This window comes from Vitis vinifera, chromosome 16, assembly GCF_030704535.1.
Source record: "Vitis vinifera cultivar Pinot Noir 40024 chromosome 16, ASM3070453v1".
Classification (NCBI taxonomy): Eukaryota; Viridiplantae; Streptophyta; class Magnoliopsida; order Vitales; family Vitaceae; genus Vitis; species Vitis vinifera.
In genome coordinates this window covers 19,439,163-19,511,251 of record NC_081820.1, presented here as the reverse complement: position 1 = coordinate 19,511,251, position 72,089 = coordinate 19,439,163, and the positions used below count along the sequence as shown (strand labels likewise).

Here is a 72,089-nt window from a genome sequence, read left to right as displayed (position 1 = left end):
TTATACAAGAAGAATATGATGCTTTAATTGCTAATGGCACATGGTCTCTAGTTTCTCAACCTTCAGACAAGAAAATTGTTTGGTGTAAGTGGATTTTCAAACTTAAGAGACATCCAAATGATTCTATTGCTCATTATAAGGAACGAATGGTCGCAAAAGGATATATTCAAAGGCCTAGTTTTGACTTCACAAAGGCATTCATCCCAGTAATAAAACTAAGCACTATTCGGGTAGTTTTCACATTAGCTCTTGCTCAAAATTGGGAGATTCGCCAACTAGATGTGAATAATGCATTTCTTAATGGTATTATTCATGAAATAGTTCTGATGGAACAACCCTCTGGTTTTGAGAAATCTAAAATTTGTGTTCCACTAGTATGCAAGCTTCATAGAGCCCTTTATGGATTAAGGCAAGCTTCTCGAGCTCGGTTTGATAAACTCAAGGATTCTTTCTTGCAACTTGGTTTTATGAGTTCTAAAGCTGATCAATCATTGTTTCTTCAGTTTACTTCTACCTTGTGTATTTATCTTTTGGTCTATGTTGATGATATCATCATCACCAGAAATAATTCACTTGTAATTTCCACATTGATCTTCCTACTCAATAAAAAGTTTTCACTCAAGGACTTTGGCACTCTTCATTATTTTTTGGGCATTGAAGTTCAACATACTGAAAATGGAGGAATGTTGCTCTCACAAGAGAAGTATCTCACCGATATTTTAAGAAAGACCAAAATGGTTACAACAAAGGCCTTTTCAACACCTATGGTTAGAGGTTTGATACTCTCAGCATATCAAGGTGAACCTATTCCATATCCCAAGCTTTATCGGAGTATTGTGGGGGCATTACAATATGCTACTATTACCATACTTGAAATATTCTATAATGTGAATAAAAAGTATCTCAGTTTATGCACAATCCATTGAACTCTCACTAGCAAGTTGTTAAACGAATACTTTGATATCTTAATGGCACTCTTCATCATGGTCTTTATTTTTCAAAACCTTCACATTTGTTTCTTGAAGGTTTTTCTTATTCGGATTGAGCATCTGATCCCGATGATAGGAAATCAACCTCAAGCTACTGCATATTTCTCAAACAAAACCTAGTCACTTGGAGCTCCATGAAACAACCACCTCTCATTCTAGCATTGAAGCAGAGTATGTATCAAAGCCTAGCAAATGTTACCGTTAAAATAATGTGGCTGTAAGGATTGTTGAAAGAACTACGAGTTCTACAACCTCAAACACCAATCATTTGGTGTGATAATCTCACCACTGTATCTTTAAGTGCTAGTCCAATTCAACACTCTCAAATGAAACACATTGAGTTTGATTTTTACTTTGTTTGTGACAAAGTTTTAGAGAAAACCTTGGCAGTTAACATGTTCTGGCCTATGCTCAAATAGCAGATATCTTCACAAAGCCTCTTTCATCATCCTCATTCTACAAACTTTGTAACAAGCTAAACATCATCTTTCCCTCAACGCTTAGCTTGTGGGGGAGTGTTAAAAAGCATTTTGAAACTTCTAAAGAGATTCTTGTGCTACGTAGCATTGAATAATAGGTTAGGTTGTTAGGGTTGGTTTCTTCTTATTGTATAAATTTCTTGGTTCTTACTCTTAATAAAATAAGAGACTGAGAAAGAGAGAGGACCTCTCTGCCCGTTTTATCATCTATTTTTTACCCTTTGTTTCTCTTCTCTATTTCTCTCAAAATGTGCAACAGTCTTTCTTATCTTCTTTATCCCCCATGATGAAAGGTGGCCATAATAATCGACAATGCCTTGTTTAAACATAAGGAGAGCTTGTTTCTCTCTTTCTATGCATCCCACTTTAACATCGCCAATCCTCAAAGTGGATCCATGCCCAAATTTGGTACACAATACAAGCAAGACAATAACAACAAAAACTTGTGAAAATGATCTTCCAACCATGTTTAAGACCAAGTGATAATGGATTACTGCAAGTTTTAGTTGAGTCCTCAATAATGGATAATTGACATATATATAGGGTACGTATATCCTCAATTTCTACAAGCAGACTCACTGCCTTTACCTACATTGGGTACTTTTCTAAACTTGCTAAAATTTGTTCTACATGTTTGTATCTTATTGAGAAGTTTCAAGATTTTGATTACAGATGGAAGCATACAAGACTTCCCTAATGACAAACATTTTTTTATTTTCACTGGTCTTCAAAATAATTGACGACTTGCAAGCTTTGGTTTTGAATTCTTAACAAATCAAGCATTGACTTGCATAGTATCATGAACTCTTCCATGCCGGCTCATGAACTCTACCAACACAACATTGGGTGTTTTTCTAAATCCATTTAAATTTGTTCTTACATGTTTGTATCTTGTTGATCAAAGTATTCACTTATTTGTAGTTATTCCATTTGAAAGAAGTTTCAAGATTTTGATGACAGATGGAAAACTTATAAGAGTTGTTAACCAAACTAAAGAAAAAAAAAAAACAAGATTTTTAACTTGGTTCGGTGATCAATGTGATCCCTACATCTATAAAGTTTTCTAACACTCAACAAATCACTAATCAGAATGAAAGAAAGGAGTTAGAATGGTGAAGCTCCTAAAAAAATAACTCAATTGCAATCATACTCTCTAAAAACAAAACCTTAAACATAAAATGATTAAATATATAATAGAGGCAAATTCTTTAATCAACAAAAAAAAATTATTTTATTTCCCAAGTTAAACACAACAAGATTAATTTTGGCTTCACAGTCCAACAAGAGTTTCCTAACAAATAACATTTTTTTTTTCTTTTTTTCTTTTCTTTTCCAAGTTAAAAGAAATGCTCAAAGATTATGGAAGATGGAGAGTTGAGACTTTTATTTGGTAGTTTGTGACTTTCAATGATAAATGTTGTAGGGGCATGTTTTAGCCAAAGATTCAAGGATGTATAGAAATGGTTGTATGACAATTTTTTTTTAAATGACATGAATATTTATATTTTGATAAATTAATAAGTCTTTTATTGACATGTCTTCATTTTTTTTTATATATATATTGTTGACCATGCTAGTTGTACTATCGAATGTCATTATTGTAACTCAACACTATATATTAACACAACACTACCATTCATCATGATCCAGTCAAAGAACAATACCTAGGGATGACAATGGGGCGGGTATGGGATAGGCCACCCCTACCCCATTTTAGTCTCGGTTATATAATTTTTTCCCATCCCCGTCCCAAACCCGGGGCGGGGTGAGTTGGTGTCCCCTATGCCCATTTACAAAAGAGCTGATAATCCCATCCCCATCCCAAATGTGTTTTTGGGAATCATGTTTTTACAGAACTTGGGTCTCTGAAATTTCAACGAACACTATTTGGGTTCTCATATTTAAGCTACAAAGAACCTCTTTCAAAATGATTCATACTTTGATGACACCCACATTGTGTTGTCTCCTCATCCACATTTAATCAAGCATTTGTTGTGCAACAAAACTACAAACTGCACATACGAGAACAAAATGCACAAATCTACAAATAAACAACCCAAAAAATCTCAAATCCATCTACTAAAACCAGAAAAATATGAAAAACAAGACATTTCTAACAAAGCCTCAAAACTTAGGGTTTTCTTACTTGGAAATGAGGAATCCATAGAAACCCTAATTATCTGTTGTCTACGAATTTGGTATTCTGGTTTTTAGAGCAAAAACTATGCTTTTAGAGTGAAATAGGAGGAAGCAATTTAGGAAGAAATGAGAAAATGAAAGCTCTCTTATTGTCTTACAAGCGAAAGAATCCTGGATCTTGAGGAAGAAATGATTATATATATGAAGGACTTTTTGGGTATTTTTTAATGCTATAAGGGTAAATTGGTAATTCATATATTGGGCAGGGGCATTAACTGCAAAACCCATCCTCGCCCCGAATGCGATTCGGGTTTTTATATACTCCCCAAACCCGTTATATGCCCAAATAGGATATTCCCATACCCGTCCCAATAGGGACGGGGCAGGGTGGGTGACCCGATTTACCTGTAAAATTGTCATTCTTAATAATACCATAAGTTGAATGGAGCCATTATAATGCTTGCAAGCTATCCATCTATAATCTCCTTTGTCCAAATGATCATAAAGGTTTTTCGTCTAGAACAAAGAAACCTAAACATGCAAATTAGTTTCAATCAAACATGGACAATTCCATCCACTTCTACTCCATTCGACCTTCATTTCAACTCCTTTGTAAGTCAACAACGACAACACTAATGTTATCAAGGCTTTGCCGTCCCAAAGCAAGGCGGGTGAGAAGCGCAGCAGCCTGTGTAGTATGATTTGGGTAAAATTGTCCAGTGCTTTCACTTTCTTTCCAATCCTCCGACTTAAGGTTTTCAGTAGTGGCATGAGACTCTCGTCGAAGGCACCCAGAAGCTACCCCACAAGCCACCTCATTAGGCAAAACATCCCATAAGCCATCACTTGCCAGAATTAAACACTCATCTCCTGCCTCTCTTTTTGTGAATGTTATCTCAGGCTCTGATGTTATAAATGGTTTTAGATACCTGTCTCCTGTAAAACAAATCAAAAGGAGTAAAAGCATCAAATGTTGACTCATCTACCTAGCAGTTCATTCCATCCTTTTAGAGAAAAATGCCACAAACACATTCGTTAGCTCATTCTTTCTTGGTGGTAAGTTTCTTAAATTGGAAATTTGATATATATTCAACATTAAATACATTTTACCCTCTTAATGTCTAGTGTGTTTTACAATTTACCCCCTCACATTTGAACCCAATATTTTGACCCCCAAACTTGTTAAAGACCAATATTTTGCCCCTAATTACAAACACTTCATAAAATTAAATAAAGGATCACTCTTTTTCACATTCTAGTTCAAGTATTAATTTGAAATTGGATAAAACCAATTTTGAGTTGGTAACTTCCAACTGGAATTTCTCAAATGCCTTCGAAATATAATAACTACCAATTTTGATTTTTTAATTTAGATAAATGTTTCCATGACTATTTATAATTTTTATACATTATTTTTGTAATGGATAAAGGTTTTGAGCATGAACACCTGTGTGCTCAATAAACCAGGATAGTTTCCATGCTCGACTAAACGAAATTGCTATGTGTTCTTGAGAAAACGAATGACTCGTATTCATGAGAACATGGGATTAAAATACAAAATGAAATAAGGAATTTTTCTGTTAGAGGCATGCCAAGCAAAGGCACATGACTATCTTGAGAGATTATAAAAGCAAAGACATTATTTCAGTAGAAGCAACTTTTTCACCAAAACAACTACGAAGTTTGATAATTTCGAACTTAAACAATAAATGTTTTTCATTGTATTTTAGTTTTGTTTCTTCACTTAACAACTTATTGACTTTTTATTGGAGGGTAAAGTATTGACTTTTAAATATAAATGGATAAAATGCAAAACACACTAAAGGTTAAAAGTATAATGTGCATTTAATCCTTCATTCTAATAAAGAACATTATATACAGTATTTTATATATTAATATATTTTTACAAAAATGATATTTAAAAATATTATCAATAATATCCATATAAATATTGTAGGCCATCTATGGACATATAAAGCCTATATTGTAGGTAGGAATATGAAGAAGAGTCGAGGCATTTATGCAACTAGGGCTCAATAATTGTATCAGTCATTTTTTTGGTCCTCTATAATTTTTCATACCATAAACATAAGCATGATTGAGTAAACCACTTCAGTGCCTCTTATATGATTTCATCTATGATTTTGTTTTATCTTTATGTTGGATCCAACTTTATGGATTAAAGCATCGGCTCCCACAACATTTCTTTCTTCACTTTTTCAGTTTCTTTTGCTTTTGTTAATTTTTCCATCAACACTCGTAATGTTTCTTCACTCCAAGCCGTTTGGTCAGCATTACATGATCTTCACTTGGTTCATTGGAATCAATTGGATGTGATGAACTGTTTCAGATTCTTAAAGTTTCTAAATGCTAGCGAACAAATTGTCAATTTCAACAAAGCTTTTCTAAACGACGACCATATGTAGTGTCTTGCAACAAAACTAGATTTCTCATATTGATAAAAATTAAGGTGATGTTTGTTTTTTGGTTAAATAAAAAAAGTCAAAATATTTGATTTTTTCTATTCATCTAAAAGTAACCTATTGAAATCATTCAATATAATTAAAATGAACTTGTTATCAATAGATTCGATTTAGTTGTATTAAACGACGTCAATAGATTACTTTGAACTGAATAGAAAAAGCCAAATGTTTTGACTTTTTCTATTCAGCTAAAAAACAAACACCAATTTCAAAATACATTACCAATTGCTCGTGACATTCCAAGCATTCCCTCAACTCTTGCTCCATTCATAATGATAACTCGGCCTCCAGAGGATTTTATCCTAGCAAGTTCATCTGATCTGTCCGGCTGAAAGCAAAGCTGAGATGGTTATTGGCACATACATTCATAAAAGTAGTACTAATAATTAAAAAAACACCTCAACTCCTATATTATAATCTTACACCTCAATTCTTATATTATAATCTTCTTTATGGGATCGCTGCTTTATCATCTATTTAGACACTTCCCATATAAAAAGACACCACAATTTCCTTATTCCCATGTTATAATATTTGTTATGGAGTCATTGCTTTGATATGTATATAGACATTTCCCATGAAAAGACACCTTAATCCCCATATTCCCATATTATAATCTTTGTCGTGAATCACTGCTTTGTTAACCCTTTTAAACACTTTACGTCAATTCCCATATTATAATCTTTGTTGGGGAATCATTGCTTTCACTTGCACGCATTCAATATTATAATCTTTGTTAAGGAATCACTGCCTTTTTCTCTATTTAGACACTTTGATGACCCCTAACCTAGCTGGTTTGTCGTCTACCGTTGAGATAGTGCATTACCACACTACTCCATCAACCATGAGACAAATTTGGCTTGAATAGTGGTACAAAATTATTAGGCTAGCTATGAAAAATATTGAACCACATAGCAGTGATCTATGCCAATGCTAGAATGAATTTAACATGGTCAAATCATTAAGTCGAATATGTAGTGGAATTAGTAATTTTCATGAGCAGATGTCCACTTGTTATCATGATGTGTTAATTTAAGTTTGGCACTAGGAGTGCAGCCGGTGTTAGTGTGGGTTGGACGAGTCGATGGCTAATCGAAGTCTAATTCGGATTTAGAAACAATTAACTTAAGTTCAACTCAACTTAATCTTTAATATTTAACTAAGTACAACCTGTCTAACCTCATTTTTTTAAATTCAGATTAATTGGATTGGATTATATAATTCAAAATTTATCCATAATAGTTTTTAAAAATTATACCAAAATTTAAATAGTAAATAATACAAAACTTCAAGATATCAATAAAAAAAACTTATATATCTTTTTAAAAATGAATAAGTATATAGTATAATTATAATTTGATTTTTTTTTAAAAATATATAAACAAAAAATGAATATTATTATATAATAAATATTATAAAAATATTAAATTGAGTTTGAGTTAGGTTGGGATTGTTTGAAGTTTCACTCGAGTCTAAACCAAATTGAGTTCAAGTTAAAGGAGACTTAACCCAAATTCAACTCAAACATTAAAAATGTTTTGTTCAAATTCATCCAAACATTAGGTTGGATGAAACCAACCTTATCGAAGTTGCACCCAATATGCGGAAAAGCTTAAATTTCCTTTCTTCATTATAAAAATAAATAAATAGAAAAAGGGAAAGAAAGGAAATCTGTTTGGATTCTTTAAGAGAAGGGTTAAATTAAAATTATGATAAAAGAACAAATTTTATTTCTATTAAAATACAAATTTTATTTTTATTGTCATTTCCCATGAGTAATTTAAATATAAAAATAAATAAATTATTATTATTTTATTTATCATTCCTTATTTCAAGGTTTCAAACATGTCATGATAAGAAGAACAAGATTATTCTAATAACAATCCAAGTAAAAATATATAATTTTCGGTTTTAACCATGTCATATTTTCCACAACCTTCTGCCAGACAGTCTAAAAATATATAAATTTGTAGAAGAATTGTGAACAGGTGTCAACAGAAAGCACTAACGTTTAGGGAAGAGAGGTGACGAACCTTGTGATCAAAGCTCAGAGGGATGGCGGTGCCTTCACGGCAGAGGACGCCGCGTGAATCCCCGCAGTTGGCAACAACAATGTGGTCAGTGGTGATAATAGCCACCACCGCCGTGGTCCCCGTCATTTCCACCTCCATGATGCCGCGGCAGCTGCACTGCCGCCAATCGTTTCTGCACAAGCAGGAGTTTAGCACCACCTCGTCCATTCTCTGAAAGCACCTCTTCAGGGCTCTTGTCCACCCCTCTTTATTCTCAATCTCCTTGCCGCCTGGTTCACCACCATGCGCACCCTCCTGCGTGTTGTCCACGCTCATCAACTCCTGCTCTAATATCAAGTGCATCATCTCTCTGCACAGGTTCGCCACCTACATGCAAATATTCGTTTATTTAAATTATATTAATTCATGTACTTCAAGTAATTGACAGTCTTTAATGGCATCCACAATGACTATGAAACAATGCTTTTACATGAGATCCTCCATGACCATCGTAGACGCCGAAGAAATGCACCGGCAGCCCCCGGTTGATCTCCGGCCGGCAAAGGTTCGTTTGCACGGATACCGCATCTTCCATTTCCTGCATTCTTCCCGACACCGTCATCATTCCGAAAACCGGCTCTGGAGGCGGCGCCTCCGACGGCGCCGTCAGGATGGACAACGACGACTCTGTGTCGTCACCGGACGACGTCGCTGACGGAGCGGGATTACTCCCCTCCTCCTCCGCCAGATTCTGATTCCCTTCCACGGTGAAGTTGGAATTCCCTCCTCCGCTCTCTCTGGCGCTCATATTCACGATGGCGTTAGAGAGCAGCCAATTCTGCAGGGGCGACACTACTCTTTTTACTCTTGTTCGGTGAATCGTGACCTCTGTCTTTCAAGGTTGTCTAGTATATCTCCGGTACCTACCACCGTACTCGCCGCAGTCAGTCATATTCGGTTCTACCCCCAGAAAGAACGAAGAGAAAGTAGAGAACACTTGTTTCAAAAGTTGAAGAGAAATGTTAACGTGTCGGGTTCTCGCTATTTCTCGTGTCACGTGCCCAACCTATCCGAACGGACCTTCACCGACCACCCCCTCGCTTCCATCTACGTGTCCTTCACCATCCTTCCTTTTTTCTGAAAAATAAACGTTTTCTACTTGATTTTTCCTCAGTCAATTTTAGTGCCGATTCGCTGGATTGAAATGCAACCCCACTTGAATCTGAATTCAAAACAGGCCGGCTCAGGCCATTGACCACTTCAACTTCCTCGTCGAAGTAATTTTAGTGAATGTATTTTCTACCTAAATGTTTTTTTTTTTTTTTTTTTTGAGAAAACAAGACTATGTAATTTGTTAATATTATAAATGATTTTTCTAATTTTTAAAAATATATTTTAAATTTTTCTAAACATCTTATTTTTCTTAGTTTCGGGATATAAAATGACACTATAAATAATAACGCCAAGGTACAAAATGATTAAGGGTGGACTCATATAATTAAAACATTAGCAAACAAATATTATAAACAATATAATAAATTAAAGGTTTGAAAATAAAAATTAAAATAAAATATCAACGTCTAAGAGTATAGGACAAGTGGAAGTAATTTTTAAGTCAATTAATCATCAAAATTCCTATCGTGATCTAAGAAAGTAATTTGAGTTTATAATCAATCAATCCAACAATTTACTATGGTTAAAAAAAGAGTTTGAACTCAATTATTCAAATAATTCATTAAGTTGGAGTTAAGAGGGAATTTGATAAATCAATTTAATGATTTAATAATTTAATTTAAGTTATAAAATAGATTAAAAATGTTTGGTAAAATAATTTAATATTAAAACATAAAGTTAAAACTAATTTTAAGTATTAAGTCAAAATAATTAATTTATTATTAATCTCAAATCTTTGTCGGCATATTTGTCCATATCTAATAAGTTTTTTTATATTCATAACCCTACATTCGCAGCACTTCTCAATTGCAATCACACTTTCTAAAAGACAAAACTCTAAAAAAATAAGAGGGTAGAGTATATAATAGGGGCAAACTTGTTATTTATCATATAAAAAAAATTTTCTATGGGGCTAATTGGAGCCAAAATATGTGCTTTAATGACACATATTTGATATGATTTGTGCACCAAAAGACACTCAAATCACCTAACTTGACCTAAATCGATGCTAAGGTCCTACTCATCAATTTAACTTGTATTTTGGAGATTTATCTTAGGTTCAAAGGAAGAAAAAGGTGTAAGTTGAATTACTTTAGATTTTGAAAGATCAAGAAAGGGTTAAATGAGGAATTAAGCGAGTCAAGACTCATGGACCATGAGGAAGGCAAGACAAGGATATCATGAGTTTGGAAGATGAGAAATGACCATTATGGAGTAAGAAAGAAGGTAAGAAACCATGGTAAATGAGGCATGAAGCAAGATTCAGCTGCATGGAAATTTAGAACTCAAAATATGGTGGCAACATATATTCTGACTTTGAGTACAAATTTAGAGCACTTACCAGAGTCCATTTTAGGCATACCATATATTGTTTTGAAGATCGAGAAGTCAAAAGTCCAATGCTTAAAATAGTGCAAATCGGAGTTGAAATAAAAAAGTTATGGTCATTTGAAGACAATTGCTCAAAATTGAAGGACCATTTCAAAATTTAACTTATGAATTTGAAATCCTATTCAAAATGACCCCAATTTTGAATTCACTCACTGCCACTTTAATGTTTCGCCTCCTCTACCTCGGGAATTACGTCTAGGGCACTCCATCCGCCCTGAGTGGACCCCATACAACTAGAAATCACCATTTTATTATTATTTTTAAATTATTTTTAGGTAATTATTTTGTAATAAGTGGCCAATGAGAGTGTGTCACATGTTAGGTTATTGATGATATTATATAACTCTTTTAGTTTTAGGGTTTAGAGATCTTGAATATTTTTTTGGAGAGTTTGACATTGAAAGTAAAAGAAGACGAGAACTTTGGTTTGTTTTCTTTTCTTCTTTATTAAATATATTGTTTTTAGTTTCTTTTGATTCAAATTATGGATTTTTACCCTATTATGGATTCTGAATGTAACATCACCCCCGTGAGAAGCTAAAAAGCCAACTTGGGGTCTGACAATGAGACAATGGGTAAATTCTTATAACAATGAGATTAATTATTGGTTGGATGGCAATTTATCAATTTTTTTTTTATCTTATCCTTATGAATTAGTTTAGGAAATGATACGATAAGTTATTACCCGATATTAGTGATTCTTGGTAACTCTTAATCATTAGTTATCATCATTTTCCCTATTTTTATTTGAAATAAAACAAAATTATAAAGAATAAGAATGTTAAAAAGTCAAATCTTAAATCAGTAATTAATCTCATTCATTTGATAGTTTTAGGAATTTATTTTAAAAATGAAAAATTAGGCTTCATATGCAATTTTGAGTTATAGAATTCAAGTTAATCGCGAGTGGCTAAGGATCCTAGAACCCTAAGATCATATTACTTAAAAGACCTTTGTTTTCTCTAACTTTTATACTCTAAGTTAGATTGTGGAAAACCCCAAACTTGAATCAATCGAATTTAAAATCAATATTCATTTTGTTATTAATTTAATTTCTTTTACTTAGTTTCACATTATTCATATATCGTTTTTCACTTTAGGATCCAAAAAAAAGTAATTCACTTACCCTAGTATTGACAAATCCCATAAGCTAGTCCTTGAGGACAATACCCAGAATACTACAAAAGTCGTAGCACATTTTTCTTTGATCTTTCTTGGCCAGAGCTACTACATATTAGGCTTAAGTATTTTGGTACAATAGAGAAGTTCGGTCAAGGGTGTTGTGCAAGCTTAGTGGGGAACTTGACCCCTAATATGTTGAGTGAAGCACAACAAAAATGATTCAAACTTCACAATCCAACAATCTCCCACTTGCAAACTAAAACACAAGTAAATATTCTCCTTCAATATTTAATAGGCATGGTGCACTAAAAAAACTTGTCCTCATATTTGACCCACTGAAACTACGCATAGTTCTAGTTTCTTTGTTATCACTGTTTTGGTCAACATGTCAATTGGATTCTTGCTACCTTGTATTTTTACAAGTGTTAACACCTCATCTTCAAGTAAAGACATGATGAAGTGATAACAAAGTGTTATATGCTTTGTCCTTGAATGAAATGTTGAATTCTTAGTCAAATGTATTACAGATTGGCTATCACTATGCAAAACATTCACCATCAATTTGAATCCCAACTTTGCCAACAAATCTCTACAACCAAATCATCTCTTTGCTAGCTTCTATCATAGTCACATACTTTGCTTTAGTTGTAGATAAAGCAACAATCTTTTACAATTGAGAAATCTAACTGATAGCAATAGTACCCAAAGTGAACACATACCTTGTAGTGCTCTTCTTACGATCTATTTGGCAGCAAAATCAACATCCACTTATCTCTATAATTTCAACTCACTTCCTCTAAGCATTGACACTTTTCTATAGTACTCTGCAAGTACCTAAGTATCCATCTCACTGCTTCCCAATACTGCTTACCTAGATTTGACATAATTCTGCTCACAACTCCCACTGCATAAGCAATGTCTAGTCTCATGCACACTATAACATACATCAAACTTCAAATGATTGAGGCATATGAAACCTTAGACATGAAGTCTTTTTTTCTCATCTGTTTGTGGACAATACTTCTTAGACAACCTGAAATGATTTGCTAGTGGTGTTCTAATGACCTTATCATCACTCATGTGAAATGTCTACAATACCTTGCAAATATACTCAACCTGAGATAACTGCAAAGTGTCCGTTTGTTTGTCTCTACTAATCCTATTCCAAGTATCTGATTTGTTATAGCCAAGTCTCTCATCTCAAACTCACTGGACAATTGTTTCTTCAACCTATTGATTTCATCTAAATTTGCGTCAACTACTAACATGTCATCAACATAAAGTAGCAAAATGATATAGTTAGAACCAACCTTCCTAAAGTAACAATAATGGTCTACATTGCACATACTCATTATTTTTTAGGAAATTGTCAAACCTATTATACCACTATCTTGGGGCTTGTTTTAAACCATAAAAGCTCTTATTCAATTTGCAAACCGACTTCTCTTTACCCTTCACTTCGGAACCCTTTGGTTGCTACATATATATTTCCTCTTTCAAATCACTATGGAGAAAAGTTGTTTTCACATCTAACTGCTCAAGAAGTAGACCCTTTGCTGCTACAATACTAAAAACAAACTGAATAATAGTCAATTTCACAATTGGAGAGAAGATGTCTGTGTAGTCATTTTTTTTCCTACTAAAACCCTTTAACCACCAATCTAGCCTTATATCTCTTGAAACCATCATGCTCTTACTTAACTTGATATACCCATTTATTATGAAGATTTTTCTTACCCATTGATAACTTAACTAGCTTCCAAGTCTGGTTAAGAATAAGAGACTTCATTTCATTTTTCATCGTAAGCTCCCACTTGCTAGTATTTTCCACCCAACATGCTTCATCATAACATTCAGGTTTATCTCCATCTATCAGTAACAAATAATTCAAATACTTTCTATTTGGTGCATGGGACCTGCTAGATCTCTTCAATGTAGGAACTGAAACTAGATCCTATGGTACATCAACATCCTATGTAGTGTTTTTCTCAATCTAATGATTTTGACCTCTCTTATCTACAATGTTATTCAGTGGGACATCATTTGGCTCAAAGTAAACAAGTTCAGGATACACTGAGATATTGGACTACGTTGTATCTCTATCCTTATATAAAACTTTCTCATTGAATATGACATCCCTACTTCTATTCACATTCTTATTCTAGTTATCCCAAACTTATAACCAAAATCATTAGCACCATAACTAATGAAACTACATTTTATTGATTTAGAATCGAATTTGTTTATGCCATGATCACTAATATGTACATATGAACCACAATCAAATATCTTCAAATGAAAAAGTTTTAACTCTTTTATAGTCCTTCTTCTAGTATTTTGTGTTCCAATGGTGCTAATGGTCCCTGATTGATCAAGTAAGTTATTGTGTTGATTGCTTTGGTCTAGAACTACTTTGTCAACCCTACCTATATACACATGCTTTTGGCTCTCTCAATCATTCATTTATTCTGTTATACCATTCTATTAAGGTGTCTATGACACAATCTTCTTCAATTTAATTTCATTTTCATAACAGAACTTCTTGAACTTAGAGTCTTCATGTTCCCCACCATTATCGAACTATAACTTTTTAACTCTCATACTTGTCTTATTCTCCATAATTGCTTTCCATCTTTTGAATACATCAATTACTTCTTATTTGTGCCTCATAAAGTATACTTGCACTTTCCTCAAATGATCAATGAAGGTAACAAAAATAAGATCTTCCACCAATAGACGAAACTAAAACGGGTCCCCAAACATATGTCTCAACTAACTCCAATTTTGCTTCTTTTGGAGTTCTTTCAACTTTCTTGAAACTAATCCTTCTTCGTTTCTCAAGTATGTCACTTTCACACATGTCAATGTTAACTCACTTCAAAGTTGATAGCTTCCCATTCAAGTGCATAATTTCTAACCCTTCTAACACTCATGTGACCAAGCTTCTAATGCCATAGATTTAAATCTTCTTTGCCCTCAACAACCACGATAGACCCATAACCATTTATTGTCATGTAAAGAGTACCATTCTTTTTTCCATGGGCAATAATCATTGTTTCCCTTAAGATTTTCCATGTATTACCTGCAAAAGTTGTCACATAGCCATATTTCGCCAATTGTCCAATAGAATTGAGATTCTTCTTCAAGTTTGAAACGTGCTTTACATTGTCTATGTTCTATACAAATCCATTCAATTTGATTTGCACTCCACCTTTGCTAATAACATCACACGCCTGGTCATAACCTAGATACACCTTCCCCAGATTACTTGAGACATAATTCTGAAATAATTCTCTACTTGAGGTAGCATGGAACGATGCCCCTAAATCCAACACCCACGATTTTGTCTTGCTCTCCAAATAGCATATAAGAGCATCATTTGATTATTTTAAGACAACATTTGCATTGGTCTTGTTGTCACCATTTTTATCCTTATTGGCAACCTTACACTCATTCTTATAGTGCCCTTTCTTTCCACAATTCCAATATTCGATATCTTTTTTACTCATTTAAGTTAGTGATATATATTTTATTATTATTAAGTTAAATTGATATTGGTTGATCCTTATTATTATCAATTATTATTGGATGTTGAAACAAAGAAATTATTGATGTATTTAGGCAATTTAGTGCCTAAAAAAAAGTAGTTGGCAGGAAATTCTACTAAAGTCATCTTAAAGACATGATTTTATAATTTTATACTAAAGTAATATTTTGAAGACATGAATTCATTATTTTACATTGAAGTCATGTCTTAAAGACACGATTTCATTATTTTACACTAAAATTTTATCTTGAAAGACACAATTTTATTATCTTAGACTAAAGTCATGTCTTAAAGACATGATTTCATTATTCTATGCTAAAATCGTGTCTTGAGGACATGATTTTATTATTTTACACCGAAGTTATATCTTTAAGACATGATTTTATTATTTTAAAAGCAATTTAAATTTCAACACACAATTTCCAATAATTTTACACCAAAGTTTTATCTTTAAGACATGATTTTAGTAATTTTATATTGAATTCATGTTTTCAAAGCATAATTTCAATCAAATATACTAAAATTGTGTTTTGAAAACATGCTTCAATAAAATGTACTAAAATCATGTCTTCAAAACACAATTTCATTAGTTTATACATTTTACATTGAAGTTGTGACTTGAAGACATGATTTTAGTTCTTGTACCCTGAAGTCATGTTTCAAAGAGACGATTTCAACAAAATGCACTAAAGTTGTGCTTTCAGGACACAATATCTATGTGGTAGTTTGCTAACACAATGTGCCATATATTTGGATATATTTTTAAAATGGTCGTATTTTGAAAAATAATTTTTAAAATTATGGTATTCTTTTAAAAAATAAAATCGAAGAGAAAAGGTAAAGTTGCTATTTCAATTATGTCCATTTAAATCCTCTTGGCACACTTCTTCTCTACTTTTTTTTCAATTATTTCCACTTAAATCCTTTTCACACTTATTCTTTCTGGGTTTTTTTTTTCTTTAACCTTTTATTTTTGTCAAGGAGAATTTTGCTTCAGGGATAAATGAATATAATAATGGATAACACATACTTTGCATAATTGATGTTAAAGATATAAAATGCATAAGAAAAAAAATATCTTTAATCCTCAAATATTTGAATAACTTACAAGCAAAAATTCTCTTCCAAAGCCATTGGTTCATGCATTCCTACTAAACTAGTGGAAACACAAACATGGATTTTGAACAACTATACAAGACTGTTGTTATATTGTACAAGGTTTAACTATACAAAAAGTGTACAAGACAACCCATCATAAAGGAATTCAAGTGTTCCTCTATAAGTTACTTATTTTTTTCCCTCACCAGAACACTTGAAACATTTTAATAAATGACAATAAACAAATGTTAAATTTTATTGTCAAATTTTAAAGAATCCAATAAATATGAAAATAAATTTTTATTTTTTAACGTAAAATTTAAAATGAAAGAAAAAAAAATTATCCTTTGAATTAAAACTTAATATTTTTGTCCTTAATGTGATTTGTAAACATTTTAAAAATAAATAGAAAAACTAAAATATTTTAATTGAATTTTAAGATAGAATTTGAAAAAAAAAAAAAAAAAAAAAAAAGAAGAAGAAGCAATAATAACGTTCATGTAAAATACAAAAAACTTTAAAATAACTTACATTAATTAAAAAATTGAGGAAATTAATTTTTTTTTCTATCTCAAATTTTAAAACTTTTGAGATAATAAAATTCTATCCTAAAATTCAATTAAAATATTTTAATTTTTCTATTTTAGTTAAGATATTAAAATATTTAAAATGTTTACTATCTCATTTGTTCATAAAAAAAAAAACAAAAACAAAAACAAAGGAATGATATTTTAGGGATTTTTGGATACTTGACATGTAAAAATAATCTTCACAACAATTTAACATCTTCCTCAAAACCTTTCAGCTCAAATTTGCAAGTTATGCTGATGTTGGCCCAATTATCAAGTTCATCTATCCCTAAGCACAATTGTCCCTTTTTGTTAATCATCAAAGAAATTAAAAAAAAAAAAAAAAGATTTTGAGATTAAAAAAAAAAAATCAGTTTACAAAATATCTCTAAGAAAAATGTTAAATAACAATTGTTTTTTAAACAATTTTTTTTTTAAGAAAGCACTTTAGTAACATTAAGGACTTGTTTGTGGTAACCTTCCATTTTTATTATTAAAATTTCATTAACCATGAAATAAATTTCTGCATAATTTAAAATATAAAAATAGCATTTTTTTTAATTAAATCTTTTTTCAAATGTAGGTTTTTTTTTTAAAAAAAAAAAAACAGTAAAACAAGTATATAAGTTCTTATTTTACTTAAAAAAAACTTCTATCTTCTAATAAAAAAAGGGTCTAAATACCATAGTTGCAGCAAACAAACAGGCATAAACAAATCAAAAGGAGGTTTTTACTTTCCACATCTTGTTGCAAACTCAAGTAGAGGAAAGACCACCAACTATGGTTTAAGACCTATGGGTTGGGCTTTAGCCCAATCCACCCAATTGTTATTTGGTTTAGGCTTTGATATGTATCCAACTATCATCTCAAAATTAGAGTTTGTTTAACAATGATTCTAAAAAACATTTTTAGTTTTTTAAACACTTAAAAATAACTCTTTTGATAAAAAATAATTTTAAATGTTAAAAAGATTAAAAACATTTCCTAAAATCTCTATCAAATGTATTGTGAGTGAAGTAGTGTTAATCGTGTAAGAGGCCAAAACTATCAGGTCGGGGAATGTGGTGTTGGGAGAGTGTAAATATGAAAAAGTGCTTTAAGTGTTTTTGCTTGTCCCACATGGAAAAAGATGAACACCTTTAGTAAGTTTATTAACTAGCCTATTTACCTTAGCCTAATGGATTTGTGGAAAGGTGTAGAAGAGCCCTGCCATTTGCGCACCCTCTGATTTCTAACTTACATTAATGTTTATAATGCATTTGAACCATATGGTTTTCTAGACAATTTTGAGTCCTATGCTGATAAGAATGTTCCATCAAAAGAATTAGGGTCTATTTAGAACATTTTCAAAAATTAATTTTTGAGAATAGATTTCAAAGTAATTTTTTTATTACAGCAGTTTATTTATGAAATTGAAATATTCTCGACCTATTTTCTATATTTTCAAATATTTTTTAAAAATATATTTTTTTCTGTAATGTTTTAACTTCAATCATTCTTTATATATATATAATTATTTTTTAAAACTACTCAAAAATTAATTAAGAACAATTGAAAATAATTCTCAAAAACCTGTTTTTGGAAACAGAGACCCAATATGTTTTCATGCATTTTTGTTTGCGGTAACATCAGGATAAGGCTTAATGATCATGGAAGCAAACGAAAATGCATGGTAATATTGGTGCCTAATTTGGGTGGCTCTTGCAGTTGTCTTCTTGTGCGAACGCGACAAGACGGACCCTTGTTATAAGAAGCAAAAGACAAGCATTCGATGCAATAAAAACGAATGAATCCTGGGACCATCACACAAAGCATAGGGTTATTGTAGAGCCCGTCATCCAGGTTCATGTCAAATATCTAGGAGCATGGGCTATAGTGGAGGCAGCCATGTGATTGCAACTGGGCTTCTCACCTTGTGTACTCCATCTTTCCATATCAAACTTCCAAATTCTGGCGAAGACTGCCTAGACTTTGTGGTCAAGGTAATCTTGTACGACAGTTTCTGGTGTTTGCTGGTGAAATTCAGCACGGCTGGCTCGATTTTCACAGCAACCCCTTTGAATTGTGAAACTGCAACATGGTATTTGGACATGGGAGGCCCAACGTTGGTGACAGTTCTGTGAAGGGTCAATGTGGTAACTGACGCCTTGTCTGGGAAGACGGCTGAGATGGCTGGGTAATTCAAGTCCCCTCCACTGGCTAGGGTGTGTCGGCAGGACCTCTTTGACTTGCCGAACACCTTCAGCTGGATTGGGGTTAGCTTCTGTTTACAGAGGAATTCGAAGTAGTCCTGTGGTCCGATATCATATATCAAACCAGGATCAAGGGCTTTCAGTGGGTTTATGTGCCCAGCACCATGGTCGTACGGGGTTGAAGGCTGGCCGGTTGAGGCATCTCTCAAAGGGTTGCGAGTGTTGTCATGAACATAGGCTGTTGTCATCAATGCTGATCTTATCGCTGCTGGACTCCAATCCGGGTGCCTAGCCTTGAGCAATGCGGCAATACCACTTACATGGGGGCATGACATGGAAGTTCCGGACAGTATGTTGAACCTCACTTTCCGGTGATCGGTAGGCAAACTCGACGGCCCCATATCGCCGGACCAAGCAGCAAGGATGTTGACTCCTGGTGCCACCACATCCGGCTTCAGAATTTCAAGTGACAGAAAGTTTGGCCCTCTAGATGAAAATGCTGCCACCACAGGAGACGGTCTGATTCCCAATCTAGTCCCAAGAAATCCTAGAGTTGCAGTCGCATTGGGTTTGGTCAATGCGTAACGTTTGATCAATTTCCCAGTAGTTTCGCCGACAGCAACTGCTGGAAGAAGGTGAGAATCCGCAACTAGCTCCTCCCCATTTGCAGCTGTGTTAGTGAGAATTAGGCCTACTCCTCCGGCATCTTTCACCACTTGACCCTTCTGGACCCGAGGGCTAATCCCCCTATCGCATATCACGATCTTTCCGGCTACAGTGTGAGGATCCAAAGTCCCCTCCAGGCACAGCGAGTTCGGATCAGGATTGCTTGAGTTACTGCCCGTGTAGACCAGAGGATACTGTTTTTTGGTGAAGAGATTTCTCCTCCCTTTATACAGTGAAACTCCAGTTATACTTTTCCCAGTCCCCAGGTTGACAACAGCTGGAAAATCCCTATCCATGGTGCTAGCCCCAACTGTGGTGATCCATGGCGATACATTGGTAAGACTTATCGGATCAGGCCCGCCATTGCCGGCGGAGCACGACACAAAAACACCCATCTCCATTGCCCCAAAAGTTGCTATCGCTAAGCTGTCGCGGTAGTAAGATGAAACCCCACCGCCCAAAGAGATCGATAAAACGTTAACTCCATCGGCCACAGCGCGATCGACTGCAGATAGAATATCGGAGCTGAAGCAGCCGCCAACCCAGCACACTTTGTAGGCTGCAATTCTAGCTCCCGGTGCCATTCCTCGAGCTGTCCCAGCCGCATAGCCCAGAAGATTTGCGTGGCGAACAGGAGAGCCTGCAACGGTGGCTGCAGTGTGAGTCCCATGCCCATCTTGATCTCTTGGCGATTTATATTCATCTTTCTCGTTAATTTTCCCTGAGGCGGATTCATATCCCCGGTAAAAGACCCGGGCACCGACAATCTTCTTGTTACAGTGGTTCCTGGTAAAGGCTCGTCCTGTCTCGCACGCGCCTTTCCAATGAGCTGGAACTGAGGTAAAGCCAGTATCGTTGAAGCTCTCGCTCTCGGGCCATATCCCGGTGTCGAGAACTCCAACTATGACGTCGTTGTCCGAGAGTTTCTCAGACCAGACGCTGGTACTGTCGGCGGGTTCGAGGCCAAGGAACACGGGACTCCTTGTGGTGTGCAGTTGGTACACTGTTTCAGGAAAAACAGCCACCACACCATGCTCTTCTTCTAGTCTCTCAGCTTCCTCTTCACTGAGCAGAGCAGCCACTCCATGAAATGCAGTTTCATAGCTGTAAATTATCCTCTCTTCATCTTCTCCATTGGCCTCTTCCTGGAGTTGGGACGCCACTGATTTGATCGTAGAGGAGTACCACTCAAGATGATTGGAGAAGGACTCAGGCATCTCCGATTTATCCATTTGAACTATGTAAGCCTTCTTTGAGACTGTAGAAAGAACAGCGGAGAAGCTCAGAGAGCTTGTGATTAGGAACAGAAAGAGCCATTTTACTGAAACTCTAGGCATTGTTTTGGGAGAAGAAGAGAGTGAGAGGGTGAAGAGAAAAATGGGGAGTCTGAAAATGGAGGCGAGGAGCTTGAAATAAGAAAGAAGAGGGAGAGGGTGTGGTGCTGTCTAGTGGTTTTGAGCAATAAGTTTGGTGGTTGGGCCATGAATGCCATGGTTGAACCGAGCCAGTAGATATGGGGCTGGTGGTGGAAGTAATTGGCCATGGTCCTGATCATGAATTCTAGTTCGTTCCATTGTTTTGGTGTCAGTAGTTTGAATTGGGGTCCTCATCACCGTTGGTTCACACTTGATAAAAATATTAAACTTACCATCAATGAGTCTTATCTACGTGCCCGTGACAGAATTTTGACAAAAACACATTAATCTCCCAAAATGTGGTAATTTCAAAATAAAAGGGAAATAAAATATTTTTTTTATTATCTCATATTATTTTCCAGATCCAAAGTATGGCATAGGATGATATCAGATCCCATGCAGTGAATATTTATGCCACTGACTTGATTTTCCAGTGTGTGATGTCGACATTCACAGGCTCCATATAAGAATGGTCCCGTATGGTTCTGGGGGAGCAGAGTGCATCACATCAGTGCGTTCCCAACGAAACCACGAATCCAACGGTGATGAGATGGGTATCCATTCTGAGCTAGTGGTATGACGACACAGACAACCACAGGCCCCGGGACTCTCCCACCTCATATTTCCATTAAATGCCAATACAAGAGCTTTATGCATTGGGAATTGCTAAGCTGTGGTCCCTACACTCACAAGATGTGCGAAGTCAGGTCTGAGCACCGTCTGATCCCCAAGATGCCTCATAAAATGAGTCCTTGTTTTTATACGAGATTTGAATGCCTGTTTGACTGCATGGAAAACGAAGTAAGGGATTATTTTGCGATTTAATTTAATTTATTTAATTAATGAGTGTGTCTAATGTTGGAAACTTTATGCTATTCAAGAATTTATCCTGTGATGTTGAAAAGGGATCTTGGAAAGTGAAGTCTCATAAAGAAAAGGGGACTAGGCCTATTATTCATTCTGATGGGTGAGGTGACTCCAAGGAAAAAGTTTCATAATGTAGCACTTTATAACAATATCAAACCATTAAAAAAAAAAAATCTCATATCTTTTGGTGTTCACTTTATAAAAAGTAATTATTTTTCAGGTTCAAAATTTTGGTTGGTAGCAGCTTCTTTTTTTTTTTTTTAACAAAAAATAGTTTTATAATATAGGGTATTTTTTAATAATATAATATAATTATTTTTATTTACTTTTTTATTTTAAAATATTTTCCCAACCAGCCTTAATCTTAGATAAGACACTCAAAAGAAATAAAAGATGACACGAAGATGGTTAGTTGCAAGGTTATTGATAGAAAACAAATTTATCTCGATGAAGAAAAATATAATTTATTATGAAGAATCCAAGATGAAGACAGAACTAAGATGTGGAATAAGTAAGAATCCAAGATGAAGACAGAACTAAGATGTGGAATAAGTAAGAATCCAAGATGAAGACAGAACTAAGATGTGGAATAAGTAAGAGCGTCATATGCAATATTAATAGAATTTTTGATGGGTAAAGGAGAAAAAGATAAGAAAAGAAATATATCGAGTGTGATTGGTAGCTCTAAAATCAATTAATCCAATCACTGAAACAATGGAAGAAGAAATAACATATCCATACACCTAATTTGTCAAACAATTTTTTTAATTTACTTTTTAATATTTTTTTCTTAAAAATTATTTCATGAGAATTGTTTTTAAAATCATTTCCAAATAAGTCCTTAAATTTTTTTTTTTTATATTTTTAAACCATTATCTCTAATTTTATGATCCAAAAGGAGTGGAGCAATGACAGTTGATACAAATCATATCTTGGAAGTATTTTTAGCAACCATGGTACATTTCATGTATCATATTTAAAAGAAAAATAGATAGAGCATATAATGTGTAGGAACACAATCAGTCTCCCAACTAGTTGTCATAATATTGTCAGGTTCTCAAATATATTCCAAAGGAGTCATCCTTATCATAAACCTTTTTTTCTACTCTCCCTATTCTCACATCTTTCCATGACTCACAAATTGACAAATTGTATATCCTTTTGGTCATGGATTTGGCTTGATATCATTTTGTCATGTCTCTGTATCAAATCAAGGGCATAAGGGTCATTTTATAAATATGTAGAGAAATTTAAAATATGATAAATAAGATATATAATTATTGGTGATTATAAAAATACTTTCTTTTGCCCCCCAAAAATGGTTCAAATTAAAAAAAAAAAAAAGACAATAATGTGAGGTCCAACTATGATTAAAGAATAATCCAAACAATGTGCATACTTCCAAAATAGCCAGAAATTAATGATCAAATTTCAAATCAGGCTAATATTCCATGCTTGGAATAAGTTGTGACAACTAAAATTTGATATTAATTTGGAAACATTCTTAATTGGGATACCATTAACATTATTATTGACATTGACATTGACATTGATATTATATCGATAAATAAATATTTTGAAAACCTTAACCTCCATAAAATCATTTAGTGCCTCTAAATGCCTCTATAACTTGAGCCCATAACTATTTTTTACCAATGTTAATACAATATGTTTTTTTCTCTTTGAAATTTGAATAAATAGATCTAAATTTGACTTAAGTCTTATAAGTCATTTGTTTTTATTAATATTTGAATACTTTTAATTATTAAATCTATTTATTTTTACATGTTAAAGATCATATTTATAAAATTGATTATTATACTTCTTCTATAAAATTAATTATTATATTTTTCATATTTTAATTCATAAATTAATAATTTGAAAAAAAAAAAAGTAATTTGATATATTTTCAAATACCCAAAATATCATAATTCACTATTATAATAATATATTATATATTAGTAAGAAAGTGGTAATTAGATGATTCTAATTAAGTTGGCTAATAAGAAAATGTTATAAAAATTTTAAATTAACATTTATTTTATGAAGCATATTTTCACATTTATGAATTTGTAATTAAAATATGTATATGTTGTCAGAATTAAATCATAAATTTTTTATTTTTTATTTTTTTGGAAAAGTATCAAATCCTATTTTTTTTAATTATTTAGAATTATTGATTCTATGGATAATTGGATGAGTGTAAATTATGTTTTGAAGTTCTAATTTAAAAAAAAAAAATTGAATTGATGATTGTTAGTTTATTTTGATTTTATTGTGTAGTAAAAGGTTTAGTTTTAAAAATTCATAGTAAATTTATTTTTTAATCTAAGTTTTATGATTTTTAATATTTAATAAGAAATGAATATAAATTTATTTTATTTATTTTTTAAAAAAATAGCTAAATTATGAGATAAAAATAGGGACTACATTTAAATAGAAAAATCTACAAAATTATGGAATTTAATTTATAGTAAATTCATTTTTCATAAAAATTAAGGTGAATTAATTTACTTTTAATATCCCAAATTTTTGAAATAATTTTCATTTTATTTTGTATGAGGAATTAGATTTAAGTATTATATCAAAGTTAAAAGTTGGAAAGAGAAACAATAAAAAAAAAAAAAACCACTTTTTTCAAACATTTGCTAAACTTTTAGGTTATATTTTGTTCCTAAAAATATTAGGGAAAGGAGAAATATGGTAAAAAAAATTATTTTATCATATTTAGTTTTATTATAGAAAATGTAAAAGAAAATTAAATATAATTAAAATTATTAAAAAAATTTATATTTTTAAATTATTTAATCTATATATAGAAGAGTTAAATCTATGAAAAATATTTAAAATAATATATAAAAATAATTTATTAATTTTAAATCTATTTTTATTTTCTTTCTATTTTTTTTTTCCATTTCTTTTTCCCTCACATTTTCCTTCAAAATTTTTGGGAATCAAACGTAGTGTTAGGAAATGGAATAAAAGAAAAGTGAATGAGAATGGGTAAGAAAGAGAATAAAAAATAATGGGAATCATAATACAAAAACTAAATTAAAATTTTATAAAAGGAAATAAGGTTATTGTGATATTTATTAGTAGTGAAGGAAAACATAATCTAAATTTTTTAGGGCGTGTTAAAAAATTGTTTTATGATTCTATTTGAAAATCTATAATGTTTTTAATATGTTTTAAAATAATCTATTTTAAACCGTCCTTCGAAAACAACTAAAAGATGATATTTAAAAATACTTTATTTTATGTTCTTAAAAAAAAATAGTTTAACAATTATTTTTTATTATTAAACATGTTTTTCTTTTTCTTTTTTTTTGTTTTGAAAAACAAAAAATTGTTCTTGAAAATAATTACACAATAACCACTTAGTTTCTTCGCTAGGTCAATTATTTTTAAAAATTCAATAAGTTAAAAATAAATAATTTAAAAATTCTAGTCCTAAAAAAAAGAAAGATACGTACCTTTACTACAAGAAATTGCTGTGTGAATATTCCATTAGGATGATGCTTCTCATCTATCTAACACGTTTTCATTATCAGGACAAAGACTGACAACCCAATTGAGAAAAAGGAATCTACTTTCTTTCCCTTTCTTCTTTTCTTTACTATTTGATATCAAAGCTTCAAAGAAAAAGAGGACCACTTGAATAGAATGAGAAAAATACCCCACAAGAAAAGCCTGTAAATTTTGTAGATCTTTTCAGATTTCAGATCTTGAGTTTGTGGCATATTGGCAGTGAAGTAAGGCTACTTGCTGCCTTTTGCTTTTACTTTTATACAATTTATGATGCTAATAAACCAAAAATAGAAAAATTCTCAACTTGCTTTTAAGGATCTTTCATAAATAATATACCACACTAATACTACTTCAACATATTTAGAATAAAATTATTTAATAATATTACTTTAAGCTAAAAATTAGCGACTCAGCTTTAATTTTTTTTTTTCTCTAAATTCAAAATAATTTTGTGTCATACATATAAGTACTCTAGAATTTCACTTGGTTTCTTTTAAAACAATCTCTTATATTCATTCTGTATTTAAGGTCTATGTGGTATATTCTGTTCATATAATAGAAGAATATTCCTTGGATTTGTGTGATCGTATTAGTGATAACATGACTACTACGAGCAGATGGATGATTTGTTATGTGATGCCAACACGACTTCGGGTGGTTCATATAGGGTCTATGTGGTATCTTCTAATTGTTTTGTAATAGAAAAATATTCATATAATAGAAGAATATTCATTTGGCTTGTGTGAAACATGACTATTATGAGTAGATGGATGATTTGTTATATGATGTTATCACGACTTTCAGGTGGTTCATATAAGCATCTTATTATGACATTCATGTCATCAAGATGAGGGCTATTTTGTTATGTCTATTTCAATACTATCTAAGATTACATTCATGTCACAACCATCTACTCATTCCTTCTTATTTTATCTCCCCATAGCTCATTTATATATATATATATATATATTGTACTTAATAATGGTATTAAAAAAATTTTATGTTGATTTTATTAAATTTTCTTAGTATCTAAAATAACAATTAAATGATAAATTTTAAATCATCAAATTCAATAATATTAATCTTACACCATCTTGACTTATTAAAATTGAAATTTTATTTTACTTGAATAAATTCAACAAGTTTGGTTGACAGGGTATTTTAAGTTATGATATGTATATCATATCATATCATTTTAAATGAAATATGATATATTTAAATATCATATTTATCCAACCGAACGTTTTAGTTACATCATATTTAATTCATAGAAAGAATAAAAAATGAACTAAGAGATATATTACATTTAAATGTTGGATATTTTGCATCCCAATGTTTGGACAATCATTTTTAATACTAAGGTTAAGTATTGGGTTAAGATTTGGATAACCTGAACTTAAGCCAAACTTGATTCAATATTTTTATAATATTTATAATTTATATTAATTTATATAATAATATTTATTTCTTTACATTTTTTTTGTAAATATCAAACTATAATTATATCAAATATATATTTTTATTTTTATTTTTTTAGAAAGATAAAAAATGTATAAATTATTTTTAAATTTTTGTTACTATCTTAAATTTTTATCTCATTTACCCTAGTAAAGCCCCTATAAAATAATTCTTTTGGAATCAAGAGAAATTATTATTTTAGCAAATTATTGATTTATCGATAACACTTCAAATAAAAATATTACAAAACACACTTTAAGTGATACCATGTATGTAAGGAGGTGTTTGGTACATGAGAATAAGGAGTGACAATATCTATCCCATTCCTTCACTCTCTCATTTCTATATTTGGATAAATTTGATGAAGACAGAAATGAAATAAAAAATGATTTCAACAAAAATCAAATCCCACCTATAAGTGGGATTTCAATGCATCACAAATAGGTGATATTCTTATTCATTCATCCCATAAGAAAATATGAAATAGTCTAAAATTATTATTTTACGTTTGGATTTCATTCATCAAGCCTTAATGCTTCTTTGCTCCATAATAAGACTATTTTTTTAGTCTTATTATTTAGTACAGAAAAATCTCATTTTTTTAAATAAAAAAAATATTTAAAACTTTGTGTAAAGGTATTATTGTCAATTTATCTCTTTTTCTTTTTTATTCATATTATTATTAAACATTAGAATGGAAACAAATAATCATTTTAATATTGAATTCTTAGGTTCATCTAAACATTAGAAATAAAATCACCAAATTCATTTCCCATTCACCATAAAATAGGAATGGAAACAAAATATTAATTTTCTTTTCTTATTTTTGTGTACCAAACACCCCCTAAATTAAGTTATTTTGCTTTGCACTTGAATTTCATTGATTTATAAACATACATGATTTCATTATTTTATACTTTGATCTCATCCTATTGATATAATAACATGATTGATTTTATTCACCTCCTCCGAAATTTTAGTTAAATGCCGATTGTTTAAAATTTTATCAAATACTTCTCATATCTTTTTTATTTATTATTTTCACCCACCTCCTCAATTTAGAAAAAAAAAAAGTGAATGAAAATAACCTAGTAATATAAATACAAATTTAAAATTCGAAAAAAAATAATTTCATACTTTAGTGTTTCCCTGTCTAAAGTAAATGAATCCAAAAGAGCTTTGTTATTTTGGATCGATGTTTTACCACTTCAAAAACAATAGCAATAATAACAATAAATAAAATAAATTGAGAGGAACTGCCAACTTGAAGTCTAGTAAGGAGCATTTAATTATTGAACACTGGTCTTCATGAAACGTAATTTTCAACAAAGACCAACACAAGTACTTGTGAGTGAGTGAGTGAGTGGAAGATGTGGTCCAGTCCTGGCTTGAGCCCCCGTAGCTGCCACCATAAATAGTAATGGGGCCAAGTGCCTTTTGGAGTGGTAGCGATTTATACATACCCAAAATATCTAACACCAAAGGTCCCACCTTGCAGGTTAGGAAGGGTGTTGCCGTATTGGGCCCTCACAATTGTCGCAACCCATCAAGTATTGATGGGTGAGGTAGAGTTGGATGGGAAACTTCTATTTTATGAGCTACCTCTGGCTGAATGATATGGAGGCGGTGTGATATTAATTAGGTTGTTGCTCTTGGTGAAGTAAGAAGGGTGAAAAATATTTATGTCAAAAGGTCAAAATATTATCCATTTTGAAAAAGAGAGCCTCCTGCATTTGAAATTATAAATGTATTTTTAGAAACAATATCTTGTTTTTATTTTTATTTTTAAATAATGTTTGACAAGTAAAAAATAGAAAAAAGAAAATAAGTTGCTTTTGAAAAGTTTGGTAATTCAATAATAACAAAGTTTAATTAAAATAAATATTATTTCCTAAATTAAGAGAATAAATATTATTAATATTTGATTTTTCTTGATTTATGGAAATATGACTAAAGTGAATTCTCATCATTATGCACTTGATTCTTGATTCTGTGCATTTCTTTTATCATATTGTACATTTGCTTCATTATTTTCCTTCTATGCCTTGTCATTTTGCATCATCTTTTAATTTTTTTCTTTCACTTAGACATCTAACTTCTCTTGAAACATGGTGAAAACATACTTCGGCGAAGAATTGATGAAAGTATCAAATTATTATTATTTTTTGTTAAGAATTGTACCATGTAGAAGGAGTGAAACATTTTCCCCTCAAATTGAAATTTCTATCTCTTCAATTATTTGGACTATGATTGTGTTGTTTAAATAAAAGCTCTTGTATGTTCTAAGAACGTTTTCTCTCCTTTTTGATAGTGAGTGGTTGTTTTTGTTCTTGAAAAGGTACTATGAATTAGTTGAAAAAAGGATAAGGTGGACCATAGTAGGTGGGAAAAAAATGTTTCATATCTTTATTGTAAGCCGTGAATGAATTGGCAAATTTTGTCTTGATCTACAATTGACTTTTCAATGCAACAAGATTGTCACATATTTTTTTTAAGTCTCTTAAATATTCTTTAACCTCATATATTGTGTTAACACCAAAGATCATGCTCAAAACATCTTCTTTCATGGTTCCAAGAACTTATGAAGTAATAAATTCATCATTGTCGATCTATAATTGGTATTACATGATAGGACTTTTGCTTTTGTTATCATCCTTAATTTCTTCAACAAGTTTTTCTCCACTCAGAGAGATGATGGAGAACACCCATGTCACAAACTAAGGGATGATTTGATTTAGGCTTGGATATTAAGGTTCCTTTTTTTAGGAAGACATGGTTTATGAGAGTAAATTAAACATTTTATGACATTCAACCACTTTTATAGAAGAGTGGAACCTCCTCCTTTAATTTTGATACCATGAAGAGTTTAATAATTTGTTGATGGAAGTGATGAATTTTATTATTTCTTTTAAAAAAAAATTTATATAAGAATATATTGTGAATTATAAGAAGAAAAGTAACGTTATAATCTTACATTTAAGTAAAATAAATGATATTTCATAAATTAAGAGAATAAAATATTATTAATATTTGATTGCTTTTGATTTATGGAAATATTGACATGAAGCACTGGATTCTTATTTTGATTTTGTACATCTTTTTCATTGTTCTCTTCATCTCTTTTATTATTTTCATTATGTGTTTTATCATTTTGTATCCTCCTTTTTTTTTTCCCCTTCATATCTCCCCTCATGTTAGAATAGAAATGATTATAAATGCCTAACTTGTCTTGAAACATGGTGAAGATATCATTTGACAAAAATTTGATAAAAATATCAAATTATCAATTTTTTTTTGTTGGTTGAGAATTGTAAAAACTCTTTCCTTCAAATTTAAATTTCTATCTCTTCAACTATTTTGACCATGATTGTGTTGTCCAAATAAAAATTTGTGCATGCTGTAAGAACATTTTCTCTTTTCCTTTTGGTAGTGAGTGATTGCTTATGCCCTCAAAGAGGTACTATGAATTGACTAAAAGAAGGATAAGGTCGTTTAATAACCATAGTAAATGGGGAAAAAAATTTGTATCTTTATCTTAAGCCATGAAAGAATTGACAAAATTTGTCTTTGTCCGAAATTGTCTTTTGAATGTAGCAAGATTGTCACATATATTTTTAAAGTCTCTTAAATATTCTTCAACCCCATTTGTCATGCTAACATCAAAGATCATGTTAAAAATACCTTCTTCTATGATTCTAAGAACTTATAAAGTGAGAAATCTATCATTGTTAATTCATAACTGCTATTGTATAATAAGAATTTTGCTTTCGTCACTATCCTTAATTTTTCAATAGGTTTTTCTACCTTTTCCCCTCAAATTGAAATTTCTACCTCTGCAACCATTTTGACCATGATCATATTGTTGAAATAAAAAACTTATGCATGCTCTAAGAATATTTTCTCTCCTCCTTTTTAGTGGCAAGTGATTGCTTATATCCTTAAAGAGCTACTATGAATTGGCTAAGAAAGATAAGGTGGTTTAGTGACCATAGTAAGTGGGAATTTTTTTTTCCTATCTTTATTTAAAGTTATGAACGAATTGACAAACTTTGTTTTAGTATGAAATTGACTTTTGAATGCAACAAAATTTTTACATATATTTTTAAAGTCTCTTAAATATTCTTCAACCTTATATACCGTGTTAATACTAAAGTTCATGCTAAAAACATTTTCTTTCATAGTTCTAATAACTCATGAAATGACAACTCATCATTATCAGATCCATAACTAGTATTGTAAGATAGGACTTCTACTTTTTTCATTATCCTTAATTTCTTCAATAGGTCTTCTTCTTCGCTTAAGAGATGACTTAGATATTAAGGTTCCTTTTTCAAGGAAGACATAGTTTTTGAGGGTGGGTAGAGCCTTTTACAAGTTTCAACCACTTTTGGGCAAACCTCCTCCCTAACTTTGATGTCATCAAGAGTTTGACAATTTGGTAATGGAAGTGGTAAGTTTTATCATTTCTTTTAAAAAATTTACACAATAATATATTGTGAATTATACAAAGAAATAAATAATAAATATCTAAAATTTAAGCAAAGCAAATATTATTACCAAAATAAGATATTATTAATATTTGATTGCTCTTATTTATGAAAATATTAATTGAAATGGATTCTTATATTAGGTACTTGATTCTCCTATTTTATTTTCATTTTCATTTCGTGCTCTTTTTTTTTTTTTTCCCCCTTAATGGTTTTTTAACGGTTATTTAAAAAAAAAAAAATACTTATACAAGAAAATGATTGAAAAAGGGTGCTTTAAAAAAAAATATTTTAAAAAATATTTAAAATGATAGAAAATGTGATAACAATATTTTAAGCTTCCAAATAGATTTTTGTTTTATTATGCACTTTTTAGAGTCAAGAAGATTAAGATCTGATGGGTACATTTTCAGTATCTTAAAATTTTCTCTAATTTTATGATTAAATTTGAATAATTGAATAAAGATATAAAGAAAGACAAATAAATTAGATTTGTAAAAGGAATTGTTTTCAAGAAAGATTTCTAGGATATGTTTGGAAGTGGTTCTTAAATATGGTTTGAAAATCATAAAAACGTCAAATAAGTGTTTTCTGGAAACATTTTTATGTAATTTTAATTTATTTTCTTACGATAAAAAAATAAAGCATTAGAGATAGAAGTCACTTTTTTAAAAAATATAAAAAAAAATTAGGGAAGTTCTTTCTATTAAATTATTTTGAAAGCACTTCCCAATGAGGGAAAATTTTCATGTTACCTTGTCTCCTAGGCCTCCACAAAGAGTGATGTTAGCATTTATCAAGAAGAGAAGAGAGCCGTTAAAGTCAAGCGACCATACCCTAGTCCTACCCCATATGTTGCAACTTTAGGGCACTCTGCTTTTTCTTAGGTACATATTTACTGCATGGCAGGGGTTCAACAGCCACATGAAACGTTAATATCAACATTCAAAGCCACAGCAATGGTCTTTGTTCCTTCTTAAATACACCAAAATGGCCTTTAAGGTCACCACCTTCTATTGGTTGGGAGGTTGGGACTTCAATTGGGTGCTTTTTGTAGATGCAACTTACAAGTGCTCTTTCCTTTTTCTCCTTTTTTTTTTTTTTTCCATCTTCCTTTCCTAATTATCTACTGCCTAAATTAATCTTGCTCATAACAATTCTCAAATTATTAACTTGAGCGGGATGACTCATCCCAACCTAAATTCAACCCGATATTTAAATAGATTTGAGTAATTATTTTCAATACTTGGATTAGATTTGAGTTAAGGTTTTATTTTATTTTATTTTTTTACTTGAACTCAATTTAAATTTTTAAACCAATGTTTATAAAAGTCAAACCTAAAATATTTATAATATAAATTATTCCCATATAATAATTGATTTTTTTTTAAAGAAATCAAATTATAATTATATCATTTTTTGAAAAGATATCTAAATTTATTTATTTTTATCTTGAATTTTTTTTCTTATTTACTATTTAAATTTTGGTATAAATATGTAAAAAAAAAAAAATTGATGGATTATGAATCATGCAACCCGAGTTTAATACAATGAACTTGAATTTAACCTGAATTTAAAAAATTAGAGGAAATAATTTTTTTATTGTACTGAGGGACCATTGACAGGTTTGCATAAATATTTCTCAGCTGCCTTTTTAATTGCAGGTTGACACACCTAATAATGCATTAAATCATGTAGAAATACAGGCATATAGGATTCATTCTTATGTATGAATGCTCTGAACGAACTTATATGGTGAATTTATTTTAAAAAGGCATGTCATAAAACTTTATATAGTATAATTTAAATTAAATTTTATCCAAATTAAATCAATAAATTAATTTATCAAATACCCTCAAGTCGTATTTACTCCTTACATTGATCTACTAAACTTATTTTTAATTTTATTTATAATATTAAGTTATTTTATTAGATATATTTAAGAGTTTAAATAATTAAATTATTAAATCATATTAAATTAATAAATTAATTTATCAAGATATAAAATAAGGTGTTGTTATATAACTCTATAAATATCGTTGAATTATTTTCGAGTTTGGAAAGAAATGATAATTTATTAGAGTAAATTTGAAACATTGAAATAGAGAATGAGAATAAAAAATCTATTTTATTATCGGTCATACTGTATTTGAATTATTTATTAAAAATAATAATGAAAATAAAAAATTTATTCACATTAAAATAAAAATTTATTAAGATTTTGACTCCTTTATTTTGTAATAATATTAATGCTTATTTTTATTTTTATTTTTTATTTTCATAAATTAAAAGAAGATTTTTATGAGGATGAAAAAAAAAAAAATAGAAGTAAAAAATAAAATTTGAGTGGTAGAGGAATACGTACATTTTGTTCAACTTTAGCATGGTGCAAGAAAATTGCATTTTTATAATTTTGACAAGAACATGCAATTAATTAGCTTAGAAAGGTAAGCATAAAATGTTCTTGGGTTCTTGATGGGATGTTAGTCGCAATCATTTGAATTTAATCATTCCCATTGATTATTTGATTTAATTAAAATGGAAAAGCATTTATGATTCAAGTGTAAAATCAAGATAAATATTATAAAACTTAATGGTTATTACTTATTCACTTAAATTATTTTAAGGATTTAAAACTTATTACTTAATTATTACTTTAAGTATTAAGGTTGTTTTATAAAATTAATTTTAAATTATTAAATTAATATATTTATTCTTATAGATTATAATTAGGGTAAAAAAAGTTGAGTAACAGTAGAGATTGTAAAGTATGGAGGAGATGTAATTAGAGCAAATGAGGGTAAAATGGTAAAAATGAAAATATGGACTTAAGAATAACTTAATTACATTTTTTTTTACTTTAAATCATGTCATTAAATTATTGACCAAACATATTTAATCTACTTAATAACTTAAATTAAGTTGATTTATCAAACACATATGAAATAATTACTTGTCCTATCAAATTTAAACATGAAAACTTGATCACTCTCTTTATAAATTATTTTAGAAATACTCAAATCAATATCATTTTATGTGTTCGGATAATTTTTTAGAATAAAAATTTATTGATATGAAAATCAAAATTTAATTTTATTACAATTTCCCTTATTTCTATTTTTTATACTAGTAATTCCAAAAGCTTTACCGAATAACTTGAATTTGAATTTGATGAAGTTCGAAATTCTCCTAATAAGATCCAAAGAAATTGTAATAAAAAAAAATTGTCAACTAAATAAAATATATTAAAAAAAAACCCATTTACAAGTAGAAAAGAAAAATTATGATTTATAAAATATTTTCAACGTACATTGAAAGAAAATGAAAGAAAAATAATCCTTCCTTCCCTAAATAAATATATCCAATGCTTTCCAATGACAAAAAAAAAGGAAAAAAAAAAAAAGAAATATCAGGTTGGTTAAGCTCAATGTACTAAGGTCCATAGGGTTGGGCCTGGTTGAAAGTCGACGTTGTCTTGCTTTGTCCGGCCCAACCCGATCGATCCAAAGCCAGCCCAGGCCCAGAACAAAAACAATAGCAAGTAGAAGCATTTGTCAGTGATTCTTTGTTTGTATTTTCTGTCACTATACAGTCCTATTCGTAAACATTCTAGGCAATTGCAAGTCTGCCACACTCTGAGGGCCTGTTTGGTTTAAAGAACGCACCGATTTGCCATCATTATTAATTTCTAGAACTGGGAGCCAGAAATTATGTTTGGTAATTTCAAATTTTCAAGAGTTGAAATTGTTTTTCACAATTTTTTTTGAGAACTTGTATATTTTTTAGCAGATATTTTAATTATTTTTAAGTTCTACTTATTTTTAAAAAAATAGTTATATAAATATAAAAAAATGATTGAAAACAAAACATCGTAGATAAAAATAATTTATGAGAAATATTTTAAAATATAAAAATGGATCAAGAATATTTTAAATTTTCAAAGAAAATTTTATTAAAACTGTTTTCAAAAATATTTTGAAATACACCTTAATTATTTCTATTATTGTATTTTGAAATGCTAAAAATTAAGAGGTAATTGTTTTATTATCATTCACAAGTTTAATTTCACATAAAAATTAAAATTTGCTCAATTTCCTAAAGAAAATTATAATGCAACTAAAGATAAAAAATAAAAAAATTTGATATGGATAGGTTTTTCAATGTCTCGTAGACACCCATTTCAGCAATGTATACAATTATTTATTCAATATTTTAAAAATAACATCTCTCTCTCTCTCTCTCTCTCTCTCTTGTCTTTTTGACAATTATTTAATGAAAATATTTTGATTATATTTTAAGTAATAAAAAATTACTCAAAAAGTTTATATTTGAACACATCTCTTTAAATATAGTTAGATTAAATTTAAAATATAATAATGTTTTTAAATAATTAATGAGCATGACTAACCAAAGAGAATACAAATTATTTAATAGTACTGAGAGTTGCTCACTCAAGTAAACTCTTTTCTTTATCAAATATTAAAAAATTATGTTTTAAATATTATTATTATTAATTTATTTATTATAAAAAATACATAAAGACAATTTTAATAATTTATTTTATATCAAAAAAATATTAATATTACATAAACAAATGAGAATCACCAATTTAATTACAACTTGTATTTTTTTAACTCTTTCAAAGTTCCATTAAGTATTAATATTATGAAAACAAATGGGAAAATACAAATAATTATTTATTATCAAAGATCTATGAATACATTAGATTAAACATTAATATTATGTAATACATAAATGAGAGATTACGGAGAATTATATTTATTATAAAAAAATATAAATATAATAATATAGTAAAAATTAATATTATATAAACAAATGAGAGCAAAAAATTTAAAATATAATCTATCGTTTTTAACCCTTCACTATATCTCCATAAAAAAATATTGAAAGATGTATAAATATACTTTTATTTTATTAATTTATTAATACAAAATTTAGTTTTTTGATTAATTTATTAATATAGAAAATTACTAATTTAATGGAAACTTTTCTGTTTAATATTTTATTATATATATTAAATAACTACGAGATCTCCTCTAACCTTGCTAGGTATCGACAACTTGATCCACCAAGATCTTTGTTATTCTTAAGTATGCTTAATGTGTGATAACTTTGACTAAGAAAATCCAAAGAGAAAGTTATCATGGCTAGTACTCTCGATATCGTCTTTAAGATTCAGTGTATGAATACTATCAATATTAGCCTAAAGCAATTTCATAATTTAAATTTCTAACCTAAAATTATGATAAGATTAGTTATGGAATATAAATTAAATTTATTTCGAAAAATCATGTAAAAAATTGATTTTAAATTCTATTGATTTAATACTCGGGATTCCACAATCTAGTTTTAGTCATAGGATTAGAAAGAATAAGAGTCTTTTTTAAAAAAAAAAAAAATTTTAAGAGTGATCTTAAGGCTTTTAGGGTCCATAGTTGGTCATCATCAACTTAGTTCTATAACTTGAAATTGTATTTGAAATCTAATTTTCTATTCATTTTAGATCCTTAATTACCATCAAATCAATGAATCAATTTAGGGTTGAAAAACAATGTGTGAAGCCTTACTCCTTTTTTATTTGGTTTTAGTGAACGTAATAGTAGAATAAACTTAATTAATTAATGACCAAAGGATCGCTAGTACCTTCACAAACTTTCATCCTACATTCACCTAATCCAGACTATATAGAGTTTTTCTTCTTCTCATTCTTTTACCTAAACCTTGGTTACACTCATTTTATGTCTTTATTTATCCTTATTCTCCATTAGTCCTTAACCAAAACTGCCATATTTCACCTATTAAGAACAACACTTCAGTTTTCAAACTAGACAGTAGCTATGAAGGAAGAACTTGTTGCTTATCAACAAAATTTTATATTAGATAAGGGAAGAAGTTCCTCATATATATATATATATATATATTGTAAACTTTTGTTAACTATGTAAACATGTTGTAAAGTCATGAGGGTCTATTAGGCGTAAAACGGACAATATATTCATGAAAGAGAGTGAACCATTACAAGTTGTATTAGAGCTCATCCTTGACTTTGTCCAGGACTCTATTTGTTTGGCTTAGTGATTGGAGCCAAAATATATATGCACTCCAATGACACATATATGATGCAATTTATACAATATAAAAAAGCTCAAATCATTTAACTTAACTCAAATTGATGCTAAGACCCTAGTTATGAAACTAACTTCTATTTTAAGCCTAATTCTAAGTTTAAGGTATGAAAAGAATGTTAAATGGAAAAATCATTCTCAACAAATGACGTAGAAGGTGTTAAATCTGCATAAGCGAGATATTCTAAACTAGTGAACCATGAAAAGTCTTAAGAAAGGTCGAAATGAGTGAGTTATGGGCATGAAATACTATCAATAAATGTTATAAAGTGAGATAGATGACAAGAAATTATGAGGAAGGGGTTTGGAAGCAAATGCAATCAAACTTAAAATAGAATTTGGTACTTAAACTTGGTAGTAACACATCTTGACTTTGATGTTATTTTTAAAATATTTTTAGGGTAAGCCACATATGGTTTTGAAGCTCAAAAAGTCAAGAGTCCAACATTTCAAATAATGTGAAAATTGGAACTAAAATGATGAAGTTATGGTCATTTGAAGACAACAACGCAGAGTTGAAGGACCATTTCAAAATGATTTCAAAATTCAACTTATAATTTCAAAATCCATTTTGAAATGATCCCAATTTCAAAATTACAAACTATCACTTTGATGTTTCACCTCCTCCACTATGGGAATTGCATCTTGGACACTTCATCTGCCATAAGTGGCCTCACATGATTAGAAATTATGATTTTATTATTATTTTTAGTCATTTTTAGGTAATTATTTATAAGATAAGTGACTAAATGGAACATATCATGTGTTGGGTTTTTGATAGAAACTATAAAAACTCAAATTTTAGGTTTTCTAGAGAGTTCTTGATTTTTTTTTTTTTTTTTTTTTAAGGAATTAGAGATGACTTGACGATTTTTGTGAGGGGGAGAAGAGGACCTTGAAAGTTTTTCTTTGTTTTCTTTTTCTTTTTATTATTAAATAAACTATTGTTTTTAATTTCTTTGAAATCAAGAATGGTAATTTCTTATTCTTCTATGGTCTATATATACAAGAACATGACCATAAGAGGCTAAAAAGCCATCTTGGGGTGAAACATGAAAGCCTAGGGTTAGATTCAAAGGGAAACAATGGGTGAAATTAGATTGATGATGGAATGAATGAAAGGTTACGATGCTAGTGTTGAGATCAAAATACCCTCTAAAGTTAGTTTGACTTAAGAGATGGTACAATCGCACATTCCTTGATACTAGGGATTCTTGGTAATTCTTAATCCCTAGTTATCAAAGGTTTTTCCATTCTTGGTAAGATGTCTCATTGTAAAAGCCCACATTCTTGATGTCTCCAAAATAAATGTTCCCATTGCCTAAAGACTAAATTTTCTTTTGAATGAGAATGAATCATTAGCTACAATCAATGACAACTCATACTTATTTGACTCAACCAAAACTCTTGGAGAGCCATTGGAGAATATCTACTTGCTAGAAACAAATTAGAGTGTTATGCTTCATCACAATTTCAAATTATAATATCTACATAGGAGGGAATAGATTGTTATAAATGGTATTAGGGATGATCCTTGACTTAAGTTTAGAATTTTGTCTGTTTGGTTTTGAAAGGGAGTTTTTATGTTTGAATGGCTTCATAATCTTATAGGACACAATAAAGATGTTGTGTTTGCATCGAGATGGGTGAACACAGTCCCATATCAGATAGGAAGAAGTTCTTAGTATGATATATATTATAGTGCCCAAAGATTTTTTTATTTCCCAATAAGCCCTCATAGTTTTACAACACATCTACATACCAATGTAGATATTATATTTATCCCTCGTGTAGACATAATGTCTTCGTTATGTTCCATAGGATTACATATCCACTCAAATAGATAAATACCCCTTGCATGGCTAGACAAACAAAATCTCACACCAAGGTTAAGGATCGATTATAATATCATTTGTATCAATTATTCCCTCTTACGTAGATATTATCTACTGTGAGTCTAATGGGTTCTTAAGACTTTATAATACATCTACATAGTTAAGATGAGCCTTTTACATATATAATACTATAAACTTCTTCCCTTAATTGATGTGAGATATCACATAACATGAAATGTATTCCTAAATTTTCACAAAACAAACATCACGTAAAATGATCACTTAACGAGGTTGATGTATTTTTTCTCTTCATAGAAGAGTGAATTTTATTAATAATGCACTTATTTTTCTTTTTATTGAAAAGGGTCTTTTATGTATCTATTGGTATGTATTTGAATGATTTGTATCATCTTATTTTGTTCTTAGTAAAACATTGATGCAAATTTATTTCCTTATATACTATCTTATTTTATTTTTAGTAAATCATTAATGCAAATTTACTATCACCTCCTATGTCATTTAAGTCCTAATCATTGAAGTAAGCATATGATAATTCAAATTTGCTCAACCACAAAATTTTACAATGCTTCAATGAGTTATAATATATATGTTCCTAATGTTCCCTTGAATTAATTATTTGATCTTATATATGCTCGCTCATCTTTAAGTTCTATCTTGATTGTTGCATACCCTATAGTGACCTCATGTCATTTAAGTTTTACTTCTTTTTTTTTTACCATGCCTCTTGTTGTTTTATTCCTTTTAATTATTAAGAGAAATTGATATAGATTAAATATCAATTTAAGTCATTAAATTGATTTACCAAGTTTTATTTTTTATACTTTGCCTCTTGTTGTCCTAGAGTTGGTGACTGAAAATCCAATGGAAAATGGTCATAGGAGAGAATATCTGCCTTTGGAATTAACATATATTAATTAATTCTTGAGTTGCGACGTACCATGTCCTTTTCTTAGGCTGAAATCGGACAAGATCTATAAGAGATAGAGTGGAGGAAAAATATATTATGTCTATTGTATAAAAAATGTTGTCTTTCTTTCAATGATTCTAAGAGCTTGTTTGATAGTGATTTTAAAAAACGTTTCTAATATTTTTAATACTTAAAATTTTTTATCATTCAAATGGTAAAAATGATATAATCATTTCCTAAAATCATTACCAAACACACTCTAAAGGCTAATATCCAAAAAAAAACATTTGCCCATCTATTACCATCCATGGCCCGACAGATGAATCCATGTGCGAAAGAACCTAGCAAATCCTATTGCCGGTTACTTTAATACAAATTGCATTGACTTGCCGAAATGGCATGAAAATTCAGCCACTAGAACACAAAGAGTATGACTACTTAAAGACATATCCTTAATTCTCTCATAAATATTAAAAAAGACATTTATACCTAGTGAATAACATCCAACGTTTTTTCCTCTTTTGACTAAAAATATATAACCCACCATTTGCAAAACATAAAAAGTAACATGTGATATGATCATGATCATTACTACATCAGATCAATTGTCTTGATGGACGGCTAAGATTGGATACTTATCTATACAATCGGCCCATGGGCCCTTAGTGGACTCCCCGACCATGGACCTAATGCACTCCCAGACCACAGTACCGCACTTGGGCCCACTTCCCATGCCAAGCTGCCACACCTTGTCACCCTTCTTCACTCTCTCCTTAGCCTCCATGTAAGCTAATTCATACCACAATGAAGACGAAGATTGGTTTCCAAACCTCTGCAATGTCATCAGAGCAGCCTCCATCTCTCCCTCGCCGAGCTTCAACCCTTTTCCTATCTCTTTTATCACTGATCTCCCTGAAGTTGGAAGAACAAAATGCTGTATCACTGTCCTAAATTCCGGCACGTAAACTTCTGCAGATTTGTGAATGAATCTCTTCCGGAATATGGATACTCCATGCCTGAATTTCTCCAAGAATGGCAACATGGACGAGCCAAGAATAGTTATATTTGACCGAAGAGTTTCTCCGGCTGCTTGTAATATGTCGCGGCTGAGTGTAAACCCAGTGATTCCATTTGAGTCCTCTTCGCGAATCGCTGAGCGATAAGCCTTGTCGTCAAATGCTCTCTGTATTCTCAGCGTGTGAAGAAGCCTATACTTGGATGTTTTTTTCGCTTCTTCTTTATTTGTAAGCAAGATTGCTGCACTGCCCGTTCGAAAGAGACAATTGAGGAGCAACTTTGGCCTCTCGTTACCAGGGTACCAACCAGTCGATAAGATCTCTGTGCTAAGAACAACGGCGTAAGTATTTTTGTGAACTTTCAATAGATTTTGAGCCAAATGGACGCCAAGGATTCCAGCACTGCACCCCATACCAGAAAGATTAAAGCTTTTAATATCATTTCTCATGGAGTATTTGTTGATGATAATGGAGGAGAGGGAAGGAGATGGGCAAAAACCACTACAGTTTATGATAAGTATATCAATATCTCGAGGAGATAGTTTAGTCTTGGACAGAAGGTCTTCCATTACATGGAACAGTACCATGTGGACTTCCTTGATGGATTCTTGGAGATCGGTCATGGGTGGAATGTAATGTAAAGCTGGAGGGAGATAGGTCTGTTCACCTAGTCCTGAAGAAGCGAGGATTTTGGCCATGAAATCTATGCTTTCTCTGTCAAAGGATCCGATCATGGAGGTATGTTCAAGGAAAGATGAGAAGGGAACTCTGCAAAAGTTTGGTGGTTTGAGACATGAGAAGTCTACAAGGTAGACATGGGGCTTTGAGAGGAGAGGCTTCAAAATGAAGACCAGAAAGAAACAAGTGAGGGAGAGGAGGTGGAAGATGGGGTTCCATCCATGTAGAAGGGAAAGAACTTGAATGGAGGTCACAAGAAGAAGAACAGAAAACCTTACAAGTTCCCAAAGGGTTGAGTGCAGAAGCTTTGAGAAGAGACCGGAATGGAAGGTGGTGGTGGTGGTGATAGCCTTGGGATGAGGGTCATGACTGAGCTTTGAAAGAGGCTCCATGACAGAGAAAAAGGGGAACAGAGAGGTGAAGGTGGTGTGGGAGAAGGTTTCTGAGGTATCTATGCATAATGGGGGACTAAATACTCTGTATGACACCTTGATGTTCAGAGAGAAATTAATGGAGGGTGTAAATGAGTCTCTGCATGGTGTCTGGAAAACTGCAGTGTGGTTTGCAGTTGGCAGGTGGGCAACTCAATGTCAAGTAGTAACTGCTGAGAAAAGTTACGTTGTAGAAGCAGCATGGGCATCACTTGTTTAGGGTCTCATATCCACATACATATGATTCCTGTGCTGTCAGGGGATATACACTACTCCTACCATCTAGAAGGTTTTTAATTTATTTTATATTTCCAACTTTAACTTATAAATAATGTCTTATCATTAACATTTATGAAAGAAACATCTTGGATGTGTTTATTCATCTGCTAACTATTACTGCTGTCTTAATATAAGTCCTGAAGAATGGACTGGTAATAATACTTTAACCAACTTCAAGTTTTTCTCTATCTGCTTCTCCGTAAAATAACACATTAACAAGATAGTCAAGAATTTTTGTATCAAGATGGATTGAAAATGTCCATGTTTTTGGTCTAAAATTTTAATTATTTTTGTACAGCATCGTTTTGGGTGGTGCATTAATAATTACATGGCCCTGAAATTATTGTCGTAGTGTGAATGTATTGGGGTTGCTTCTCTTCTCCGTCGTTGATGCAGAGATACCTTAGTTATTAAGTAAAGAATCAGTTGGTCAAAGTTTGTGGTGCTGCTCGGGGGACCAAGTGTCCACGGCGGTATCAAGAGCACAGGTTATTGAATGGAGTAAAGGGTAGTCTTTTACTCTTCTTTGGTAACAGTTGGTTGAGTGGTTGGCTTTTTACTTGATGGCGAAGTGACAAAGTAGTTGCCATGGATTTTGTCCATTTAAGAATCAGGATGCATTTATTTTCTAAACGGGTAATGCTATAATATCCAAATAATAATAAGCTACCGACTTTTACCAATTGATCGTGAAAAGGTTAGTTTTTTTTTCCCCTTTTCTTTCTTGCTTTCTTTCTTTTTTTCTTTTTCTTTTTAAAATATAAGAGTAGACTATTTGTCAATCTTTTGCAAAAATATGGAGTGGAACATAAAGTATCTACCTCATTTCATCCTTAGACTAATTGTTAAACTGAGCTAGTAAATTGGGAAATTAAGTGCATTCTCATCATCAATGTGGTCGATACAGCAAGAAAAGATTGGTTTATTAGGTTGAGTGATGCACTTTGATCATATTGGACAACCTACAAGACTGCCCTTGGCATGTCTCTATTTTGGGTTGTGTATGGCAGGACTTGTCACTTGCTTGTGGAGCTTGAACATCATGTTTATTAGGCTATAAAAAAAAATCAACTTAGAGCTAAATGAACATATGATCTTAATTAGCTTGAGGCATACCCTCGTAAAAGTTATGCATTTTATGCTTAAGAAATCTAAGGGAAAGAAGCAAATTCTATCATGGCAATAACCTTATCTGTTGGAAGGAGTTTAAACAGCACAAGAGGGCACTATTGTATGATTTCAAACTTCATATATCTTCGGAAAGCTTAGATGGAGATGGAATAGCCTATATGTGGTCAAAGAAAATTTTCCCTATTACATAGTGACCATTCAAAATCCAAGGATTGATAATGATTTCAAAGTCATTGGTCATCATTTGAAGTATTTCATAGAGAGAATCCAGCTTTAAGAGGAGACTTTCTATTTTCGTAATGGAGATCTTGGTAAGTGTTGAAGCATTGGTTTTCCTAACCAATAGGTGAAGTTAGAGCCTATTTGGTTGTTGTTTTCAAGAACTGTTTTCTGTTCTTAAAAACAAAAAATACTAAAAACTTGTTTGACAAAGGAAGTTGTTGTTGTTTTTCTTGTTCTCCGTGTTCTCAAAATGACACTTTTTAGAGAACAAAAAAAAAAAAAAAATGTTATTTTCCTGGTTTTTTTATTGTTTACATAACAAAAAAAAAGGCATAAGAGAACCGTTGTTCTTCGTGTTTTTTTTTTCTCCCCATTTTCACATTTCCTTTCCTCCATCACACTGGTGGCATCTCCAGTAGCACGAAACGAAGATAATTCCATCAACACATCTGTGTTTTCCTTTTATTTCCGCACGTATTGAAGTTATTTCTGGTAGATTTAGTAAACTAGGCTTATTTTGGTAACATTTGTTGAGAAAATATTAGATCTGGGTAAAGAGATAATTTTTTTTTTTTGGTATTGTAGAAGCTATTTTGTTTGTTTTGAAATATGATTTTTGTTTGGATTGAGATTGTTTCTCAATTCTATTATTCGAATGAGATCTGAGGTTTTTTTTTTTTTTTTTCCTATCACGTGTTTTTAGTTTTCTGATTTTTCTCATTTGTATTTCCCCATTTGGATGCTGAGAAAAGTGGGGAATGAGAAAGAAAAAAAAAATCATTTTTCCTATTTCTTGAGTTGTTTTCTTCAAGAAAAACAAAAAACCAGCTTAAGAACATGGAAGAGAATGAAAACGAGTTGCTAGGAAATTCATCTTTAATGAGAGGGTTTTGCAGGTGAAATTTCTTTTCAATTTTCAAGAAGAGGAGATACGAGAAAGAGGGTAGTAACATGTAAGTAAGAAGGTAATCTTGGGTAAGACTTTTTTCAAGATTGGCACGCTAACCCTCGTTCAGAGAGATTTTTAAGGGACATGAGGGTCATTTGTATGGATAAAATTGGTTGGTAAAATAAAATTTCATAAATAAAGAGAAAATACATTTATTGGTCAAAGCATCTTCAAACTTCACAAATAAGAACATCATCAGCCATGTGTTGGAATCCTTTGGAAAGTGACACAATCTTCAAACTTCACCTAATACATAACTCAAACAATAATGAACAAAGTGTCCATGTAAACAATTGTTGGTCAAAGCAAATTTATTAAAATAACAACTTGACTGCTTTGACTTCAATCATCCAAATAAAAATTATATTTAAATTAATTACTAAAAATAAAATTTGGAATAAAAATTTTGTTTATATGAAAACTAAGACTTATTTTGATGGTTTCTTTGCATTCTTTTTTCTACATCTCAAATGGATATATTTGCATTTATTTTCATGTCCTATATATTCTATTTACAAGCTTGTTAGGTGAGAATTAGTTGTAAAATTAAATTATTTCTTTTTAAAGCTTTTTATCTCATCTTAATAGAGTATATTATAATTTTTAATAAAATTAAAGATTGGTCAAAGCATATAAAATTTGAGGGACATGAGGGTCATTTGTATGGATAAAATTGGTTGGTAAAATAAAATTTCATAAATAAAGAGAAAAATACATATATTGGTCAAAGCATCTTGAAACTTCAAACTTCACAAATAAGAACACCATCTTCAGCCATGTGTTGGAATCCTTTGGAAAGTGACACAATCTTCAAACTTCACCTAATACATAACTCAAACAATAATGAACAAAGTGTCCATGTAAACAATTATTGGTCAAAGCAAATTTATTAAAATAACAACTTGACTGCTTTGACTTCAATCATCCAAATAAATATTATATTTAGATTAATTACTAAAAATAAAATTTGGAATAAAAATTTTGTTTTTATGAAAACTAAAACTTATTTTGATGGTTTCTTTGCATTCTTTTTTCTACATCTCAGATGGACATATTTGCATTTATTTTCATGTCCTATATATTCTATTTACAAGCTTGTTAGGTGAGAATTAGTTGTAAAAATTAAATTAATTCTTTTTAAAGCTTTTTATCTCATCTTAATAGAGTATACTATAATTTTTAATAAAATTAAAGATTGGTCAAAGCATATAAAATTTGAGGGACATGAGGGTCATTTGTATGGATAAAATTGGTTGGTAAAATAAAATTTCATAAATAAAGAGAAAAATACATATATTGGTCAAAGCATCTTGAAACTTCAAACTTCACAAATAAGAACACCATCTTCAGCCATGTGTTGGAATCCTTTGGAAAGTGACACAATCTTCAAACTTCACCTAATACATAATTCAAACAATAATGAACAAAGTGTCCATGTAAACAATTATTAGTCAAAGCAAATTTATTAAAATAACAACTTGACTGCATTGTCTTCAATCATCCAAATAAATATTATATTTAGATTAATTACTAAAAATAAAATTTGGAATAAAAATTTTTATGAAAACTAAAACTTATTTTGATGGTTTCTTTGTATTCTTTTTTCTAAATCTCAAATGGACATATTTGCATTTATTTTCATGTCCTATATATTCTATTTACAAGCTTGTTAGGTGAGAATTAGTTGTAAAAATTAAATTAATTCTTTTTAAAGCTTTTTATCTCATCTTAATAGAGTATACTATAATTTTTAATAAAATTAAAGATTGGTCAAAGCATATAAAATTTGAGGGACATGAGGGTCATTTGTATGGATAAAATTGGTTGGTAAAATAAAATTTCATAAATAAAGAGAAAATACATTTATTGGTCAAAGCATCTTCAAACTTCAAACTTCACAAATAAGAACACCATCTTCAGCCATGGGTTGGAATCCTTTGGAAAGTGACACAATCTTCAAACTTCACCTAATACATAACTCAAACAATAATGAACAAAGTGTCCATGTAAACAATTATTGGTCAAAGCAAATTTATTAAAATAACAACTTGGCTACTTTGACTTCAATCATCCAAATAAAAATTATGTTTAGATTAATTATTAAAAATAAAATTTAGAATAAAATTTTTGTTTATATGAAAACTAAAACTTATTTTGATGGTTTCTTTGCATTCTTTTTTCTACATCTCAAATGGACATATTTGCATTTATTTTCATGTCCTATATATTCTATTTACAAGCTTGTTAGGTGAGAATTAGTTGTAAAAATTAAATTAATTCTTTTTAAAGCTTTTTATCTCATCTTAATAGAATATACTATAATTTTTAATAAAATTAAAGATTGGTCAAAGCATATAAAATTTAAGGGACATGAGGGTCATTTGTATGGATAAAATTGGTTGGTAAAATAAAATTTCATAAATAAAGAGAAAATACATATATTGGTCAAAGCATCTTCAAACTTCAAACTTCACAAATAAGAACACCATCTTCAGCCATGTGTTGGAATCCCTTGGAAAGTGACACCATCTTCAAACTTCACCTAATTCATAACTTAAACAGTAATGAACAAAGTGTCAATGTAAACAATTAATGGTCAAAGCAAATTTTTTAAAATAACAACTTGACTGCTTTGACTTCAATCATCCAAATTAATAAAAATTATATTTAGATTAATTACTAAAAATAAAATTTAGAATAAATTTTTTTATATGAAAACTAAAACTTATTTTGATGGTTTCTTTGCATTCTTGTTTCTACATCTCAAATGGACATATTTGCATTTATTTTCATGTCCTATATATTCTATTTACAAGCTTGTTGGGTGAAAATTAGTTTTAAAAATTAAATTAATTCTTTTTAAAGCTTTTTATCTCATCTTAATATAATATACTATAATTTTTAATAAAATTAAATATTAAATCAAGAAAAAACTATTCACAAAAATTATTTTATCTGTTTGATTTATTTTAAAAAATATATAAAAATATATTTTTATTTTAAAATTAATCAAACTATTATCATTTTTATTTACTTTTTTTTTATTTTTTTTCCTCAATTTTTGTTTCAAATTTTATAAAAACTAAAAAAAAAAAAAAAGGTATCTATGATCTAATTAATATCAAATCTATTTTTATTTTTATTTATTTTTCTTTCATATTTTTATACACTATATGTCAACAATCTTAATTCTCATTCAAACATACCCTTAAATTCTATCAATGATTCTAAAAGTTGTTTCTTCATAGGGTTCTTATTTGTGATGGGATTGTATAGATGACAATTGAGATAATAGATGTTGAGGATGCAGGAATATGGAGAGGTAATATAGAGAAAATCTTTATTGACATCATGGTAAATGAAGTTAATAAAAGTGACATGGATAGTGGTACATTTAGTACCAACACATGGAGAAAGATCTTACTTGAGGTTAATAATCAAGGGAAAAGAAATTTCAATTTGAAGCAGCTTAAACAAAAGTTTAATAGATTACGTGCAATGCACCATGAATTCTCTAATCTTTTAAAGCATACTGGATTTGGTTAGGATGTTGAAACTAACACGGTGCATGCTCTAGAGGAAACCTGGCAAAATTACATTCGGGTAAAAACAACTTTTAAACTAGTTACTTTTTAATTTAAATAATTGTTATACACTAAGAGTGGTTTTTTTTCCCTCTATTAGGCACACCCAAATGCAAAAAGATTCCACTCAAAGGGATGCCTGAACTACAACTTGCTAGGATTGATTTTTAATCCATCAACAACAATTGGTGCCCTCCACTACTCTTCCACCCAAGATCCACCAAACACTGATGAGAAAACAAAGGTTATGCTAAGTTAAGAAAAACACCCAAAAGGGGGAGTGATGAATTGAGTTTTTAAAATCTTTTCAATCACAACAAATTCAAACACAATATAAGCAAAATAAAGAGATAGCGTTTAGAGAATTCAAACTCGGGTTTATAGTGGTTCGACACTTCCTTGCCTACGTCCACTCTCCTCAACCTCCTAACCGAGTGAGGATTCCACTAACTTGAAGCTTCAACCAAGCTTCCAATCTTCTTACACTTGGATTTCGGCTCCAATGGATTCTTACACAATCTCTTCAAGATTCAAACCTCTTGAAGGCTTTGACACTCAGATTTTTACAAGAAATGATCCCTTAACCTAGCTTAAGGATAGCTCAAATACAAGACAAAGTTAGGATGACACACAAGAGTGCACTAAAGGATATGCAAGTGGTGGTTTAATGCACTATGAAAGAAATGAGAGTTTTTTTATCAAGAACATGTAGGTAGGCTATTGAATGCAAGTGTTCTCTTGTCAATAAATGAAGTGGAGCTCTCAATTTATAGGTTTCTAAGCTCGGGAGTCAAAAATAACAAAAAGTAACCTCGTCTGATCGAGCTAGGGGTCAACCAGTTTATTAGTCATTGGAGCATTTAATGCATGACAGGTTACCGTTGCCTCAATTGGACCTCGACCGGTAAGAGAATCACCTCGACTGGGAAGAGAAGGCTACTGGGAGAGAGAGAAACTTTTTGTGCATCCTCGACCGATCCTCAATCGGACGAGGTCAACCAGTTGACCGATTCCTTAACCGGTTGAGCCGATTGGCCATAGCCTCGATCGATTGAGCATTTTTGGCCCCGAAAACCTATTTTTTTAATTTATTTATTTTCTAACACTTAGGCAAGGTCTTTAGGTGAATTATTAAGCCAGTTATAAAACATTTTGCCTAAGGTACAATAGTTAAAAACTCGGGTTTTAATGAAATCGAAGTTTTAAATAATAAACCGAGTTTTCTAAGATGCATGAAACTATGAAAATCCTAAGTGCACTCATCCATTCATCTTACATTAGTTACCTATGATCACAAGTCTTCCAAGCGTCTTGATCTTGTATCCATTTGGTCATTTGATGAATTTTCAAGTTTATGCCTGAAATTCTTAACCATTAAACAAATTAATCACTTAACCATAGGTTGTTATCATCAAAACCCGATTAGGAGAACCCTTGGGCTAACAATCTCCTTTTTTTTTTTTTTATGATGACAAACCTTGGTTATTTAAGAGAGAAAAAAAATATCCCCCTCAAACCAATCATGGATCAATCAAACAATTTTTAATAAGAAACAATGTAAAAGACAAAAATTTGAATAGGAAGCAATGAATCATGAAAATATCCTATCATATATATATGGAAACCTCACATGTACAAACAGGATAGATATGGCAATGATGACAATGACATGTGATTACTACTCAAAAAGTGCTATTTCATAGCTTTTAATTAACTCTTTTAAACACTTTTGAGTAGTAGTTATTGTCTTTTAACCCAATTAACATATTAAGGACCTTTGCAAGTACTTCTAATCAATTTGTGTTAAGTTTTGGTGTTTTGATAGCTTTTAGAACACCAAAGCAATATGAGATTGAGGAGAGTTATTTGGAATCCATGGCAAAGCAATGGAAAGCTCATAAACATGAAGAATCAAAGCTTTGAAGTCCTTTGCCATAAGCAAATCCGGAATGCAAGGAGGGGAAGCAAAGAAAAATCTGCCATGAAACAATTTTTTATAACAGTCATGTCAGCCACTTTTGGAGTATTTCCTGAAGTCCAATTTATGCATGCTATATGTTGTTTCAAAGCTTAGGAAGTCAGCAATCCAATGCTTCAAACGGTACGCAATTCAGAGCTAAAATGAAGGAGTTACAGCTGTTGGAAGCCGAATACCGCAAGTTGAAAGCCAACTTCGCAGCGCTGCAAAATCAGCCTTTTGCTGCGAAGTGATTTCGCAGCCCTTTTTGTGCTTCTGCGAAATCTCGCAAACCTCGTTTTCACCTGCGAAATGGTCCTTAGTGCTTCCTGATATTTGCGACCGACACTTTTGGATATTTTTCTTCAGATTTTTGTTGTCTAAATCCTAAAACTCTCCTTGTAAGCCACCAATTATAGGATTCCTTAGCTATTAAGCTAGGAAAAAGGGTAAATATCAATGTAATAATTATTATTGTAATTTTCATATAATTAGCTCTCGGGAGCCTGTTCTCAAGGACGATGAACCTTTTGTAAAAGTTTGAAAGGAAGTAAAATACAGAGCCTTTGCTCTGCCTTACCTTCTCACTTTGATTGTATTTTTCATTTACTAGTTATGCACTCTCTGAGGAAGTTTCCCTAGAGAATGAGTAACTAAACCTTTAGTTCCTTGGAGCTAAGGTTGCCGGGAAAGGTTCCAAGTGCATGAATTAGTAGATTTGTGGTTTCAGCCATGAATGAAGAGAAAGTGTGATCCTTTAGTGATTTCTATGTTTTTAGTTAACTTAAAACACCTTGGAGTCACCTGGGCCAACACTTGGTAAGGCAAGTGATCTCCGTTCATGGAGATGCACTAGTTTACCCTTTGCGAGCCTCTGAGAGGTGATTTGAAGGTAGGATTTTCTAGAATTGCCAACACTTGGTAAGCTTTTGGACTCCAAGGAGACATCCATTAGTTATCTTTTGCGAGCTTGAGAAGGGAAGTCCAAGGTTAAAGATCACCTTGAATGGTAAATGCTAAGTGAGAGGCACGAACCATTGCAAGTTGCATCAGTGAGAGGGAATTAGAGCTGAAATCCAATCAAGGGATGCATTTGTACAACACCGATTAGAGAATTGACTGTATGTTAATTCTCTAATGCGAGGAAATGAACCATCTGACTGGAGCTATGTTTTTGCATGAGGAACCTCCCCTGTGAACCTAAATCTCCAAGGAATGTTTTTCTTCATAAGTAATTTCCATTACTTGTTGTGCCGTTAGTTTAAATCTAAACATTTTTCAACCAAAGTTTGTGTTTTATTTCTTAAGCTAACCTTGAAATGAAACAACACCAATTCACTTTGAATTGGTATCATTTGTAATTTGAAAACCTTTCCCAGTGAACGATCCTAGAGCCACTATGCTATAGTAGCTTTTTCTTTGCTACCCTAGTATATGGTGTAATAGGTTATAAATTTTGTTGATTACTCCCTCAATCAAGGAGCACCAGCTGGACACGAATCAGCTGAGACACCAATTGGGCATGAATCAACATGTATGAGAGTCTCCTAGATCCTATATATTTCTCCCCCTTTGGCAACATAAAAAAGAAACGAAGGGGGAACGCTAGATAATCTCAAGGCTGAGGGGGTGGAGGAGGAAACACAAAGCAGAGGTAAGCCATCATCTCCTCATGCTGACTCGCCTGACGACTCTCAATGCGATCAATGCACTAAGATGCTTGAATGTAGCCTGTTACTGATCCATATGCTCCTCTATGCGCTCAAATCTCTACTGGAAGTGATCATATCGAGAAGTGACTCCAGTCTGATACTAATCCATGTGCTTTTCTATAGAGTAGAAGCGAGTATCATGAACTAAAGCAAGCTCCTCCATACGAGTCCCAAGGGAGCTGATCTGAGTTGAGACATCCATCCAAGGTGCATGATTAGGAGCATGAGGAACCTGAGATGGTAGCTCTGTGTGAGAAAACTCAATAAATGATGGCTGAGATGATGGTCCTGCTGTGTAAGACGGCTTAGTCATCATAGGCTCTAAGAAAGTGGCCTCAACATGAATGCCCTTTTACTGAGGTGGAGACGGAATGTCAAGCTCGGGCCCTCTCTGCTCAAAATCCCTCTGAGAGTCTAACCCATCCTCCATCTCTCTGATCTCGGCCTCCTCCTCTGTTATGGGATGCATCTGTCCCTGACCCCAAGCCTATCGCTCAGCTCTCCTAATCCAGGAGTCATCGGGTGCCTTCTCGAACTTCATTTGCCCCAAGGACTGCTCATCGTACGTGTCATAGCTAGTGGGGGCCTCAAAATCCATCTCTCTACTCAAGTTGACCCTGAAATCCTTGAATACTCGGGTAAAGAAGCGGCCCTAGGGGAGTACTTGTGTCGTGCTCTCAACGCATGATATCATATGCATCATCATTAGATATCCCACGTGAATTCATTTCCCGATGAAGATCAAGTCCACAATAAATGCCTCAAGGTAGGAGACCTCGTCTCGATGTCCTCCTCGTGGCAATAAAATGAAGCATATCATGTGGTGAAGGACTCGGTTGGGCACGATCAGGTTGTGTGCCGATGGTTTGCCCATCCCCTGGGCATCTGCGAGTCCGCACAACCTCTGAACAACCTCTCTAGGCTCGAATCCCGGCATAGTGGGCCATGCCTTGGCCTCATACACTCGAAATCCAACTGAAGGGATGTCGAGAATGCGGCAGATACTCTCTGGACTTAATCTGATCTCAACTTCTCTCACAGTGGACAAGACTGGTCCTCCAAGCCTATAGGTTACCCAGGAATAAAAAGCTCGCACCAAAGTTGGGAAGATCGGCTCGAAAATCGTCACAACTGATAGCTATCCCATCTGAGCAAAGAGTCCCTCAAACCCAAAGTGCTGAAGCTGGGAGAAATTGACACTTCTCCCTAGGACGACTTTCCTCTGGGCGAACTTTTGCTTGTAGCGTTGATAGTCTTCGACTGAACTGAAGATGGTCGTGTCATACCTAAGCTTTCGACGAGCCTCCGTCTGCTCAGGCTGAGATGACTCATCAGGGCGCTTGCCCTGAGCCCTAGAAGTGTCTGTCTCTCGCCTAGGAGCCATCCAACGAACTGAAGGGAGAAGGAGAAGTCCAAAAGGAGAATGAACTCAAACAAAAAGGAGCAAACACCAACCCGAAGCCCTAGGTGCACGAAGATGAAGCTGAACCAACCTTAGGCGTGCGGTGTAGAAGTGCTCCTAAAAACTAAAACCCTGGGTTTCAAATCAAAACCATAACCTCAAGGCGTCCTGAAATCAAATCCACAGCTTGTAATCGGTCCAAAATCTTTCCAAAACTGACTTCTGGAAGCAAGGAAGTGAAGGGTCTTCAAGGTATGAAGGAGAACAGGTGAAAAATGAAGCGCAGGGGGGCTTTTTAAATTCCCGGCCTCGACGAACCGATCGACTCCTTGGTCAACAGTCAACGGTCCAAATTTTGCATTTTCTTGTCTTGTGATCCTCCCCCTGCCCTTTTTCGTTGAAATCCCCAATTTTTTTTATGTCCAATGCCACGGGAGTTTTGATTTTTGGTCAAAATTTGACCTCTTTCCTAGGATTATTTCTATATGATGCATATGATATGAATTTCACGCAAGCATAAGGTATATTCAATCAAGAATTCATTAAACAATCATTTGATCATAAAGAAATCACCCCTAGTTGTCTTCTAATATCAACAAATTGCTCTTCACTTAGGGGTTTTGTAAAAATATCGGCAAGTTGATCTTTTGTGCTTACAAATTTAAGTGTAATGTCACCCTTTTGTGCATGGTCTCTAAGAAAATGGTGTCTTATCTCTATATGCTTAGTCCTAGAGTGTTGTACCGGATTTTTTGAAATGTTTATGGCACTAGTGTTATCACATTTTATAGGAACATGCTCAAAAATCAAATTGAAATCACTAAGTGTTTGTTTCATCCAAAGGATTTGTGCACAACATAAACCGACTGCTATGCATTCGACTTCTGTCGTAGACAGAGCTACCGAATTTTGCTTCTTACTATGCCATGAAACAAGTGAGTGTCCTAGGAAATGACAAGTGCCACTAGTGTTTTTCCTTTCAACTTTACAACTGGCAAAGTCAGCATTTGAGTATCCAATTAATTCAAAGTTATCACCCTTAGGATACCATAGGCCTATGTCCATTATCCCTTTTAAATATCTAAGAATTGGTTTTACAACACTTAAATGAGATTCTTTAGGACAAGATTGAAATCTAGCACACAAGCATACACTATATATGATGTCGGGTCTACTAGCGGTCAAATATAGCAAAGAACCTATCATGCCTCTATACATAGTTGAGTTGACGTACTTACCTTTCTCATCCATGTCAAGCTTGATGGATGAACTCATTGGAGTCTTCATTGTTTTAGTTTCCTCCATATTGAACCTTTTGAGGAGATCTCTTATATACTTTGCTTGATTGATGACGGTTCCTTCCTTTAGTTGCTTGATTTGAAGTCTAAGGAAGAAGTTAAGTTCTCCCATCATGCTCATTTCGAACTCACTATGCATGCATTTAGAGAATTCTTCACAAAGAGAGACATTGGTAGCTCCAAAAATGATATCATCAACGTATATTTGCACTAAGAGCATGTCATTTTCTTTGGTTTTTATAAAAAGAGTTGTGTCAATTTTTCCCAAACCCTTTTTCAAAAAAAATTTACTCAATTTTTCATACCATGCTTTAGGTGCTTGTTTCAAACCATAAAGTGCCTTTTTAAGTTTAAAAACATGATTAGGAAAGTTAAAACTTTGAAAACCGGGTGGTTATTCAACATATACCTCTTCATTTATAAAGCCATTTAAGAAAGCACTTTTCACATCCATTTGATATAAAACAAAGTCTTTAGAACATGCAAAGGCAAGTAACATCCTAATGGCTCCCAATCTAGCTACGGGAGCAAAGGTTTCTTCATAATCTATGCCTTCTTTTTTATTAAAACCTTGGGCTACCAATCTTGCTTTATTCCTTATAATTATGTCATTTTCATTCATTTTATTTCTAAAGACCCATCTAGTTCCAATAACACTTTGATTTTGAGGTCTTGGCACTAATTCCCATACTTCACTCATTTCAAAATGATTTAACTCTTCTTGCATGACAATCATCCAATTTTCATCAACTAGAGCATCTTTTATATTTTTAGGTTCAATTTGAGAGATAAAAGCAAGATTATTGCAAATATTTCTAAGAGATGATCTAGTTCTTACCCCATTGGATGGATTACCTATACTTTGATCTTGTGGGTGGTTGATGACAAACTTCCAATCTTTAGGGAGGTCTTGCCTTGATTCACCTTGCACTTGTTGAGGAGGAGGTAGTGCCAAAGATGATTCTTCTTTCTTGGGATCCTCTATAACTTCTTCTTGTTGCCTTCTATTTTCAATTTGTAATTTTCCCATGGAAGTCTCCAAGCCTAAATCATCATCAAAGCTCTCTCTTTCTTGGAGAGAATTGTTAGATTCATAAAAAATAACATGAATGGACTCCTCAACAACCATGGTTCTTTTGTTAAAAATTCTAAAGGCTTTACTTGAAGTTGAGTAACCAAGAAAAATTCCAACATCCGATTTTGCATCAAATTTTCCAAGATTGTCTTTGGTGTTTAATATAAAGCATTTGCACCCAAAGACTTTGAAATAGCTAATGTTGGGTTTCTTGTTTTTCCAAAGCTCATAGGGAGTTTTCTTAAGAATAGGCCTTAATAAAATTCTATTTAAAACATAACAAGAAGTGTTAACCGCTTCGACCCAAAAGTATTTTGGTAAATTGTTTTCATTTAGCATGGTTCTAGCTATTTCTTGAAGAGTTCTATTTTTCCTTTCAACTACCCCATTTTGTTAAGGAGTTCTAGGAGCTGAAAAGTTGTGGTTAATATCATGCTCATTGCAATAGTCTTCCAAATCAATATTTTCAAATTCTCTTCCATGATCACTTCTTATACAAGTAATTGTAAAACCTTTTTCATTTTGAACCTTGTTGCAAAACTTTGAAAACTCATAAAAGGCTTCATTCTTTTGACTTAAAAATAAGACCCAAGTGTATCTAGAGAAGTCATCCACAATAACAAAAACATAAGATTTTCCTCCAAGGCTTGGTGTCCTAGAGGGATCAAATAAATCCATATGCAACAATTCAAGAGGCCTAGTTGTTGAAATGAAATTTTTGTTTTTAAAAGAGTTTTTTATTTGCTTTCCCATTTGACAAGCTTCACAAACTTTGTCTTTTTGAAAATTTATTTTGGTAAGGCCTATAACAAGTTCATCTTTGTTGAGTTGAGAAATGAGGTCCATGTTAGCATGTCCCAACCTCCTATGCCACAACCAACTTTGATCATGCATGCTTGAAAAGCATCTATCATGACCATCATATTTTGAAATATTTATTGCATAAACATTATCACCTCTATGGCCCATGAAGATGGTTTTATCATTTTGAATATCTTTGATGATGCAATGAGATATTTCAAAAATCACTTTAAAACCTTTGTCACAAAGTTGACTTATGCTCAAAAGATTATGTTTTAAACCATCCACTAATAAAACACTTTCAATAAGAGAGGATGTGCCATTACCAATATTGCCTTGACCAATGATCCTTCCTTTTGAATTGTCTCAAAAGGTAACGTATCCTCCATTTCTCTTTGTAAGGAAAGCAAACTTGGATTCATCCCCGGTCATGTGTCTTGAGCATCCACTATCCAAGAACCACTTATCCTTCTTTGATCCTTACAAAATAAAATTTAAGTTGATTTAGGTACCCATATCTTTTTGAGTCTTTGAGGGTTAGTGACCTTGGATTTCTCAACCCAAACCTTTTTAGCTTTAGCATTTAAATTCTTTTGAGAACCATTTCTTAAGAGACATGTACTACTAATGTGCCCTCCTCTTCCACAAAATTTGCAAGTGGTGGAAGGACTTGCACTTGTGAATTCTTTTATAAAGTAGTTTTTAAAATACTTTTGATTTTTTGAATATTTGAATCCTTGCCCTTGTTTGTCAAAGACACATTTTTGGCTAGCTAAGATCATTTCAAAAGTTTTTTGTCCACAAGAGAAAATTAAAAGAGATGAGGTTAACCATTCATTTTTCTTTTTCAAAATCTCATTTTCACTTCTCAAAATCTCATTTTCTTTTTCAAGATGAGTTTTAGATATTTCAACAATTGAAAATTTTTCTTTCACTTCTTTAAGTTCCTTTTCAAGTTCTTGAATTTTCTTTTTAAGAGAATTATTTTTCAAACTAAGTTTTTCAAAATCCTCATAATTCTTCAAAAACATCATGCATATCTTCATCACTAAAGTTAGAGTTTACCTCATCAAGATCGTCTATTGCCATGAAGCACATGTTTGCCACTTCCTTCTCATTTTCTTCTTCGAAGGATTCTTCACTTTCACTCCAAGTAGCCACCATTGTCTTCTTCATTCTTCTCTTGGCTTCACTCTTGTAGAGAGGACAATCATATTTAATGTGTCCCGGTTTTTTGCACTTGAAGCATATCAAATCTTTTTTCTCTTCCCATTTCTCCTTGTCACCATGGGTTGAAGATTCCTTTTTAGAAGGATCCCTTCTAGAGATGAATTTCCTTTCTCTAAACCTTTCACATCTCATGTATTTGTTGAGTTTTCTTGTGATGAGGGCTAAATCATCATCTTCATCATTTGGCTTTTCTTCTTCAACATCTTCTTCTTCCTTGGTTGTAGCTTTAAGGGTTATGCTCTTCTTCTTTTTGTCTTCACCCTCTTGTAGCTTCTTTTTCAAATTAATCTCATATGTCATTAATGACCCTATGAGCTCTTCCATAGGTAGCTTAGTCAAGTCTTTTGCTTCTTAAATTGCGGTGACCTTGGTATGCCACTTTGATGGGAGAGACCTCAATATCTTCATCACCTTCTCGGATTCCTTGTAGGTTTTTCCCAAGGCTTCAAGACCATTGACAATGTTGGTGAACCTAGTAATCATCTCAACAATAGTCTCAGTTTCTTTCATTGAAAACAATTCATAGTTATGAACAAGTAAATTGATTTTTTACTCTTTCACTTTATTAGTTCCTTCATGAGTTATTTCAAGCAACCTCCAAATTTCTTTAGCCGATTTGCATTGAGATATTCTATTATATTCATTTCTATCCATAGCACATTGCAAAGTAAAAACGGCTTTAGCATTTAATTGAAAGTTTCTTCTATCAAGCTCATTCCATTCTTGCTTGGGTTTTGGAACCAAAACTCCATCAACTAGTTTAGTGGGAAAAGTTAGGTCATCTTCAATGACATCCCATACATCTAAATCAGTAGATTGCAAATACCAAGTCATTCTAGTTTTCCAATAGGGATAGTTGGTTCCCGTAAAGAATGGAGCTCTATGTTTTGAAAAATTTTCAGCTTGGGATGAGCTTGATGGAATAGTCATTTCCTCTTAGACGATTAAGTCTTTAAAAAAACAAGAGGTCTAGCTCAGATACCAATTGAGAAATAAAGGCTATGTTTAGTTAAGAAAAACACCCAAAAAGGGAGAGGGAGAGGGGTGGGGGGTGAATTGGGTTTTTAAAATCTTTTTAATCACAACAAATTCAAACACAATATAAGCAAAATAAAGAGATAGAGTTTAGAGATTTCAAACTCGGATTTATAGTGGTTCGACACTTCCTTGCCTACGTCCACTCTCTTCAACCTCATAACCAAGTGAGGGTTCCACTAACTTGAAGCTTCAACCAAGCTTCCAATCTTTTTACACTTGGATTCCGGCTCCAATGGGCTCTTACATCATCTCTTCAAGATTCAAACCTCTTGAAAGCTTTGACACTCAGATTTTTACAAGAAATGATCCCTCAACCTAGCTTAAGGATAGCTCAAATACAAGACAAAGCTAGGATGACACACAAGAGTGCACTAAAGGATATGCAAGTGGTGGTTTAATGCACTATGAAAGAAATGAGAGCTTTTTTATCAAGAACAGATAGGTAGGCTATTGAATGCAAGTGTTCTCTTGTCAATAAATGAAGTGGAGCTCTCAATTTATAGGTTTCTAAGCCCAGGAGTCAAAAACAGCAAAAAGTAACCTCATCCGATCGAGTTAGGAGTCGACCGGTTCACTAGCTGTTGGAGCATTTAATGTATGACAGGTTACTATTGCCTCAACCAGACCTCAACTGATCCTCGACCGAACCTCGACCAGTAAGAGAATCACCTTGACCAGGAAGAGAAGGCTATTGGGAGAGAGAGAAAATTTTTGTGCATCCTCGACCGGTCCTCGATCAGACGAGGTCAACCGGTCGACCGGTTCCTCAACCGGTTGAGCTGGTTGGCCATAGCCTCGACCGGTTGAGCATTTTTTGCCCCGAAAACCTATTTTTTTAATTCCTTTATTTTCTAACACTTAGGCAAGGTCTTTAGGTGAATTATTAAGCCAATTATAAAACATTTTGCTAAGGTACAATAGTTAAAAACTCGGGTTTTAATGAAATCGAAGTTTTAAAGAATAAATCGAGTTTTCTAAGATGCATGAAACGTATGAAAATCTTAAGTGCACTCATGCATTCATCTTACATTAGTTTCCTATAATCACAAGTCTTCCAAGTGTCTCGATCTTGTATCTATTTGGTCATTTGATGAATTTTCGAGTTTATGCCTGAGATTCTTAACCATTAAATAAATTAGTCACTTAACCTTGGTTTGTTATCACCAAAACCTGATTAGGAGAACCCTTGGGCTAACAACTGATGATGAGGATGAGATGAATGACAATTTGGAACATGGTGGAGTGCATGTGGATGTAGATATTGAGATCCCTGATGATCCTCTACAACCAGAGATAGTAGGAGGAGTGACCACCCATTCTAGACAGCGTGCAACTGATTTTCTATTAGAGCGTAGAGGTAAGAAAGAGTCTAGATTAAGTCAAATGGGAGATGCTTTGAAAGCTTGGGCTAAGACATCAAAGGCTAGAATAGAAACATCTTGAGCTAGAACTAAAGGCATTGTTGGCTAGAGTGGAAAGACGTAAGAGTGGAACTAGTAGTGAAGCTACTAGTGCTGGATAATGACTTTAATTATGAAGCTACTAGTGGAAAGATATAAGCTAGAACTAATGATTTTAGCATAACAAGGTGCATGACAACCTTACAAACCATTGAATTTCTAGAAATTGAAAAATATTTAAAAGCTGTTGAGAAATTCACAATGTCGGAGTGGAAAGAGACATTTATGAATATGCCTGATGAGAGGAAAATGGCATGACTTGATAGGCTTTAAAGGTGAATGTTTGGATGAATAACTATTATGATGACATTGTAATATGTACTATTTCTCTTTTGGTTAGAATCTTTTACCATGCTCTTTAGTTTGTCATTGTATGGATGTTATTTATGGTTATGAAACTTATATTATAATTACTTTAACATTCATTTCATGTTATTTTATATTGTGAGTTAATTTGTTTTGTGTGGTAACCAATGAATGATAATAACATAAGCAATGGTTCACTATATGAGTCAACTTCATCTTCTAAAGAGGACAATGATTTAGATGAAATTTTTATTTCTCACATAATGAATGAGTATGAGGAAATATTTTTATGTAAGACACCTCAAAGGACATCAATGTTAAGTGGTGCACAATTTGTAAGAGATATGATAGAAGGTCATCCTCAGACATGTTATGAACTATTTTGAGTGGATAAAGAAACATTTATGAACCTTTGTGATCATCTTAAGAGACATGAAAACTTATAGAATACACGATTAGTCACACCTGAAAAGGTAGTTGCTATGTTCTTACTAATCGTAGGACATAATGTGAGAATAAGGGTTGTAGCAGACTGTTTTCAATACTTCATAGAGACTGTCGCTCGACATTTTAAAGAAGTTAGACGTGCATTATGTCGACTAGGCAAAATTCTCACACATTCTACTAATATGATCAATGAGGTGTCTTCATATGTTGCTAGTAATCCTAAATATTTTCTATGGTTTAAGGTAAGAGTTTATAAAGAATATTTATAAATGTGAATTTCATGTATATAAATAGTTTTCATGACCATTATTTAATTTATTTCCTTAATAATAATAAATGTTTGCTGTTGTAGGACTACATTACTGCAATTGATGGCACTTATATTAGTGCATGGGTCCCAGCTGATAGACAAACCAATTTTAGGGGTAGAAAAATAGTTATAACACAAAATGTTATGTGTGCATGTGATTTTGACATGTTTACATTTGTTTATGCTGGTTGGGAAGGAACAACAAACAATGCACGTGTCTTTTTGGATGTATTGACTAGACCAAAAGTCAATTTTCCTTGGCCAAGTGAAAGAAAATATTATTTAGTTGATTTTGGTTATCCTTGTATATTTGGATTTTTGCTACCATATCGAGGTGAGCAATATCATTTACAAGAATATCAGGGTAGACATAATCAACTTTTCAAGTGTAAAGAACTTTTTAATTATAGACATTCATCTTTTCATAATATTATTGAAAGATGTTTTGGTGTTTTGAAGACCCGATTTCCAATATTAAGGATGATGTCTTGTTATAAGCCAAGTAGGCAACCATCAATTATTGTTGCATGATATACCTTTCATAATTGGATTTGTCTATCAACCTGGAATGATCAATTGTTTAGAGAATATGAGGTAAAAGACCTTTTAGTCCAAGGTGAAGAAGAGAGCACAAGTAACACAAACCATTCAATTGATTTATCAGATGAGAGTGTAGTAGCTATGGCAGTTTGTAGAGATCAAATTGCTCAAGTGATGTGGGCAAATTATATTAATGTCAATCCATGACTTATCCTATTTTTAATTTTAAATATTTGTCAATACTTTAGTGTTTTGTTAGAATTTATATATATTTGTTAACTAACTAGTTCTCATTAGTGTTATGTGATGTTTGTTGTAATTTCTAATGATTAAATATTGCTCATAAATTTAATATATAATTGTAAAAGTATGATGGACAAAAGATCCATGTGTTATTGTGGGTGTGGACGGATGCATATTTTCATGTCGAAAACACAAAAGAACAATGGTCGTTGGTTTTATCGTTGTCCATTATATCATGTAAATATATTTAATTATCACATAAAAACATATTGATAGTAGTGAAATACATACGTCATGTTTTATTTTATTTTTAATAATTTATGTATTGTAGGAACATCCTCATTGCTTTATATGGGTTGACAAGTATAATCCACAACAACCTCAACAACTAGTTGTCAACTTACGATACCTAATGTTTGCGACAAATCCTCAAAGTTGTCTTCTTCTTATTGGTTGTCATGGTTGTAGCATTGTCATGTGTTTTTTTTTTTATTATTATTATTATTTATCATATTTCTTCTTCTTATTTTAATTGTTGTTAAGTGAATGTATATGTTATCTAAAAAATTATCATCTATAAACTCTAGAACTTTAATATATTATATTAAAAGATGATGTTGGTATCATAATACTTATTGTATTTATTTGTGTTAATATTGACTGTGTTAGTATACATATAATTTGAATGATTTTTTTAATGAAAACATGTATTAGTATAACGCATTTATGATTAAAATAAATGTTTTCAAAATGATTGTGGAGTTTACCATATGTACAAATATAAATATTATTGAAATTAATATAGTTACACATGGTTATAAAGTTATCATTTGTTTAAGAAAATTATAACTGATGTAAAAATTTTAAAATGAAATCATTTTTAAAATTTAAAGGAATTGTGTATATAAAAATTATTTATATATTTATAATGTCAAGTTACTTGAAGAAAACACTTTATTAATTGAAAAAAAAAAAACAACTTTCAAACATGTTTTTTGTTTTACTTGTTCTAAAAAACCTTTTTATTAACTCGACCAAACATGTTTTTTTTTTTTTTTTGAGAACAAAAACTGTTTTCCAAAATTCAGTTCCCAAATACAATTTTTTATTTATTTTTTTAAAAACACCAAAAACTGTTCTAAAAAATTGTTCTCAAAGACTGTTTTTAAGAATAGTTTTCAAAAATAACCAAATAGACCCTTAGATTTAGGTATTTTTTTGTTTTCTTTTTTCCTTTTTTTTTTTTTTTTTTGGCTTGCATTTATATCTAGTTATTTCAAGTTTGTTTTGGGAGTTAGTTAAGTCTTTTAACTTTCTAAGAAGGTCTTGAATTGTAGCCACCTAGTTTGAATCATCTCTGGTGATAAAATGGCATATGGACTTCAAGTAAATGAAAGGGTAAGACTGACAAGTGTCCGTGATGGTAAAACTCATGCATGTATGTTACCCTCATAGTAAGGTCCTTCGATTTCCCAATTTCCACATATGAAATCTGTTTATGTATTTTATAGTGCGAGTGACTTGAGCTTTAAAATTTTCATTGTAAAATGCATCATTTTTTTATTTCAACTTTACAACTCAATTGAGTTTTGAAAATTTTAAGGTTGATGCATCATGCACCTTAAAAATCTAGAAGTTGAGGAAAATTGACTTAGAAATTATTGAGACATGATCACCACTTCTTGAAATGAAAAAAACTTGCAAGTAGATGAATAATAGTGCTTAAATTTAAAAATTACATGACATTAAGAACCTAAACGACACATTTCAAATTGAGATCCAATGCTTGATTTTGAGAATGGGGGCAACTTCAAAATGGCCTTTTGTGTTTTCGAAGTGGCAAAGCAAGGTCCAATGGGCAAATTCGAATTTGGGCATAATTTCAAAACCACGTACAATTGGTGTTTTAGAAAATGAACAATTGAGGTCTAGAGGTTGATTTCAAAAATAAAGAAAATTTCGAAATCACTAAATTATTAATTTGAAAATGGAAAAACAAGGTACAATGGTTGATTTGGATTTGATATTTGACTTTGAAATGGTAAGGTTTCCAAATAACCACATTTTATACAAAACTTGAATTCAAAATATAGCCAAATTTCAAAATATCCAACTAAGAATTCAAAATGGACAATGGCATTGATTGTGTTCAATTTCGAAAATAAGGAGAATTCAAAATAGGCCATTGCATTTTGAGATGCACAACTTACTATTTTGAAATTGCTTCTCATTTCAAAATAGTTATGTTCATTTCGAAATGGATAGTCTCTTGTGTGGACTTAGTTCAACTTGTTATATCTTTCTTGTTTCAAATTCAATTTGTGAATTGTTTGAACCTTTGAATTCTTGACTTCTTGAGCTTCAAAATCATATGTATCTTGCTTTATAAAAATTATAAGAGCTTGCCTAGAATTTAATGCAAAGTTAGGGTTGATTTTCTTGATCAGTTTAACTCACCTTACTTCTTCACTTGATTTTTTGCTTCAACTCATTTTTCACAAGATTTCATTCTTTCCAACCATCTTTATAGCCTTCACATCACATTTTTCATGCTCATGTCTTTCCTTTTTTGGCTTTTCTTAGCCCTTATCTTCCTCCACAAATCTCAAATCTACTCTTGTTAACTGCTTGATCTCCTTTCTCTAACTTGGTCAAAGGTGAAAATCTTTTTTGCATTCTTTTTTATCTCTTTGTTTTGTAATTAAGTTCAAAATAATTGTTAGCATTATATCTAAGGTCTTGGCACCAATTCTTACTAAAATGAGTTATTTGAGTCATTCATATTGCATAACTCATACCATATATGTGCCTTTGGAACACATATATTTTGGCTCTAATAAGCCCCTTCAACATTATTTCTAACTTGAGCAAGTGCATTAACATTAGGGGTGCTATGTCACGGAGGACAACTTCAAAGGGAGGGGGTGGGGTGTAGGGTGTGGGAGCAAATAAGATATCATTTTGTCACAACTGTTTTGAAGAAAATATGCACCCCTTCCTATGACAATAATGAAACAATCACCATGTCAATTGCACATGCATGGTGTTACCTTCACCAAGAGGTAAAGTAGGAGAGATTCTCATAGCAGCCACACATGTTCATTTATGTTTATGAGCACCTAGATAACCTAAGAATATATTTGGATATAGATGTCCGTGTCCAAATGATTCAATATTATAGTATAAGAGTTATGTAATGAGAGTATAAACCTTTCCATGCATTAGAGAGAAAGGGCAAGATGTTTCAGCTATCATATTTAGTTGGGAGTGGTCTTGAATATAAACTACTTAGTTGCAAGACATGTAACACTTTTTGCAAAATCGGATATCAACATTTTTTTCTTCTATGTTGATAAGTTCCACAATGGTGGAGCATGTCGCATTTTATAACATCTTTGATCAAAGAATCATCTCATAGGCATGTAATAAATAATGATGTGTGAAGATTCATTCAAGTGTGTTTGTAGTATTTACATGGCTTTACTATTTATACATGTTTTCAGCTTATCCACATGGTTGGCTTGCCAATGGATTTCAGCTTTCGTACAAAAATTCAAAATGCCTTTTGACTTATGGGTACTGGTCAATCAGCTTTACACTAAATGCATGATCAGATATTTATGGTAAGTGGCATCTAGCCAATAAGAGATGAAACAAAGTTGCTAACTAAACCTTATCCTATCAAAAAGAAATTCTAACACAAAAAATATCTCAAGATAGAACTAACTCCTCTCAATCTGGTTCAATTTCTAAAAGAACAATTATACTGTCCATCATAGATTCAAGGGTTCTTCAAATTAATCACTTTCTAATAAAGACAACGGCAAGCCCTAATCACTCTTGCAATTTTTTTTTACCATTTGTACACATTAACATAGAGAGATAAAAAAAAAAGCACTTTTCTTTAACTAAAGTGCAATCAATCAAAGCTTATTTTTGCATAAGGTTGCCCATGCCAACATGCAAACTATAGAAGGAAGAAATATAAACAAAGAGAGTCTACACCAAGAAATAAAACCTAGATCAATCCAGTTATAGTGCTTCTAATAAAATTAAGTGGCTGGTAGCAATTACTGGTACGTTGCTCTAAATGTATACCCATTTCTTATGGAAGAAAGAACAATCATATTATGCTAAGAGCGAGCCCTGTTGTTTCATAGGATGATCCTTGTTCAATGCAACATGAAGGCTGGTGCCTGCGGTACTTGAAAGTTATACCCATTCCATAGCAGGATATTCTCCCTGCACACATATTTGCAGGTCATTAATCATGGGCCATAAGACCTAACATCCAACAAAGCATTCTGTAAGTGGATGATTAAGAAATTTACAATGGTAATACGAATTGGCCTTCTTGGAATGGATGGTAGTCACTGCCTTCTTCCACTGCAACCTGAAAAGGTAATATGAAAATGAAATACGATAAGCTTCAAGTAACAAGATAGAATAGAAATTGACAAGAGAGAAATATCAATTCTTACAACTTTCCAGCCAAGTTGAGAGAAGCAGTTGCTACAATAGATATAGGTGATCTTGGCAGCTTGAAATTGTCCGTGGTCATGGACAATCATTCTATTAGGCTCTAGTTCTGGTTCTCGAAGCCGTAACTGTGAACTGCGTAGACACCTCCTTTGGTTAGTTCAAGTGGGAGATTCAAAAATGTCTTTTTTTTTTGTTTCTAATTTATCCTAAATTTCTATTTCAATGTGTAGATTGCTAGGAAGCAAAGAGAGGGAACGAGTTCTTATTTTATTTCTCCACTTTCAAAAAGTTGAAAAATAAGACCCCAAAAATTTTCTAATGTTTTTTAAAATAGAAGTTTATTTTCCATGTTTCTAAACATTTCTTACATATTTATAATGCTTTATTTACAGTCATTATCCACATTTTTATAATTATTTTTTAAAAAAAATTAGAAAATAAGTGAAAACAATTAAAAACTAATTAAAATATGTTTTTTTCTTTAAAAAAAAAATACATTTTTTTTTTAAAAAAGAAAGAAAAATTTGTTCTTTCTTAAAAAATTACTAAATGTATTTTCGAGTGACCCTCACACAAGATACTTACCGTAAAGATTCCAACATCAACTTGTCCACAATAGAAATCGTACATAAAAAACATCTAGAGGTTAGCATGTTCGAGATCATAAAAGAAGAGTATGTTTATTTTGCTTTAATTTTTACTTCAAAGACCACAAGGCATGAGCGATAATCTAAGCTTGGATAGAAGAAGAAAGAAGGGGGATTGGTCTATACCTATGAATAATGGAGAGGAGATAAACAATGAGTCAAGTTATAATAGATCATGGTGAAATCGTGAACATCCCCCCTCTAGTTACATTAAAGAAATTAAGGAAGATAGAAGCCAATATATACCCTTAGACCTCGTAATCAACGGCTTCAAAGCTAACATTAATTGGCGAATTCAGCAAGAGTACTCTAGCACACCTATACAACACATATCATGACTATAAAGGTCTTAAAAATAAACATTATGAACACATTTAACCCGTTTATAAATAGATTATATTGAATTATATATAAGTTTTTAGTGATAACATGTTAACATGATTCTAACTTGTTAACTTCATGAACACTATTTTAATCCGTTACATAATTTATTTAACCTATTAAAATATTTAAAATAAGAAAAATGTTATTTTTTTAAGTATTTTTTTGTTACTTTAACTTTTAATTTTATTTTTTTAAAAGTAATTAATTTATTAGTTAATTTTAACTATAGCATATATTTATACAAAAGATAAATTTAAAATTCAATTTTATACTTTTTGTCATTTTATTTAATATTTAAATTATAAATATTTTTAATCTTTGTAATGAAATATATACAACTTTACTTATTTTTTTATTTTTTTAACTACATGATATTTACAAATAAAAAATAGTTTGAATTTGCATAATTTTTAAATATATAAAATTAATAAATTTATATGGATTAAATGAGTCATTTTGACATAATTAAGTATACAAATTAAACGAGTTAGATGAATTAAACTACCTAAATTCAATGTGTTTATTAAATAGGTTATATAAGTTAACATGGCTAGAACGCATTAAAATTCATGTAATTTTCAAGTTGGTTGATGGTTCTTTATCAAAATTGCCAATCCTAGTTAAAGTAGGTATATTAGAATAACTTGCAAAAAAAGAAAAAAAAAACCATATCATCTCTTATAGTTAAAATTATATACTTAAATTATAAAATTCAATCCCAAAAATCTAGCTAAAGAGAATGAACCATTAAAAAGGTTTCTTGATAAAATATAGAATACAAAATTTTAAAAAAAATTATAAAATAATTTCATGTAAATAAATGAAAAAGTAAATTTTTTTGTCCAAATATATGAGATTTTGAAACAAAAATAGTTTGAATACTTTAAAAAAAAATGAAAAATAGATTATGATAATGTTAATATGAAAAAAAAATGAAAATTAAGTATCAATATTAAATAGTTCTACAAAATATTTAGTTTGTTTTGTTTTTTAAGTTTATCTAACATATATAAAAATGATTTCATTTAAATTCAAATATATCATTAAAAGAATATGACTTTGAATCATCAAATATTAAAACTTCATTAGGAATATTTGAGAGTAATTTTATTTTCTTAATTTTACTATATTTATTTTAAAATTTTAAATTAAAGCTATATTTGTAAAGTGGGCAACAATTTCTTTTATACTTTTCATTTTCAAAAGTTCCTCATTAGCTAAGGATCCTTTTCTTTTCTTTTTCTTCCTTTTTTAAAAATAAAAAATAAAAATTATCATGCCCCTCACTCAAAATGTCAAAGACAAATACAATTTAAGACTATTTTCATTGTAACAAAACAAAACAAAATGAGGAATCTAACCTCTAAGATGCAAATGATATCCAAATCTCTTTAAAGGATGAAAAAAAAACATACAACATTTCATCATATGAAGAACGTATAATTATCTCACATGATGTCCGTGATGAAGAAGCTTCCAACATGATTAATTAGTCCCATTTTTGTCTGCAAAAACAAAATCAAAACAAGATCAAGACTAGAATGAAGAGGTGACCATTTAAAAAATAAAAATAATATTTTAAAAGGATTTATATGATTATGTTTGGTTCTGAAAAATATTAGGAAAAGAAAAAAATATTAAAGAAAATGATTTTTTTTTTTTATATTTGGTTTTACTGTAAAAAAAAATATATAAAAAATTAAATATAATTAAAATTAATTTAAAATTTATATATTTTTAAAATTATTTAATCTTGTTATAATAGATAAAAAGAAGTAAAATGAGTTTAAAGAAACGTATAAAAATAATTTATTAAATTAAAATTTTTTTTTCTTCACTTTTTCTTTCCATCTTCTTTTTCTTTCAATTTTATTTTCTTTACATTTTCCCTCAAATTTTTAGAAATTCAAACATAGCTTGAATATTTATATGTGCACACAGATAAATAATCTATGATTAAAATCCCTATTAAATCATTTTCAAAACTACGACTTAAAAAAGATATGCAAGTATAATATACAAGCAAGCATGTGGACCTGTTCTTGTAGAGTGAGGGTTATCGGCGTCTTGACATGATGCTTCCAAGCAATGCCCGTCTCGCAAAAACGACAACAAAAATACTCATGGGATTCTTTTCCCACGTTGGTAGTACCAGTCCAACCAGTCCAACCAGTCCCTTCCATGGAGTTATGAGGCTTAGTGGTGTGTTAAAACAACCAATTAGCTTAAGGAATTATTTATAACGAAGGAAAACTTGTGAAGAAGAAAAAGTCATCATCATTTATCTAATAATTCATTAACAACCACCATGCCAAACCCCACCAAAAAATAGGAGATATTTGATCTATTCAAATTTATATAATATTATTTATTTGTCTATATTTATTTATATAAATTACAAAAATAATAGAAAATATGACCAATATCAAATAATTGAAAACTTTAGTACAATATTTCACTTAAATTAATTAGACCATGTTAGAATGTTTATATATATATATATATATATATAGGTGAACAATTTTATAACATAATTCTATTTGGGAATGTTTTAAAAATCTATTATCAAAAAATATTTTTTAATTCTAAAAAATAACTTTTAAGAACAGTTTCCAAAGATAATTTTCTAATGTTTTCTAAAATAAAAATCCTTTGGAAACTTGTTTTTGGTGTTTTTAAATATCTTTTAAAAATATTTTTTATTTATAGTGTTTTATTTTTAATCATTTCTGTAGAATTTATAATTACTTTTTAAAAATGGTATTAGAAAATAATTGAAAATAACTAAAATATATTATCAGAAAACACCTTTTTTTAAAAAAAAAAAAATGTTATCAAAAAATTGTTTTAAAATTATCAAATATGTTTTCAAGTGAGAAAAATCTCATCACAAGGTAGTTACTATAAAGATTCCAATCCCAACGTATTCACAATAGAAATTGAACATAAAAAACAAATAAAGATTAGCATGTTTGAGATCTTCAGAGAAGAGTATGTTTATTTTGCTTTAATTCCCACTTCATAGACCATAAGGTATGGATGACAATCTAAGCTTGGATTGAAGAAGAAAGAAAGGGAAATTGGTCTATACAGGTTTGATCTTTTTTAAAGCTTAGTAAGGCCTCAAAATTCCTTATATGAAGGTGACAAAGGTTAGTTGGTCTCAAAATTCCTTCACTTTAAGCTAAAAGGGAAGGAATAAATAATTGGATCAGTATGATTGATTCATGGTGTTCTAAATGAGATTCAAAGTAACATATACAAAGCCCACTTCAAGTTCTTTGGAAAAAAGAAAGACATAAATTAAGATTGATATAAACCCATTTCTAGTTGTGGCAACCACGAACATAGAGGAGGCATGAAGAATATTTAGGTTTTGTTTGGTTACTTGAAATTATTGAGGAAAAAAATGTAAAAAAAAAATGATTTTCTCATGTTTGATTTCATCATAAAAAGAAACACGAAATCAAATCAAGTATCATTAAAATTAGTTAAAAATATATGTTTTTAAAATTATTTAATCTTTATATATATAGAGATGAAAAATAAGTTGAATAAATTTGAAGTAATATATAAAAGTAATTTATTGATTTTAAATATATTTTTTATTTTCCTTCTTTTTTTTCTTTATTTATACTTTTTTTTTTCTCTATTTTTTTTTCTCATACTTTTCTTCTAATTTTTCAGTAACCAAACATAACTTTAAGATACATAACAACCAACCCAATTTCACATGTAGTCGTGTCATGCCATGGGTAAGTGTGAAACCTCAATAAAGAGATAGAATGATTAGGTAGCATTTAATCCCTTTAGTGAGACCAACCCAATTTCACATGAAGGCAGTCGTGTCATGTCATGGGCAAGTGTGAAACCTCAATAAAGAGATGGTTAGAATGATTAAGTAGCATTTAATCCCTTTAGTGAGATGGTATGCTTTAAGGT

At 31.3% G+C, this 72,089-nt stretch overlaps 4 protein-coding genes and 1 pseudogene across 4 annotated transcripts; all 5 read right to left on the bottom strand.

The window, feature by feature from the left end:
• Positions 1-4,045: 4,045 nt before the first annotated feature.
• LOC100242943 (probable protein phosphatase 2C 75) lies at positions 4,046-9,119 on the bottom strand. The gene is made up of 4 exons (XM_010664048.3): positions 8,593-9,119; positions 8,124-8,489; positions 6,313-6,418; positions 4,046-4,543 (listed from the first exon to the last, which is right to left on the bottom strand). Exons 1-4 carry the CDS (start codon positions 8,908-8,910, stop codon positions 4,209-4,211), a joined length of 1,125 nt encoding a protein of 374 aa, XP_010662350.1. The 5' UTR covers positions 8,911-9,119; the 3' UTR covers positions 4,046-4,208.
• Positions 9,120-18,710: 9,591 nt separating this feature from the next.
• Positions 18,711-21,397, bottom strand: LOC100253196 (subtilisin-like protease SBT1.3). Its single transcript, XM_002270922.4, has one exon. The coding sequence runs from the start codon at positions 21,196-21,198 to the stop codon at positions 18,874-18,876; it is 2,325 nt and encodes a 774-aa protein (XP_002270958.1). The 5' UTR covers positions 21,199-21,397; the 3' UTR covers positions 18,711-18,873.
• Positions 21,398-41,016: 19,619 nt separating this feature from the next.
• On the bottom strand, positions 41,017-42,681 carry LOC100258334 (3-ketoacyl-CoA synthase 5). Its single transcript, XM_010664049.3, has one exon. It carries the CDS (start codon positions 42,609-42,611, stop codon positions 41,127-41,129), a length of 1,485 nt encoding a protein of 494 aa, XP_010662351.1. The 5' UTR covers positions 42,612-42,681; the 3' UTR covers positions 41,017-41,126.
• An 11,700-nt stretch (positions 42,682-54,381) lies between these two features.
• LOC132255301 (uncharacterized) lies at positions 54,382-58,977 on the bottom strand (annotated as a pseudogene).
• A 7,548-nt stretch (positions 58,978-66,525) lies between these two features.
• LOC109124226 (uncharacterized) lies at positions 66,526-70,372 on the bottom strand. Its single transcript, XM_019226063.1, has 5 exons — positions 70,184-70,372; positions 69,600-69,652; positions 67,116-67,248; positions 66,966-67,027; positions 66,526-66,876 (listed from the first exon to the last, which is right to left on the bottom strand). The coding sequence occupies exons 1-5, from the start codon at positions 70,328-70,330 to the stop codon at positions 66,807-66,809; spliced, it is 465 nt and encodes a 154-aa protein (XP_019081608.1). The 5' UTR covers positions 70,331-70,372; the 3' UTR covers positions 66,526-66,806.
• Between the last annotated feature and the right edge of the window lie 1,717 nt (positions 70,373-72,089).

Excerpts from the sequence above, each read along its gene's own strand:
- LOC109124226 (XM_019226063.1), bottom strand. The coding sequence starts at position 70,330 with ATGGAAGGGACTGGTTGGACTGGTTGGACTGGTACTACCAACGTGGGA. Across the intron at positions 67,028-67,115 it reads CTCAACTTGGCTGGAAAGTT|GTTGCAGTGGAAGAAGGCAG; the intron begins GTAAGAATTGAT and ends TTACCTTTTCAG. Across the intron at positions 66,877-66,965 it reads GGCCAATTCGTATTACCATT|GGAGAATATCCTGCTATGGA; the intron begins GTAAATTTCTTA and ends ATATGTGTGCAG.
- LOC100253196 (XM_002270922.4), bottom strand. The coding sequence starts at position 21,198 with ATGCCTAGAGTTTCAGTAAAATGGCTCTTTCTGTTCCTAATCACAAGC.
- LOC100258334 (XM_010664049.3), bottom strand. The coding sequence starts at position 42,611 with ATGGAGCCTCTTTCAAAGCTCAGTCATGACCCTCATCCCAAGGCTATC.
- LOC100242943 (XM_010664048.3), bottom strand. The coding sequence starts at position 8,910 with ATGAGCGCCAGAGAGAGCGGAGGAGGGAATTCCAACTTCACCGTGGAA. Across the intron at positions 8,490-8,592 it reads ATGGTCATGGAGGATCTCAT|GTGGCGAACCTGTGCAGAGA; the intron begins GTAAAAGCATTG and ends ATTTGCATGTAG. Across the intron at positions 6,419-8,123 it reads CTCTGAGCTTTGATCACAAG|CCGGACAGATCAGATGAACT; the intron begins GTTCGTCACCTC and ends CTTTGCTTTCAG.